Below are 72,089 nucleotides of genomic sequence, written 5' to 3'. Positions count from 1 at the left end.
GTGGTATATATAAAAAAGAAGGTCCCTAAGTGACAAAGGGAAGGAATACTCATCTTTCAGGGTGGCTGAAACTGAAGTACAATGAACGGTCATGATGAATACTAATCTGGAGAAATATGCCATGTATACAAAGACTGCACAGAGAAAACAGTGATCTGGAAGCAAGGATATATTTATTTCAGTATGATTGATGATGTTTCCAAGAAATGTTAGAGAGGTAAGCCAGATCTAAACTCTTCACTTCCTGAACATAACATGTCTTTTATCATGCTCTTTCCTTCTCAGATATTTCCTTAGGTGAATAAACTGGCATCCTGACAGGTAAAGTGACTTCCAAAATCACAGAGCTACCATAAAGCAGAACTACTCTAAGCACAATGTTCTTTGCATGAAACCAAAAAAGTTCAGCAAAGAGGGGGCTTCAGGGGAAATGAAGGACAGGAAAATGAGAAATGTTGTACAAGGTAGAAGAGGTTAAAGGGAGTTGAAGGGCATTTGGTATTTTGCCAAGTCCCAAGTTATTTTAAAGCCTCAGCAGTGCTTTCCTATAAGAGAAGGAAGAGGGTTGAAGAGAAGAATAGCAGCATAAGGCTACTCCAACTCCTTAAGTTATCCCAGTAATGTTACCTACCTTGTCCACATTTTCCCATGTCAGTTCCTGGATCCACCTGTCATTGGCATTGTGAACAGGCTGGTTCAGTTGAGGGCTTGGAGTTTTGATGTATCTGTCTCCATCAAATCCACCCAGAGCTTTCCTATCCTTAATAGTGGGCTGAGGGCTATGGAGGGTGGGAAGGGGAGAAAGAGACCTAGAGAGACTCTATATCCCTGTGTGCTTTCCAAAGAGTACAGTCAGCCCCTTTCTGATGTTAGTCAGGCTTTCTAAGAACTCCTTCCCACTCCCTCCAAACCCTGGGAACCTCGTCTTTCGTGGCTCCCAGACATGGCTCCTCTGCTATTGAGCATCTTGCTCAGCAAACTACAATCTGTATGTGTCCTATAGCCAGTGATCTTAGTTCCATGACTGTGAATTTCTTGTATAGCATTCAATTAGCTATCTATTGTTGCATAACAAATTATCCTAAAAGGTCTTGGCCTAACAACAATAGATATCATCTCACACAGTTTATGTGAGATAATAGACTTAGCAAAGAGCTCAGCTGAGTGCTTCTGGCTCATGACCTCCCAGAGGTTGCCATCAAGATATTGACCAGCGCTATAGTCATCTGAAGGTTTGAGTGGGGTTGGAGGATTCACTTCCAAGATGGCTTGTTCATGTTGCTGGCTCTTAGCAGGAGGCCTTAGTTTTTTGTCTAGAAGGTTACTGAGCCTCCTTTTGACGTGGTGACTGGCTTCCCTCCAAAAGAGTAATCCAAGTGAGAATGAGGTATAAGCCACAGTGTTTTTTATGGCCTAGGATCAGAAACCACACTGTCATTTCCACAATATTGCACTGTTTGCATAGGTCAGCACTATTCATGTCTGAGGTCATTATGCAGGCCATGAATATGAGGAGGCAGGAATCATTGGGTGCCATCTCAGAGTCTGAAATATCCACTAAGAGGCCTCCCATCTCCGCCAGGTTGCTTCTAATAATGGGGGCACATTCCAAAAGGCAACCTCCTCTACTCTTAAGACTGACAAAAACACTCTTGCTTTGAATTGTTAATATTACCCCTGTCGTTCTAGTTTTTGTCTGGGTGTGGAGGTTCATAAAAGAATTTTAATCCCTCTTTTTTAGAGAACCAGTGTTTCAGATATTTGAAGACAGTAATTCTATTCCTCTGAGTCATCCTAAACTACATTTCACTCTCATACCTTAATTCCTTCAGCCGTGTGTGTGTGTGTGTGTGTGTGTGTGTGTGTGTGTGTGTGTGTGTGTGTAACTTTAGGACAAGATTAATTGCTTATCCTAAAATATTTTTTTAAAAAAGAGGTGAGGGCAATTATCCCCTTTACCTACTGTACCAGCCCTTGGCTCAAAGTCTACTCCTTTCCTTACCCAGAGCATCTGTCCTGTGGGTGATACCCAGTTGCCATCTCACCAGCTAACAAAGCCAGGTTTTCCTTAAAAACTTTACTTAGAATCTCTACATATCTTCTTCCTGATCTTAACTCAATCCTTCCCAACCGAGCTTCTGTTTCATCAACCCCTCCTAAGATCATTCTTGCCAAAGTCATCAATGATTTCCATCTTGGGAAAATTCATTGGTCAGTTCTCAAATATCATCTTACTTGACCTCTCAATAGCATTTGGGGGCGGGGGGCAGTTTATTACTTTTCTTTCTTAACTACTATTAAAAATTGGCTTCTGGAACACTAAGCTCTCTTTGTTTCCTTTCCACCTCACAGGCCATAACTGCTCAATCTCCTTTGCTGGACCCGCCCCTTCTTCCAGCTGTCTAAATGATGAGTGCCCCAGAGTTCAATCCTCAGCCTTCTTTTCTTCTGCACCCACTGCTACATAATCTCACTGAGTTCCATTTATTCCATGATGACTCCCACATGTATGTTTCTAGTTTTAATCTCTCTCCCAGACTTAAGTAGCACCTGTTCATTGGACATGTCCACTCGAATGAATAATAAGCATCTCAAAGTTAATGTACCTCAATAGAACTTGAAAGATATACCCCCCCTCCCTCTGACTACTCTGACCTCCACCCCTCCACTACTAACTAAGCCCAAATCAAGAGTCATCCTGGACTCCTATTTCCCTCATTCCACACAACCAATACATCAGCATGTCCTATGGGCTTCATTTTCAAAATACACCCAGAATATAACCACTTCTCACAATCTCCAGCATTTCATACAGTCCAACACTATCCCATTTCTTGCTGGGGTTTTGTAGTAGTTTTCTATTTTACCACCCTGCTTCCACTACCCAGTAGCCAGAGTGATCATTTCTAAATTTAAATTAGACCATAACACTCCTCTGCTCAAACTCTGCAATGGATTACCATCATTCTCAGAGTCAAATCCAATTTTCCTAGCATACGTACAATGTCCTACCTAGCCCTTCATCTCATCTCTTGCTACTCTCAGACCTTCCTCCTAGGCTGTTATCATACTGCACTTCTTGTTGTTCTTCAAGCATAATAAAGCCTTTCCCACCTTAACCCGTTTATCCTTTACCTACATTCTTCCCCTTAACTTTCACACGGTTTGCTCCTTTATTTCATTCACATGTCTGTATGTCATCTTCTTTGCGTGGCTTTTGAGTGACCAGTCCATTACCCTCTATTTCTTTACTATTAATTTGTCTTCTTTTTAGTACTTATCACTAACTAGCAGCATACAACAACAATGATTTTCCTACTTGTCTACTTTATTTGTTTAGTTTTATATTCTAGTACCCAGAACAATGTCTGGCACTCAAACATCAGTTGGATAAAAGGATGGAATACGCATTGAAATAAATTTCCCCAGCCTACTTTCAGTGTGGGGCTTGGTATCTGAATTAATAATATTGTAAAAGCTATGTTTTTTTAAAAAAACAGAACATTCTTTTAGGTGCCGGAGCAGCTCCCAACTGTATCTTGGCAATTTTGTTTATGCCAAATTCCTTTTTGTTCTGATGATTCAAACCTCAACAGAGCTGATCTTGGAGCTAGTAATTAAAGTCTCTCCTTCAGCTGAGTCCTTTACAACTGATATGTGTGGTCTTCTCAGCCCCTACTCATAATTTGAGAAAGCTGTTTTGGTGAAACTCTAGCTGGTTTTTGGAGCCTTTTGTTCGCTTGTAAGGAGTAAGAAAAAAATACATAAATCATGTTGCTATAGTTGTTATAAAACACAAGGGGGCAGCAAATCCAACTCTTGTTATTTTAAGTGAAACAGGTACTCTGATCACTACAATTTGACATTCAATAGATTGGATAATGTTCAATATGTCCATACAATGACAAGTAGGCAGCAATGGAAATGAATGAACTATAGCTACAAATAGCAACATGGATTAATCTTACAAACATAATGTTTAGTGAAAGAAGCAAGATACAAAAGAATATTGGTATAATTGCATGTACATAAATTCAAATATAGAGAAAACTATATTGTTTAGGAGGCATACAGAGTTGATCAAACAATAAAGAAAAGCAAGGAAATAAAAGTCACAAAAGCGAGGTGTATGTGGACTGAAGGGTTCCTATGGCAGCACATGCTAAAAGCTACAAATCCTAGCAATAACTTATTTTTCACGTTGGCAGAAGTCACATAGGTTTCCAATTTATAACAATTTGCTAAAGTTTACATTAATGGTTTGTGCTCTTCTTTGTACATATGTTTCTATTTCACATTACAATATCTTTTATGGAAAAGAAAAGAGAAAGAAAGAGGTTAAGGAAGTGAGCAAGAAGAGAGAAGCACACGGAGATTGGTAGAGAGAAATAGATTAAGAAGTAAAGTAGCAAAGAGAATCTTGGAGTTAGATAAAAAGAAAATAGAGATACTAAGAGAGGGGATAAAGGGAGAATATGGGGAAGCGATGGGAAGAACGAGGGGGAAAAAACAGAAGTTCATAAAAAAATTTTGAAAGGAAGATGGTGTGAGGGAGAATACATAAGTAACAAAGGTCATTAGGAAAGACAAAAATAAAGAGATCAAAGATGACAGGAGAAACAGACGGGGAAGAGGGTTGAAGACAGAAGTAATCTAAATGATGAAGACACAGAGTTCCTGGGTGGGAATATCAATCAGAAAATGCAGAAGGGCAAGGGGTCAGGGAAGTCAACCCTGAGCCCTCAGGGCAGCTATGTTTTGCAGTGGGCCCACAACTAGAATATGACAACGGCAAAGAAAGATGCCAAAGACCTTCTGTGTCAACAAAGAGTTCTTTTTCTGCAGATCTGTATAAGACAGACAGGGCTGAGAAAGGCAGGGGCAGGGCCCAAGCAGGTATGATGATCCCCAACACACATCAAAGCATGAACACAAGGCCTCACAACTCCCGTCCCATTGGAGACTGTTATGTAAACTCTACCAGAACTAACTCACTCTCTCTCTCTCTCTCTCTCTCTCTCTCTCTCTCTCTGCCTGACTATTTTCAGGTTTATAACTTTTCCTCCTCCTACCCACTCCCATCCCCACATTTCTGGTTACTTGGCAGGAATCCTAGACCTCGGGGGACATGCTCGACACACTGCTGATGCCCTGGAGATATCCACAGTGTCTACGTGGGGGGAAAGGTGGCACAGGCTAGGGCACGTTCCACCCCATTGCTCAGAGAAAGATGTTCACTCAAAATGATACCATGAGCTGGTAAATTAACCAGTTAAACAGGGATTTTACTTACCCTCCTCAGAACCTTATCACTACTCACTTTTCTCTGCAACAAAGGTTTCTATGGCTTGGGAAAATACCAGTATTAAAAGTTGGAATCTAAAAATTGTTATTTTTGCTTCTTATTAGAGTGAGATAAACTCTGCCTCTTCCTCCTGTCCAAGCTGTGCCCTTCCCACACAGGAACTTTATCTAAAAACACAACTCTGGGAACCTGAATCCCAATCTGATTTGTTGTGTGAGACCTTTCTCCTACAGGAATCTCTCTATATAAAAGCCTAAGTAACTGTTACGACCAGAGGGTAGTTATGATGCACACTGACCACCAAGGGGAAGTCGCTCAATGCAGGAGCTGCCCCGTGGTGGTCAGTGAACTCCCACAGCCAACCTCCCACAGCCGGCCAATCTCCCTCGGTCCCTCCCCACCACTTGCTGGTCAATCCCATTTGACTCCCATTACTGGCCAGGCCAAGGGACCCCACCTGTGCACAAATTCTTACACCAGGCCTCTAGTCTAATAATAATTCTAGCTAAAACTCAAACCTTGGCCCGGGCCATCAGAGGTCACATTGACCAAGGAGTGAGGGTGTAGGTGCTACCAGGGAGATAACCCATGTCCTCTCTCAAGCCATTAGGAGCTTTGTGAGGGGTCCAGCCAAAGGGGATGTGCTTCCCTGAGCTGGAAGTGGAGTTTCTGTTGGAATCAGAACTATGAGAAGCTTAAACCAACTGCCACCCTGTTGGGCCTATGGAGCTGGGGTTCCACACTCTTATCACCCCTTCCACCCAAACATCATGGAAACACAGAAAAGTATATAATATGCAGTGATCATCTGCAATAGCACTGGACAACAAGGAATAGTGTCATCAATGGACCAGAAATTTGGAATGTGTAGATGAAATGAGATTGAGAAACATCTTGACCAACCAGTCACATGTAAAGAGAGGGCCTGAGAGAAGAGTGAGAGCCCTGTCAGAACCTGAGAAAACTACCAAATGGAGCAAGAGGGCTAAGGGTAAGGGCAAGCCTAGGGTCGCTGGGGAGTCGGGCAAAGGAAAGATGGGATAGCAAAGAAGTTGTGGTATGAAACAAAGTATTAACTATAAACAAAGATACACAACAATGTAAGGTAACAAAATAGTTCTTGAGAGATGAAGAGCACAATGCAAAAAATATTAATAACCTGTATAAATTAATAATACTAGGTAAACTTTATTTTTTAATATATTTTTATTGATTTCAGAGAGGAAGGAAGAGGGAAAGAGATAGAAACATCAACGATGAGAGAGAACCTTTGCTCGGCTGCTTCCTGCACATTTCCCACTGGGGATAGAGCCCGCAAACCAGGCATGTGCCCTTGATTGAAATAGAATCTGGGACCCTTCAGTCCACAGGCTGATGCTCTATCCACTGAGCCAAACCAGCTAAGGTGTAAGTAAGTTCTATTGAGTCACTATGTACAGATACTACAATGTTGGGGTCCAACCCCAGGAGGTCCAGGGGTTCCCAAAGGTGTGGACGGAGTCGGCGAAGAAGGAATGACACAGAGACAGCGTTCAGTTGATCAGCAGCCTAGCCAGGTTCTCTAGCCAGGTTCTAGCCAGGATCTTCAGCCAGGTTCTGTGTTTTATTGTCTTGTTACATCTGTATTTATACCAGTTGATTTTAATCCTATCAATTTCTATTCCAAAGGTTAGGGCATTTCTATCTCCATTCTAGGGAGTAAAGGTTATGTAGCTTAAGCGTGATTGTTCGTAGTTAAAGTGATTAATTACCCTCCTGGCATTTAGTTAAGGGGTTTTATTCCCTCCCTAACTTCAGGGGAAAATCCCTACCAGGGGAAACAACCTTTCTTGGAGAGGTGACCTTGGTTAAAACACAGCTCCAAGAAGGGGAGCAAACATATTAAGAACAGTATGCCATATACGCCAGGTCCCTTGAAACATATGCTGTGCAGATGTTTCTTCCCTGCAGCAACTGTGTCAAGCAGCAAGGATGGACGGGCTTCCGGCACTACAAGAATAATGCTTACTATGCATTATCTCATTTAATCTTAATACTGCCTATATAGTAGACCCCATCATTACATCCATTTAAAGGATGAGGAAAACAAGGCTCAAAGAGAACTTGACCAGCCCCAGCCATTTAAGTTCAGTGATTAGAGCGTTGGCCTGCAGACTGAAATGTTGCGGGTTTGATTCCAGTCAAAGGGCACATACCTCAGTTGCATACTCCATCCCCAATGCATGCAGGAGGCAACCAATCGATGTGTCTCTCTCACATCGATGTTTCTCTCTGTCTCTCCCCCTCCCATTCTCTCTAAAAAAAATCAACTGAAAAAATATCCTCAGGTGAAGATTAACAGAGAAAGAGAGAGAGAGAGAGAGAGAGAGAGAGAGAGAGAGAGAGAGAGAGATCTTGACTGAAACCACACAGCATCAAAATGTTACCCAGGTTGGTACTCTGCAGCCCATGCTTTTAGTAACTATGGAATGTTTCCTCTCATGTGATTCCAACAAAACTTAGAGTCCATGAGATAGGCAAAGAGTTAAGTGTTAGGAAACCTGTGCTTTAGAAACTCATAACATCATGTAACATTGTTCTCAGTTTTCCCACATGAAAGTGAAAACCTGGTGTAATTAGAGCTCAAGGTGTTCCAGCTCAAACAATTGGTGAAGCTGAGCCCCTGGAGACGCTTACAGGAGTGGCGTTTCTGCTCTTTGGTTTGGTTTGGTTTTGTCTTTTTAAAGATTTATACTTGATGGATTATGTTGAACTTGAAAGTCCTAACAGCTCCTGACCTTAGGTAATTCGTCATTTGGTATTTTTCATTCTGGGCCTTTCAGGGCCAGGATGGGAGTACAATAGAAAATTGCCCTTAGAAAGGGTCACCCCTGCTAAGGCTCCTTCCCCTCCCATGGCACTTCCCTGGTGTCTCAAAGGGAAAATTCAAGGATGTGATGCCTGTCCCTGCAAGCTGGGACCTCTCCACATTGCCCAAAGGGAGGAAGAGCCTCCAGGGCAGAAAAAAAAAAAAAAAAGGCCCAGCAGTACAAACCCACAGCCTGAGAGAGGGAGGGACCAGCATCTCCTCCTGGACTAGGGCAACTGGGGCAGAAACAGGGCCACAGCTGGGAAGAGAATAAGAAAAGAAAATGGAGAGCAGAGAGTGGACAGAGAGGAAGAAAAAAATGTAATAAATGTGATGAATGACAAAAGGGTGGGAGGAGGAAGGGAAGAAGGGACAAAGGATGGATGGCAAAGAAAGGGGGGGAAGGAATCTTTAGAAAGAGTGAAGCAGAGACTTGAAGAGAGAAATAGAAGGAGAGTTATCTACAGATAAAAAGATAAGAAAGAGAAGCAAAGGGACAGAGTCAAGAGAAAAGAATAATAGGAAAAACAGAGGATAGAAAGAACAAAAAGAAAAGGTATTTGGCAAAAAAGATTAAAGAATAGAACAGCAAAGAGAGAAGGAGAAAAAACTAGGGGAAGCCAAGGTAGGAAGTGCAGAAAGGAGAAGAAAGAAGGAGACTAACAGAGAGACCAAGAGAGAGAAATAAGAGGAAGTGGAGGGAGAATCGTGGAGACTGTAGAGATAGAATGGAATGAAGAAAGGAGAGAAAGATGGAAGACAACATCAGGATGTCAGAAAGAACTAAAGGGAGACAGAGAGGTGGTAGTGAAATGAGGGGAAAATGAGAATGGGAGGCAAAAAGCCAAGAGAAACAACAAGCGCAGAGAGAAAGAATTTGAGGGGGCGGGAAAGTATAGATAACAGAGGTTGGTGTTAAGGAGAAGTAGGAAAGGGTAACATTAGTAGAAAAAAGAGGAGAGCAAAAGAGAAAGGGTTATGTCAGAAACAGGATACAGGAGCTTTGTCCACTAGCCATCTAATTCTGATCACGTCTGGGTCTTAGTTTCCTCAAATGCAAAACAAAAATGCATACTAGTACTTCAGTGATTTTTGTGACAATTAAATACAATTACGTATGTAAAGAACTTGAAACACTGTGGTCCCCTAATGATTTTTTTTTATTTTCCATATTTATAGGTCCGATGCCAATAATGAGTTTGATACAGGGAAATCCATTGTCCTAAAAAGCAGCCAAAAGGATTCTGTGGCACAGTAATCTCTTCAGGACCAGCAGGTGGCAAGACGTTTCCTTCAAGTGTATTTGTATGGTTTCATTGCAGGTGTTTCTGGGAGGTAGGAAATGTTGAAGTCTATTATTGGGAGAAGGCCTGGGTTGTATCAAGTTCATTTCTGATGGCAGGGAATTTTCAGGTGGCTCACAAATGAGCTGGGAACTAAGGAGACAACAAAGACTGAGATAACATGAATGATGCAGGGGACCTGGAAAAATTATCTTTTATCTAGTTAGGCTATGAAGCAGGCTATGGTTGAAAGGGCTCATCTCTAGGCCCAAGGTCAGGGAAAGGTCACAATATCAGATATTCAAAAGGAAATATTCAGTAAGATAAATATCCACCTTTGGAAATTCCTCATTGGCTACATTTCCCCACCTACTCTTCTCTTCCTGCATCAACAAAAATCCCCAGCAAGTTCTCATGGCTGGAAGAGGAAAACTGCAATAGACTAAACCTCAGCAAGAGAAGAGTTTAGAGGACCTCTGGTTGGAAGATGGGCATAAGGTGTCCATGTCTTCCTTTTCTTGGAGATCAACCTAAAGCAAACAGCAAAATCAGAAGCGGAAATGCAAACTCTTCCTTCAAAGAAACTAGGAGATTGATGAAACCTCTAGTCAAAAAACTAGAGGAAGGAGGAAGGGTTAGGGAAATTTTTTTCTGTTGGAGGAACTTTTTTTTAATCTTAATTTTAGTGCAGGTCTGCTGATAATAAATTTTCTTGTGTTTTTTTTTTTTTGTGGGTTCTTTGTTTGTTTGTTTGTTTTTGTCTGTCTCTTAAAGTTTATTTTTTCCTTCATAACTGACAGATTTTTTTTTTCCTGGATATGGTATTCTGAGTTAACAGCATTTTTTTAAAAAAATATGTTTTTGTTGATTTCCGAGAGAGGAAGAGAGAGGGAGAGCGAGAGAGAGATAAAAATATCAATGATGAGAGAGAATCATTGATCAGCTGCCTCCTGCACACCCCTTACTGGGAATGGAGCTCACAACTGAGGAATGTGCCCTTACCCAGAATTGAACTGTGACCTCAATAGTATTTTTTTTTCAATGTTGTAAAGATGACACTCCACTGTATTCTGGGGTTGTGTAGTTTTTAAGTCTGCTGTAATTCTTAACTTTGTTTCTCTGTAATATCTTTTCTCTGTGGCTACCTTTAAGATTTTATCTTTGATTTTCAGTTAGAATATGATGTATCAATGTGTGTCTTTGATATGTATCCTGCTTAGGAATCTATAACTTTTGGATTGTTTAAATTTTTTTTTCAATTATAGCTGACATTTAATATTATATTAGTTTTAGGAATACAGCATAGTGGTTAGAGTTTTATATAACTTACAAAGCAACCCCCCAATCAGTCACTTGCCACCATACACAGTTATTACAATACTAGAGGCCCAGTGCACAACATTCGTACACTGGAGGGGGGGTTCCTTCAGCCCGCTCACAGTCCAGGACTCCTCAGAGGATGTCCGCCTGCCATCTTTGGCCTGCTCCCTGTAGTAGGACATCCCCCAGGGGGTCCTTTGCGCTGCCACGGAGGCGGGGGGTCCCGCCACTGCCTCTGCGTTCACCAGCCATGAGCCCAGTTTCTGGCTAAGCGGCGCTCCCCCTGTGGTAGTTCACTGACCACCAGGGAGCAGCTCCTACATTGAGCATCTGCCCCCTGGTGGTCAGTGCACATCATAGCGACCAGTTCTGCCATTCAGTCAATTTGCATATTAGCCTTTTATTATATAGGATTATTAACTATGTTTTCTATGCTGTACTTTAAATCCCTATGACTATTTTGTAACTGACAATCTGCTTCTTACTCCCTTCACTTTTTTCAAGCCCTCAACCCCTTCCCATCTGGCAACCATCAGTTTGTTCTCTGTATCTATCAGTCTGTTTCTGTTTTGTTTGTTTATTTCATTTTTAAGATTTCATATGTAAGTAAAATCATATGGTGTTTATCTTCCTCTGACTTATTTAACTTGCCATAATACCAGTACCCTCTAAGTTCATTCATGTTGTCTATGAGCTTTTTGGATCATGGTGTAGTGTATTTCATTGTTTTGGACTATTCAGCCATTCTTTCTTCAAATATTTCTTTTACTATCTCTCTCTTCTGAAATTTCAAATATACTTTTGTTATATTATTCAATATTATTTTACAACTTTTTAATTACTCTTTTCTGGATTTTTTACACTTTTTTCTCTTTGTATTTTACTTTGGGCAATGTCTGTTAACATGTCTTCTAGTTCATTGACTCTTCTTAGCTGTATCGAGTGTATTGATTAGCTTTTGAAGGCATTCTTCATCTATTACCGTGTTTTCTATTTCTAGCATTTCCATTGGACATATATCATTTTTATCTCTGCCAAAATTTGTCTGTTTATTTATGTTATCTACTCTTCCCACTAGAACCATTACTACATATGATTAATTTTAATCAAAATTATTTTAAATTCCCTCTCTCCTAGTACAAACACTTAGGTTACTTCTGAGATTGCTTTTTATTTTGACAGTGGGTTGGTTTTTCTTCCTTTATTATGGTTCTCAATTTTTTTTATTAAATGCCAGGAATCTTGTGTACAACAGTAGAAATTTAGATCAAGAGAATGGCCCTGGCCAAGTGGCTCAGTCGGTTGGTGCTTCATCCCATACACCAAAAGGTTGTGGATTTGATTCCCAGTCAAGGCACATACCTAGGTTGCAGGTTCCATCCCCTGGTGGGAGAGCATATAGGAAGCAACTGATTGATGTTTCTCCCCCTTCTTCTCTCTCTAAAATCAATAAAGACATATTCTTGGGAAAGGATTTTAAAATAAAGATAGAGAAACTGTATGCCTCAAAATAAGCATATTTCTTCTTCTTCTAGGCCAGTAATGTGGGGTAGTGAGTCAGTCTAATCAGTAGTTAAGTTGTGTCTGGGTTTTTGTTCCACCTCCAGTACACCACTACTTTCACTTTCCACTAGTGTTATTTTGTGCTTAAGGTGTGGGCTGGAGGGATTTTCTCAATGTTCTTATTCCACTGTCATCTTCTAGCCTGCCCTTGAACCTGCACCTCTCTCCATGCTTTTGCTCTTCCCACTACTTGTTATTACCTGGTGCTTGCTAGTGTGGTGTCTTAACTTTCAAAGCTATTTTATTTTGCGAGCTAATTACACTAGGAACTAAAGTGAAGAAAGTTATGTTTTGGAACTTTACAAGCTTTTACACTTTTTACTTTGAAGTTGATTATAAATGAAGGATGATGGTGGATAGGATTAGTACAATGGCATCTGACTTACATGATTGAACGGGAAAAGGACAACTGGTGATCTCATTATGCCTTAAAATACAACCATATAATTTAATAATTACACTTGTGTAATCACCACCAAGATTAAGTAATTGAAAATTGCCAGGCTTACAGAAAATGTCTGCATGTTGCTTCCAAATTGCAGCCCTTCTCCTCCCCACAGGTGACCACAGGTCTGACCTGCATAGTCATTCTTTTTTTATGCCAGTGTCTCTCTAAGTATGGTCTGGCATGAGCATTATCTGGAAACTTGTCAGAAATGCAAATTCTTGGGCCCTTCCCCAACCCAATACGATTTCACATTTTTCTGTGGGATGCATACTTATGTGATTAAAGTATGAGGCAGTGATTCTCAAACTTTACCTCCTAGCGGTATGGCCCAGGTGACCTATTGAAACAAAGATGCTGGGCTCTACACTAGAATTTCTGATGACCTCCTACTGTTGTCTGTTTTATTCACTGACTCTGAGTCTCTGGGTATACTTGACTGTGTGCTAGTCATTCCACTGGTATGTGTAATGTTATAGGAACAATTGTGAGGCCTGGAATGAAAACACTTTGTTCCAAAGAGTATTTGCATTTGCTTCTGCTGGGCACCTGGGAACACACCCAGTCTGTACCACCTGCTCAAAGTTTGGCATTTCCTGGACAACCCCAGGGATCCTTTATTTTTTAATTCTCTTTAGATCATTCCAGTTCTTGTTCACCTTCACTCTGGGATCCTGGAGCCCAGATTGTTGTAGTGGAAGATTTTCTCTCAGATTCTGGAACTCTGCAGACCCAGGGCTCTGTTTTCTATTCCCTCCTGTGTCCTGAAAGGCCATGAAAATGGAGGTTCTAACTTTCTGAGATGAACTAGAGCTATCAGGGAAAAGGGGGCTTCAGACCTGTTTACTTCTCTAGATTGACTTTACTTTTGGCTTGATCATCCTTACTATTTTATAATCTATTTGATGGTTTTAAAATAGTGTTTAAAAATATTTTTTTAGCCCTAACCGGTTTGGCTCAGTGCATAAAGCGTCAGCCTGCGGACTGAAAGGTCCCAGGTTCAATTCCAGCGAAGGGTATGTACCTTGGTTGCGGCCACATCCCCAGTAGGAGGTGTGCAAGAGGCAGCTGATCGATGTTTCCCATTGATGTTGCTAACTCTATCCTTCTCCCTTCCTCTCAATAAAATATATTTTTATTTTTTTATTTTTTGCAGGGTCCACATTTCACATTTTATTGCACTTTTTCCACAATCACTGAGTCCTGCTGGGCTGTGCCCAGGGCTCTGGAGGCAGAACCTGGAAGCTGAGGCTGCTCAGCAAGCCATTCCTGTGGAGGGGCTGCCCCAGGGATACCGTGAGGGTGACCTTGTGGCCATGGTTGGGAGAACCCGTCGAGGACTGAACCCCACACCCAGCGCCCACGTAGGTGGCCCTCATGACTCCCATCCCCGTCTTCCCACCGCCTCCCGGATGCTGACCCCAAACAGGGTCAATAAAATATATTTTTTAAAAAATATTTTTTATTGCCGAAGCCGGTTTGGCTCAGTGGATGGAGCGTCGGCCTGCGGACTGAGGGGTCCCGGGTTCGATTCCGGTCAAGGGCATGTACCTGGGTTGCAGGCATATCCCCAGTGGGAGATGTGCAGGAGGCAGCTGATCGATGTTTCTCTCTCATCGATGTTTCTAACTCTCTATCTCTCTCCCTTCCTCTCTGTAAAAAATCAATAAAATATATTAAAATATATATATATATATATTTTTTTTTTATTATTCAATCTTTTAGTTGTTTTTAGCGATAGGACTGATGCAAACAACCTGAGCCATCATTACCAGAAATGGGAAATCTAAAAAAATTAAATTATTAATGCATAGCATTTTTTCGACATACTGTGGTTTTTCCCAAAACATTAAAAATCCATGGATGTCTATTATATCCTTGAAAAACATTTCTGTTTGTACAGGAGGGCTTTGGTACAAAACCTCTCCTTGTGAAAAGATTCCCAGGGCTGCATATTTATGACCTTTAACCACTCCAGAGAGCTCTGCTATTTACTAGTGGGCTCCCAGGAACGCCTCCCACAACTTCAGAAAGCCTCACAGAAGGCAGAGATGTGCCCAATACAGACTCTGTTCCGCAGCCGGTGGCACTTTCTATGAAATGTAAATTTCCCAAGACTTTAACGAGGGCACACCACGTTTAGGAAGCATGGGTGGCTTGTACTCATATCCTTAGGAAGGCTTCTGTCTAGGATAGCATATGGAATGCCCCCAACTTTATTTACTGTCAATTCTAAACATTTGATGGATAATATTGTTATTGGAAAACTCAAGTTCAGCTGCTTGCTGCTCCAAAACTAATACTTGAGAAATAGGTGTTGGGTCGAAAGGAAAGGTTGCTATGTTCAGGAAGCCAGCAGCCCGGGAGGATGGCAGACTAATGTCTGAAGACCACCTTTGAAGTTCCAGAGCAAGCAGAAGGGTTTTAAGGTGAAAATCGCAGGAGCTACACACTGGTCAGTGCTCAGCCAGCATGCAGTTCATCATTTCCTTTTTCTTTTTAAAATATAGTTTTATTGATTTCGGAAAGGAAGGGAGAGTGAGAGAGATAGAAACATCAATGATGAGAGAGAATCATTGATTGGCTGCCTTCTGCACACCCCACACTGGCGATCAAGCCCGCAGCCTGGGCATGTACCCTGACTGGGAATTGAACCATGACCACGCTGGCTGGGCCAGTTCATTGTTTTCTTGATCATGAGAGTCACCAGGCTGCTGGCTTCCTGCTGTAATATTTGCTCACTATTGTCACCTTAGGGTTGGAAAAAAACAATCCCTTTGTCACCACACATCCATATTGCTTGCATATCTAACATTGTTTGTAGTAGGACTATGCTGCCATAATTTAATTTTAATTACTCTCAACATCTCAAACTTATACCTTTTTTTTGCACCAAATCCTCTTATTTTTTATTTTATTTTATTTTTTTGGAATCTCAAATTTATTTATTTATGTTTTTAATTTTATTGTTTAAGGTATTATAAATAGTAGTACATATGTCTCTCCCTCCCCCCCACCCCCTCACTCACCTCCTCCCTGGCCTTCCCTACCTGCTGGCACTTGCCCTCGTCCAAATCCTTTAAAAAAAACAACAATTGTGCCTCTTTGCCCAAAGTTTAGGACTTGACAATTTCTCATTAATGGAAGGTCTGAGATCCTCTGGTGGAGTGGTGCCATCCAATTTGAAAGCAATTCAGTAGACAACAAGTTGGCCACTTTTGACAATTAGGTTAAAAAAATAATATCCACAGCTACTGGCTTTTAAAATAAGAGTAATTAATGTACCATTAGATGGTTTTTACAACATATGGCCTGTTTTAAATGTGTATTTTTACATTTTAAATTTTATGGAGAAGAATTACTGTCTTTTTAGATTCCTATTTATTGTTGACCAGTTATTCTAGCTTTGCTTTATTTGTAATAGTGGAACATTGGAGGATTTAAGATCGCAAATATAAAGGTTATTGCAACAACTTACAAAGTTCCAAAGTCGTCACGTATTGCTTAGATGAATTGTGGTTACAAAATGGTATCTACAAATGACTCATGTTATAGAAAGATCATTTCTGTTTGTACCTATATATTATCTGGAAGGCTGTTACATCAAGCTGTCATTTTTTTCTTAGATAACTGGGATGATATATTTTTTTAGTGTTCTATGCTTTTATTTAATCTTTCTGCAGTGAGCTATTAACTCTTTATAAGAACATTTTTTTAAAAAGATGAAAAAGTTCTTCTTGATGGACATTTAACAAGAGAAGCAGGAGAGTGTTTCTAAAAACTGAACAGCGGGAACTAAGGGACACTTGCTTTTGTCCCTGAGACACCAGCATAGTCAGAGGACTCAGACTGCTAGGCTCTGCTCTTGAGCTGCCTGTGGAGCCTGAACGACCAGCCCTAGCTGTGATGTTGGGGGTGCTTTCTTGCCTGCTTGTACTTACTCATGTTATCTTACCCCGTCTCATGGTAACATGTCTCTCTGGTCCTTAAAAACTGTACTTTCACCCTGGCTGGCATGGCTCAGTGGTAGGATCATTAGCCTGTGCACCAAAAGGTCATGGGTTTGATTCCTGTCAAGGGCACTTACCTGGGTTGCAGGTTCCATCCTGGACCACATGAAGGAGATAATCAATCTATGTGTATCTCCCATTCATGTTTCTCTCCTCTTTCTCTCCCTCTGCTCCCCCTCCCCCCTTCCTTTCCATTCTCTCTGAAAATCAATGGAAAAAATATCCTCAGGTGAGGATTAAAAAAGAAAACGAAAAACCCCCACTGTATTTTCATTTATTCAATAAACACTGCAAAACCCCTGAGTAATAGCTGAGACTATACCAATGAGCCAGACAGATCTTCATAGAATTACAGTCTGTGGTGAGAGGGAGAGAGGCTAATCAGATCATAGAGATGAATAGAATGGGACACAATGGGACAAGGACTAGGAAGGAATAGGCTGCTGAGAGGTGGAGTTACTGGGCAAGTGGGGATATCCACGTTACATTATGCAGTCAATATGCATTCAGGCTCAATTTAACTGAGAACTACAAGAGGGGCAATAGTCAGATATGTGATGATTGTGGTTGGGGCAGCAAGTAGTTAAGAGGAAACAGCATGTGTGAAGGCCCTGAGCAGCAAAGAGCCTTGTAGACTTAAGGACATGAAAGGGTGATGGCGAGAGAACAAAAAGCAAAAATAAATAAATAAAAGGTAAAAATAAATAAATAAATAAATAAATAAATAAATAAATAAATAAAAGCAAAGAGAATGGCTCTAGATCAGCTTGAAGAGTTAGCTGAGGCCAAGTTGCACAGGACTGTAATTTATGATAGGATTTTGTCTTCTTTCCTAAGCAATCAAACTGTTGAAAGGTTTTGAGCTGAAAATGCCTTCATTAGGTTTGTTTGCATCCTGGCTATTGTATGGGAAATGGATTAGAGGAAGAGACAAGAATGGGATTGGAAAGAACAGGGATCAGTAGAGAGTCAGCCACAGTGTTAGTCACTCCTGTTGCTAATCTATCTAAATGAGGCTGTATCCAGAAGCAAGTATAGATCTGGCCCAGAATTTGTAACCTTGCCTAGGAGAGTTAGCAGTCTCTGCTTTTGAAATGGCCAGTCATCTTCACTCTTCTCTTTAGAAGCTCCCATGTTTTTCATAGATAAACTTTTGGACAGTAGTCACATCAGAGAGATATGAGGTAAACCTTTCACTCGTTCCCAAAGTATTGAAGCTACAGTTATAAAAAGACTTGAACAAATAATGAGAGCTTACTTACTATGTACCAGGCACTGTAGTAGGCACTAGCAATTTACTCAGTGAATGAGTAAAACCAGAGTCTCTATCTTCACGGAACTTACTGGACTGGAAGCATATATGAAAATCTTGCAAATGTAATTACAAACTGTGAGATAAGCATGTTTACTTGTCAGCCACTTAAAAAAAAAATCTTAAGGTAATACTCTTCATGATCCCAGACCCAGGGCTACCTTGTGTGATTGTGCTTTTTGAGTCTTGCACAAAGATGTCTGGCCCGGAGTGTTAATGGGGACTGCAACTCTACTAGAAATCCCCTTGCCAAGCCACACCATTGTGCAAGGCTACATCTGTGCAGAGCAAGAGTATGTTTTTCTTTGTACCAAGGTGTCAAATAGGTCAGCGCATCTCTTCCTCTGGTATTAGGAGGGAATTTCCTAGACTTCAAATAGAGTGGGAGGCTCTACCTTATAAATGTATCCCTGCCCTGTGCACAGAAATGTATCTGAGGTGAATGTCAGAGGCATGAGCAAGTGTAATTGTAGGTGCAAAAAAAATGCTGCCTCTCAATAAATCTACCTGAAATCTGACCTCATCCACCGCATCAGTGCTGTGTGGCACCCTGAAAAGCTGGAGTTGGTCACTCACCCTGCTTTTTTTTTTTTTTTTTTTTTTTTTTTTCCTGAGGAGAGCTCTTTGTAGCTAGAATCACCCTCTTGGCACTGAGCAATGCCAGCTTGTGGGATGGCAAGATGCAGGCAAAATGAAGCTATCTTCCTTCTCTTCTTGTGCAGTTATGCTCAGGCTCTCTGTTCCACAGGGTTTCTTCTTCTTCTTCTTCTTTTTTGTAATACATTACCATCATTATTTATTTTATGCTCAAATTTGTCTCAGATTTGTCAGTGGGCATTTATTTATATATATATACTAGAGGCCCGGTGCACAAAAATTTGTGCACTCTGGGGGGAAGGGGGGTCCCTCAGCCTGGCCTGTGCTCTCTTGCAGTCTGGGACCCCTCGGGAGATAACACCCTGCTGGCTTAGGCCTGCTCCAGGGTGGCAGAGGGCAGGCCCAATCACTAGGTGCAGCCCCTGGTCAGGCTCAGAGCAGGGCCAATTGGGGAGTTGGGGCGCCGCCCCCTGTCATGCACAGAGCAGGGCGGATCGGGAGGTTGTGCTGCCACCCTCAGTCACGCTCAGGGTAGGGCTGATTGGGGGGTTGGGGCACCGCCTTCTGTCACACTGAAGGCAGGCTCGATGGGGAGGTTGTGGCGCCACCCCCTGTCACGCACAGAGCAGGGCCCATCAGGGGGTTGGGGCGCTGCCCCCTGTCACGCACAGAGCAGAGCCCATCAGGGGGTTGGGGAGCTCCCCCCTGTCACTCACAGAGTAGGGCCAATAGGGGAGTTGGGGCACCGCCCCCTGTCACACACAGAGCAGGGCAGATCAGGGGGCTGGGGTGCCACCCTTTATCACCCACAGAGCAGGGCCGATCAGGGGGTTGGGGCGCTGCCACTCTCACACTCAGGGCAGGGCCGATGGGGAGGTTATGGCTCTACCCTGTCACACACAGAGCAGGACCCGTGGGGGGTGGGGGGGTTGCGGCGCCACACCCTGTCACACACAGAGCCGCAGGGAGATCAGGGGTTTGGGGAGCTCACCCTGTCACGCTGATCCCAGTGCTGGGAGGCCTCTTGGCTCTGCTGATCCTGGTGCTGGGAGGCATATTACCCTTTTACTATATAGGATAGAGGCCTGGTGCATTGGTGGGGCTGGCTGGTTTGCCCTGAAGGGTGTCCTGGATCAGGGTGGGGGTCTCCACTGGGGTGCCTGGCCAGCCTGGGTGAGGGGATGATGATTGTTTGCAGCTGGTCACACACCCTTCAGGGTGGGGGTCCCCACTGGGGTGCCTGGCCAGTCTGGGTGAGGGGCTGAGGGCTGTTTTCAGGCTGGCGGGTGATGGGAGCTCCCAACCGCTCCTTTTTTTCTTTCTTTATTTTTTTTTATTCTGGGCCAGCTTTAGCTCTGAGGCTCCAGCTCTTAGGCCTCTGCTCCTGAAAGCAGGTATCTGGTTTGTTTCGGTTCCATAATTGAAACAATGTATAACTCCAGCTCTGAGATCCCGGCTGGCTGAAAGCAGGTTTCTGGGGTTTTGTTTAGCTTCTATATTCGTTACAATGTTTCTTAAACTGCAAGCTCAGAGGCCGGCAAGGCAGGCGGGGAACGTTGGAGTCGTCCGTCACTGAAGCAAGCCTCATGTTCGCTTCCAGCTGCCTGGCTACTGGCTGCCATCTTGGCTGGCAGTTAATTTGCATATGTCGCTGATTCGCCAATGGGAAGGGTAGCAGTCATACGCCAATTACCATGTTTCTCTTTTATTAGATAGGATATATACTTTATTGATTAAGATATTACATCTGTGTCCTTATCCCCACGTTATTCCCACCCCCCCACCCCCCGCTCATTACCTCACCCCCGCGCCCCCCGTTGTCCATGTCCATTGGTTAGGCCTATATGCTTGCATATAAGTCCTTTGGTTGATCTCTTCCCCTTAACCCCACCCTCCCCTACCTTCCCTCCAGGGCCCAACAGTCCAATCAATGCCCCTCCGTCTCTGGATCAGTCCTTGTTCATCAGTTTATGTTGTTCATTATATTCCACAAATGAGTGAGATCATGTGGTAATTTACCCCTTAAAGAATATCCTTCAGCATTTCATATAATCCTGGTTTGGTGGTGATGAACTCCTTTAGCTTTTCCTTATCTGTGAAGCTCTTTATCTGACCTTTAATTCTGAATGATAGCTTTGCTGGATAAAGTAATCTTGGTTGTAGGTTCTTGCTATTCATCACTTTGAATATTTCTTGCCACTCCCTTCTGGCCTGCATGGTTTCTGTTGAGAAATCAGCTGACAGACGTACGGGTACTCCCTTGTAGGTAACTAACTGTTTTTCTCTTGCTGCTTTTAAGATTCTCTCTTTGTCTTTAGCCCTTGGCATTTTAATTATTATGTGTCTTGGTGTGGTCCTCTTTGGATTCCTTTTGTTTGGGGTTCTCTGCGCTTCTTGGACTTGTAAGTCTATTTCTTTCATCAGGTAAGGGAAGTTTTCTGTCATTATTTCTTCAAATAGGTTTTCAATATCTTGCTCTCTCTCTTCTTCTGGCACCCCCATAATTCGGATGTTGGTACGCTTGAAGTTGTCCCAGAGGCTCCTTACACTATCTTGATATTTTTGGATTCTTTTTGCCTTTTGCTTTTCCGATTGGGTGTTTTTTGCTTCTTCGTATTTCAGATCTTTGACTTGATTCTTGGGATCCTCTCGTCTGCTGTTGGATCTCTGTATATTATTCTTTATTTCAGTCAGTGTATGTTTAATTTCTGACTGGTTCTTTTCCATTTTTTTGGTATTCTCATTAAGATCCTTGAAGGTCTCACTAAGTTCCTCGGAGGTTCGTAGAAGATTCTTGAGTAACCTTATAACTGTGGTTCTGAACTCTATGTCCTCCATTAGTTTGCTTTCCTCCATTTCTTTCATTTGTGACATGTTTCTTTGTCTTTGCATTTTTGGCTGACTGCGAGGAGCCACTGTGTCTATAAGGAGAGCTGCTGTGCTGGAGACACCCTTACGCAGTAGGACTTGCTTCAGTGGGGCTTTGGTGCTCACTGAGTCTACTTCTTGAGTGAGTCCCTTACAGATGTGAGGAGTTGAAGTCTGGTATCTGACCCGGAGTACCCTGGCTCCTGGATCTCCAAGTCAACCATTGTGTGGGTCCACCCAGCAGGGGCTACAGCAATATCAACAGATTTCTCCTCTTTGTTTGGAGTTGGGAAGTTTTGGAGCTCTCTGATTCACTGCAGTTTGTTAGGTTGCCAAAGCGCGGGTGCCTCCTTTGTGCCCCAGAGCACAGCTTGTGAGGGGATGTAGTGGGGTGGGGTCTCAGAGAGTTCCCAGGGCGAGGCAAACAGCAATGGTGTTGTCAGCGACCCCGCGACGAGCCCCCGCAGCAACAATGATCCCTGCAAGCAGCTCTGTGAAAAAGTCACCTTCGCTTTCCAACCCACTGCAAGACAGTCCCGTTTCTCCCCATAGGAGCCTGGAACCCCAGTGTCTCGCCGTAAATGAGTTCAGTACATTCGAGAGCTTGTCCCCTTCCGATTGAAAAAAACCATGCACCAAGGTGCAGTAGCCTTGCGCACGCCCCCGTACTTCTGTTCTTGGCACCTCTCCCCTCCTACTCGGCCTCAATGCGCTTTTTTATTTCCTTCTAGTTGTAGAACTTCCACTCGATCAACTTTCCCATGGTTCTGGATGATAGCTGTTTTGTCTTTTAGTTGTGGTTTTAATGTTGTTGTGGGGGGCAGCATGTACAGGTTTGTACCTTATGCTGCCATCTTGGTTCTCCCTTCCACAGGGTTTCTTAAATACTCCAGAGCTCTCTCAGAGCTGTTTGTATTTGTGGCTAGCTGTCTAATTATTGACCTTTGTGTGGGTACAGAGGCAGGGTCTCCTATGGTGCATCTTGGTAATATCACTCTAGTTGTCATTATTACTGTTATTTTTGTAATTCTATCAAGTGACACCAGGCAGGGCACTGTGTATGTACACCAATATTTATAGTTGGATGAACAAGTGACTGGGTGGATGGACAGATGGATGAAGAACACATTTAATATACTTTTTTGAAGTTCTAAAAGAAGAGGATGCAAAGGCATAGCTGGCAGGATTAGTGGACATTAGATTCCAAGAGTATAAAATGAACTTCAGGTATGGCCTACAGAGTCTGTGCTAAGTAAAGGTTGCTTAGTTAGGCAAGAGCAGAAACTTCAATGTAAGGATCATTTAAAAAAGTGTTACCACTCTTGAATTGTGGGCTGGCCGCACTGGTATCCTTCCAGCTGGTAAACATGAAATACTGCTGTGTGGCTTCTGATGGAATTTACCATGGTCTGATGAGAAATAACTCACATTCATGAAGCCGAAGGGGGAAAAAGCTGAGATTATGCACTGCTGGCCAAGTATAACAGACAGTGAGATCAGCATGGTCACCGTAGGCCAAACCACCAACTCCCTGCTCTTGGTAAGCACTGCCTGGGGCATTATAATCTTCTATGGGTGGATTGCTTTATTGTAAAAGAGGCTGCTCAGGGCTTCTCTGTGTTTTTACTTCCACCTTGAACTCTCCATTGAATACTTTATTACTCAGTGCTGCCCAGGGCTACACTTTCCCTGTGAGATATGTTCCAAGAATGGGATGCTTCTCGTTTGGGAAAGAGGTATTCATGTAGTAACACAGCAAGTATTTCCCTTTTGATCTCCTTCCATGGAGATTTGTGAAGGCTCACGGCCTTTGTCTCAACCTGAGCTGCTGAGTGGAGCAGACTCTCAGCCATTTTTGTGCCTGTGCCTATGACTGTTTCTTTTCCAGTCACCTAATCATGCCTTCAGACAGACCTTTGGCAAGTGGACTTTGGAGTGCGATGAACTTTATGTAGCTTTTTCTCACCTGCTCTAAGGCTCCTTCGATGTTTCTTTGGCAAGAGGTAAAGACAAACATCTGAAGAAGTACAGAAAGCGCTTCGGGTGATGCCAGGACCTGAGCCTTCCGTGCTGGCGCTGTTTGTTCAGCTTGGCTGGCCCACCTGTAGGCTGCCCCACAGCAGAGATGCTGTCATTAGAGACAAGCACAGACTCCATCACCACAGAAAGAATTAGAGCCACTGTAACTTGGAATGCACAGATCTCAGTTCCCAAACACACTGAAATCTGTCTTTCTGTCGTTTCTATTTTGAGCTCCCATTCTACTGGGATCCTGGCAGAAAACCAATCTCAGTCAATATGGCATTACATCTGAGTTCCGGGGAACATACAGCACTAAGGAATTGGTTGCAGGGGTCGAGGGTACAGTCTTCGGTGTTATCTGGCTACTCACATGCCCGTCACTCATGATCTTCATCAGGAAGGAAATCTCCTCAAGGCTGCCTCAGGTCTCATCTGCCTGGACTCCCATCCCTGCCTAGAAGCCACATCCTCCAAGGAAATCATTCCCAGAGCTTTGGCTGGGGAGCTGGACACAGGACCCTCTCTCTAGGCCCTCAGACAGCCACAACCCTTTCACTATCCTTTCCAGACCCAGGGAATTCTATTGTAGGTAGGGAGTTATAAGCAGGAGTACTTGCTAGAGCTGCTGTAACAAACTACCACAAACTGGGTGGCTTCAACCACAGCAATTTATTTTCTTACAGTTCTGGAGGCTAGAAGTCTGAGATGGAGGTATCATCAGGGTTGGTTCCTGCTGACAGCTCTGAGGGCTCTGAGGGAGAATCTTCCACGTCTCTCTTCCCTAGTTTCTGGTGATTTGCTGGCAATCTTTGGCTTGTAGGAGAGGTATTGTCAAACCAGTCTTAAAAAATCCCTTTGAAAGGTCTATGTAATTCCAGCCCCTGTGTGGGTTGGAATGTGTGGGTTTTATCATTTATCATTTCCTTCTTGATCTTTGAGATCAATCTCTGATTCGATCTCTGCCTGTGTCTCCACATGGCAATCTCTCTACATGCATGTCTATCCCCCAAATTTCTATAAGGACACCAGTCACATTGGATTAGGGGCTCACTCTACTCCAGCATGACTTCATTTTAACTAGTTACCTCTGCAATAATTCTACTTCCAAGTAAGTTCACATTCTGAGGCATAAGAGATTAGGACTTCAACATATGAATTGAAAGGTATATATGCAACCCATAGCAAAAGGCATGGAATTCCTTCTCCCCTTATTCCTGCTTCTCCTCAGGATCTTTTCCCAAACATTTTGGTTATTCCCTTAGGATATCATTCCTTTAAGGGTTTTAGGCTCATGGAAACCAAGGTAAGTACTGTCCTTTTATTTTGCTTTCACCCAAGGTGCTGCACAAACAACAGCTTAGTTATGTGAATCCAAGCAAAAGCAAAAGAAAGGCAAATCAATAAACCAGTCAGTATCTCACAGATGCTATCCTCACACATAAGTGACCATTCCTTTTCCTGGAGCACTGCAGAAGGGCTAGTGGGGGCAGATTTGGGGATTCGAGGTTCCAGCCATGTCCTCTTTGGAGATGAGAGGTGACAATCAGTTTTTCCCTTATCAAGTAAAAAGAGAGGGACAAACTTTAAAAAAAAACAACACATTTATTTAAAATTTTACATAAGCTTTGAATAATTCAAAATTAGCTTAGGCATTTTTCAGAAGATGCCTCAACTCCAAATCATGTCAACAGCTATTTGATTGGTGAAAGGATTAGAGGACCTCATGATTACTGTGGGAGACAGAACCCCTTAGAGAAAGGGGAGTTCCAACTTTTAAATTATCTGTAACACATATTAAACATCTCACCAAATCAACAGTGTGTGCATTTTACCAGAGTTTCTATGTAGAGCACAGAATCACACTTAAATTAATTTGATCCCTTATATTAATAATAACTAAAAGCTAGCATCTACCCAGTGTAGTCTCAGTGTCCACGCCAACATCTATCTCCTGAGGATGGAATGACACGTTCCTCTGTACTCAGCGTTCATGATTCAAAGGTTGCAATGAGTGAGTCAAATAAGAAAAGCAAGCCAAGAATTTATGGGTCCCGGGAGGCAGGCAAGACTAGTTCCACAGAAATTACTGGCTCAAGTGCTTCTCCCGCCCATTCCCAAGCAGAATCAGGCCTGGGCTGGGCTGCAGGCAGGGAAGAGTAGGGACATGTTCTGCCCCCTCCACTGCCTCGGATAGTCTCCTGATGGTTCGTTCCAAACAGGGTAGTTGTTGTTCCCCAATAGGACAGTTAATTCCCTAAGGACAGGACCCGATCTCTGGCCTCCTTCAAAGCAGGGTGCTGCCCAGGTGTGAGCTCAGAGCAGGTCCTTAGTAAGGGAAGGAAGGAAACTGCCATGTACTGAGCACCTATTAGGTGTCAGGAACAGAGTCAGGGCAGGCGTTTCATGTGACCCTCACAACAGCACTGTGAAATAGGTTCATCACGCCCATTTTACAGATGTGGAAACAGAGGCTCAGACAGGAAAACTTGCCCAGGGTGGCATGGCTAGTAAATAGAAGACTGCCCCTGACCACTTGCTAGAGAGGCAGCAGGGGAGGCCATTTGATCACCTTGTGAAAATCAGTTATGGTCTCTAAGGTTCTGACCTCAGAGAGCAACTTTAAGTTCTCGGGAACCATATCCCCACTCCCTGAGAGACCTTTCACAGAAAGCCCATGAAGGTCAAAGACATCGAGGTCAGGATACTTTTAAAGGAGAAAATGCTTAGAAGTATTCTGGGATGGGGAGGGCCACTTTAAAGGGAAAAAACAAGATGATAGATAGAGGGAGGTTTGGGGTAAGCATAAAAAAGGAAGAGGTGGATACAGTGTACAATACAAACCCAGCTAGTAGGATAGGCTCAGGGCAGGCCAAGCTGAGCCTAGAGAAATAAGGGTTTTGGCAATGTTCTTGTATCTTCCATGGGGCTGCATCTGCTGCCTCACACATGGATTGGGATTTTCCTCAAAAAAAATCTGAGCTTGAAAGTTCAGGCAGACCCTAGAGAATAAATATGGGTAATAAAGGCTGAAAGGAAAACATAACTCAAATGACTCAGACAAAATCTGCTTGACATGTTTCCCTTCTTTCTCTAAAACCCATTCTTTGGCCCCCGCTCTGTGAAGCCCTCTATGACCCACAGACACAGTGTGTGCTCCTCCTCCTCAGGGTACACAGACAGACAGACAAACAGCAAGCCCACCTCTCTACAGGCCCCCAGGGCACTGAGTTCACTGCATCCTACTCGTCTGTCTTTCCTACTGAACTGTGAGCAACTTGTGGATGGAGACCATACATTTCTGTAGCTCCATCTCCATATGGAAAGAGATGTGGGTTCATCAAGACCCTTTGCACATAGGTACCCAGGCCGAGGGACCAGCCAAACAGCCTGAATGATAGGACACTGCCTCTCCCAAGGACATGGACCTTGGGAGCAACTTCCTTCTGGAGGAACTGAGCATGTTTCCTACACCCTGTAGCATTTACTTGCCCCCTCCCCAACTCCCTTCCCCAGAGCCACCCTATAGACATCATCATAATCAGTGCGAATTTCTTTCAAACATGAAATCAATGTCTAAGTGCAGATTTCAAGCAACATAGAGTGCTGGTTTGTGAGAATAACATCATTCAGGTGGAGAAAACAGCCCCCAGTTTGGGCAACCCTTGTAGGAAAGGTAGGTCTTACATTTACTCTTGTGGAAGGAGGGGAGGACTCTGTCAGGAAAGAGTGCTAGGTGTGTGTGCAGGGGGTTTTGGACTCACACACCGCTATGGCTATAGGGCAGGCTGGGCCTGGTTCCTCGCCCTTGGTTTCCTGAAGCCCCAGGGCCCTTGCTGACGGAAGGCCTAGAGTGCAAGGAGCAGGCAGGGGATGTTCAGGAACATGGTCTTCCCAGGCCCAGGGTGGCCAAGAGACAGGCTACAAAATGCCCAATGGAGAAGGGTGAGGGCACCTGGCCAAGGAGCCGATGCTCAGCAGTGAATGCTCCGGAAGCCAGGCAGTGTGGCTTTTCCAAGCAGGTAAATGTCCTCGTCCATGCCCTGGTTGAGGTACTTCACCATATTCTTCTCAAAGAGGAGCGGGTGGTAGGCACCCAACGTGCAGGCGCTGTCGAAGAACTTCTGGTAGTAGTGGCACACGTCAGTCTTGCGCTTTGATGGCAGGAACTCGTAAATATCCACCTGGTCACACAGCGTCATCATGATGATGATGCCTGCAGAGGGGAGGAAGAGGTTAAGTCCTGCCCAACAACCCACCCTGCTCCTCGGAGCTCTGCCCAGTGAGTCCACAGCTCATGACCCCAAATTTGGGGAGACATCTATCTGGATTTCCTAGTTATTCTTATGATTCCCAACATGAGTCCTTCTGGTAAGCCAATCTGGCATGCTGTTCCTTGCAGGTCACTGAGCCTGATTCACGTTTGTATCCCTAGCACGTAGGCCAGAACCCGGTGCATGGCAGGTCCTCCCTAAACACCAGCGGATTGATGGACTGCATCCATCATCAATGCATTTATCTATGTAAATGAGCTATGTGAAGAGAGAGGACAAGGTGTCTGAGAAGACAGTACCACCACAGGTACATAATACTTTCTAGCACTTTTATATCCCGAAGGAACCTCTTGGTGCTATTTGGGAGAAGGTGTTTCTTATGGTACTTGCAGGAAACAGTGTGAAGAGGGAAGACTTTTCTCCCTCAGCTGGGAGGAGGGACATATGGAAGTTGGAGCACCCCATGGTCTGTGTTGATGGGCTCTGCTCATTCATGTAAAGATTGGAGCTGAGTAGGTGGGACCACGTTGGTGCTCTCAGGGAAGTGGTGCAGACACTGAGATGCTGCTACCACCCACACCTGTCCCCACCTGGATCAGTCATCTCGTGCAGGACATGTCCTTCAGGTTCTTCATCTGCCTCAACAGGGTTATCTACCTACCTCCTACCACACAGGTTATTATTGTTAGGATGCAATAAGATCATGGCTCTAAGACCCCTTTTGTCAACATAAATATAGGGAAACTTTATGATGGAACAGTTCCCACTAACAGCAAAACTATAAAAACTGCTGTAGCAACTTTGTTCCAAAAGAATCAGATATGGGGAAAGCCCTCCTTCTGCCTCTGGCTGCCCCTGGTCCAATGGGGGAGAAAAGATACATCTGCAACTAAGGGATGTAGGCACAGCAGGAGTGCTAGAAATTATGAGATAGAGCTCAAGTAAACTTCCCAGAGCACTGGTGTGGGAGATGGCAGGGACTATGGTCATGAGGGATGAGCAAGAGGGGAGGATTAGTGGTGGAGGGGACAGCATGGGAAAAGGCAGGGCAGTAGAGAAATATGTTCCCCATAATGCTTCCCCAACTATTCCTGCTCAAAGGGCTCCAAGATGAGCCCCAAAGGCACCCATTCAAAAGTTGAAGAGAAAGATATGAAGATGTGAAACCGGAAGAGCCCCCATATATTTCTATAAGGAGTACCTCTCATATTAAACACCTATTTGTTCATTTACTCAGGGAACATTTTCCACAGGGCTGTCCTGTGCCAGACTCACAAAAGATGAGTCAACCATAGTCCCCACCCTGAGGGAGTTTGCAATCTAACAGGGGAGGTCACAGTCCTCACCCTTGAGGGAGTTTACAGTTTTATAGGGGAAGTAGAAATGCAAATGAAACAATGGTGAATGGTTGGGGCCATTGGTGGAAAGTAGCCCGCTCAAGGGCCCAGTGGAGGGAGCTTCCCTTCCCGTGTAAATACCAAGCCTAGAACCTTGTGGAAATTGCCCATGGTCCAGCTAAACTAAAAGTGAAAGGGAGGTAAGGCAGACATTCCCTGAAGGCCAAGAGAACTGAAGAAAGTCCCAGAAGAAAGTCTACAGCCAGCATTCAGAACCCCTCTCTACTCTGACCCCCAAGTCCACTCCACATCAACTCCCACAGCTCCGTTCATGGCTCCCAAATGCAGTCAAACTTCACTGCTCATTCTCTCAGGGCCACAACTAGGATGTTCACTAGCATGAACAATTTTTTAAATTCTAAATAAAGTATTATTGATTCTTCCTTTATCCCCAGATTTCAATATGGCTCAGCATATTATTATTCATCCTGTCTTTATTTAAAATTTTGATGTTTCATTCATCATACAATTTTGCATTGTGATTTTTAAAAAATATTGTGTTAAGATACTATCTTGTTCCTGAATTTTTTGGCACCTGTTTAAGTGGTATGGCTGATGTCAGTGTATCGCTCTCCTCAACAGAGCCCTGCCCTGTTCTCTCTGTGTTACCACATCCCTTCTTGTCTGTGCTTCACCACACCTCCACCTGACAAATCTGCCCCTCTCACAGGCCTGATGCAAAGCTACACCTCCACAAAGCTCTTGGACTGTCCACCTAGATAGTGTCCTCTCTCCTGTGGCACCAGGGTGGTCGCTCCCCCCTCGCACAAATTGAATGCTACCTCAGGCACCTGACAACTCTCCCACTGAACATCCTAAAGAAAAGGGAGTCTATCTTATTAATCTCTGTAACTTAGCTGGAAACTGGCATAGTGTACAAATCCAGCAAAAACACAACAATTGTTTGGTGAATGAATGAATGAACGAACAAGACCCCAGGAGAAAGCTAATCTCCTCTATAAACAAACACGAGAGGTCTTTCCCAGACATGGACTCACCGAGCATCCCAGAGGACGGGGGATTTGGCTGAATCTCCTCTGGGGAGATTTCTTGAATGATGTCCCACAGCTCCCAGGGCATCTGGGGTCTGAGGATGTAAAAGGGCTGATCAGGATGCAGTTTACGATAGCTCTTGTAGTTATCAAAGAATCTGTAGTCGGGATTCTTGTACCACTGAAAAAGAAGGAAATGATTTGTCTCAAGGGGAGAAGTATGCCAGTGCTACTGCTGCCTCAGGCAGTCGTCCTCATCTGGGGACACGGGGGCGCAGGGAGGTGGTGGGGGAAGGAGCAAGGCAGAATCCTGAGGCATGGCCCCTCCGTTAGAGAAAATTTCAGACTTCCCTCCACATCACAGCTCTCAATGATAGCAGGGAGAGCCAGCATGTAGCTCACAGGGGATTTTGAGCATGGTGACCCTGGAACAGCTTCAGATTTAAAGATCATAGAATCTGGGAATGATATCAGTGCTGAAAGGGGCCCCAGGCACCATCGAATTCCACCCTCATTTTTATTTTTATGGGGGCAAAGATCAGTGCAAGACTGTGGAAACTGAGGAGTGAGGTATGAAAGATCACCAGAGCTTGTCAGCTACTGCTATGTCCAACTTGCAAATTCAGTGTCCCAAGAGCCGTGTTCTCTGTCCTTCCTAAAGCCATTCTCCTGTGGCCACTGCAGCCCACATCAGAGAGAGGCCAACTGCCACGCATGACAGCGAGAGGGCCATTCGGTACAGGCCGAGTCCAGGCCTGACACTTTCGTCTTCTTCCCTTGAATGAGCTGATGTTACAGATCTGGCCCTTTGCCTAGGAAATCAAGTCCTGAAAGACTGACTTTCCCTCTCCACATTCAGTTTCCTCATCTGTAAATGGAAAAAAAACACATTTCTGTCTACTTCCTCATGTTGTTATGAGAGTGAAATGAGGAGAATTCTGGAAATTGAAAATGTAGGACAAGGGTAGTGACATGATTTATAGGACTAACTAGAAGCCCAGTGCACGAAATTCATGCACAGGTAGGGCCCCTAGGCCTGGCCGGTGATTAAGACTGATCTGTGGGGTGACTGGGGGGTGCAGCCGAGTGGGCCCCGCTGGCACCCGCCTTGGCTGGCCTGGGGCCTGCAGGCTGGGGGCAGCTCCTGCATTGAGTTTCTTCCCCTTGGTGGTCAGTGCGCATCATAGCAACTGGTCGTTCCACTGATTGTTCTGCTGTTCAGTTGATTTGCATATTAGGGTTTTATTATATAGGATAGTAACCACTGTCTATTCCTGCTGATGCTCTTCAGGAATAATCTCACCACACAGATAGCAAAAGATCCACTGTTCCTCCTGCGACAAACCATCAGCTTATTCAAACCAACAATAGAAGGCAATGTGGACCAGAGCATGGGGAGCACTGGTGCAGGACAGTAATATGTCTGAACTGCCATCCAGATGAAGTAGGGTAACACAACCAGTCCTCCCAGATGGCCCAGGTCAGCCAGGAGCTTGGGAAAAGCTATTGGCAAACAGGAGACTCAATCCCTGTTTCCGAGGGACACCCACTTACCTTGGGGATATCTGAATGGTAAATAGATGGGTCCCACACAATCAGGATTCCCTCGTTGTACAAACTGTCTGTGAGGAAGTTCTGTTCTGTGGTGACCAACTGCAGGAAGAAACAGACAAGCTGTCACCTGGACATGGACATATAAATATTTGATTTGTCTCACATCACAAGGACCACCTGAGACCTCCGAGCCCCATGAGGCTTCTAAGTTTTCGTGCAGCACTTAACTTCAGTGAGAAGAAGGCAAAGATTCCGAACTGTGTGGCCCTCAAAGGGCATTTTGTCATAATGAATCAGCCATAAAGCAGAGAGGGTTGTACTCAGACTTGGAGATTACTGGGTGAGGGTATGGTGAAAAAGGCTTATGGATAGTTCCCTGCAGTTATACTTCATAGGAGGAGCAAGGGGATGAGCTTTAAAGTCAGGATCTCATTTAATCAACATAGTCCCTAGAAATCCTTTTAATCACCTATAAATTCCAGTACAGTGTCTACAGATTGTGAGGAGACAGACATAGCATCTCTCATGAGTCCCACACGGCCACTGATTCCTGCATTGTTGGAACGGAGGGCTGTGTCTGTGGCTGAGCACCAAATGAAGTCATCAGTCTGTGTGTAGGGGCCATGGTATATACAAAAACATGCACCTCTAAACATGAGAATCTCACCAGGCTGGTGAGATGCTCACACATAACCTGCTGGAGACCAGTCACAGCTCCTTCCTCCCTCACATTCCCAGGCTTCCAGACTGGCCTGCAAATGATAGTTAAAGCCCACTGGGCAAAATGTGACTATCATAAGACTTCCCGACAACTGTGCTAGATAAATTTTAGAAAATGCATTTAGTTCCTTAAAAAAATAGTATGTATGTCCTTTGACTCAGTAATTTCACTTTTTTGGCATTTATCCTAAGAGAATCTAAATTCGGGGAGAAAATTACGCACAGAAATGTTAATTAAATTACATACCAACATAAGAAAAGTGTGGTGGCAAGTGAAAGATACCAGAGTTGGATATGAAAAGACCTGAGCTTGATTCTTGGCTCTGCCCTAACTTATCTGGTGACCAGGAGCAAGTGGTGTGATTTCCCTAGGCCTTCATACTCATCAGATGGGGTACAGAAGTAAATGAGAAAGACAGCAATGGGGCCCCAAGGGTTTACAGTGAAATAAGTCAGGTCACTCCAAAACTGAGATATGAGATCAACTATCAGACATTCCCCTTAAAATGCAGGTGGAAGATGAGGTTGCTCAGGTAGAAACTGAGAGGAACACATCACAGAAATCAAGTAAAGAACTGACTGAAAATAAAAGCAAGAATCACAACAATAATCCCACCTGCCCTGGACCACTCACCATCACGAAGGCAGAGACCTACCTAATCAACATCACTGCAGTGACATTGATGAACAGCTATGGGAAGGCAGACGATCTGTGTACAACTCAAAGAACAGCAATTTGCCACAAGCCCCTTAGGTCATGAGGCTGCATCACCTCCATACCTTCCCCCAGATGTAGGGAAGCCCTGGAAGCCTGAAGAATATAATCCTGTCCTCAGTATATCTTTCAGGCAAGAAATACGGGTGGTGGGTCCACCTTGGCCAGGGATTGTGCAGTTGTACAGGGTGTCAGGGTGAGGGTGGCCACGAGGTGAGTGAGTGTTAAGGAATAAATAAGAACAGGCCAAGCCAGGGGAGTGTGACGATGAGAGGGAGGTTGTCCCATACAGAAGAAGCAATGCGTACAAATCTCCAGATGTGAGAGTGCATGGCAGAGACTGCTAGGTGTCACCCAGTACCCATTCTCTCTTCCTTCCTTGGTAACAAACACTTCTGATGGTTACCTCAAAACATGGCTAACTAAAATAAAGATAAGAAAATACTGAATGTAAACTGTAATTGGGGGGGGGGGGGGTGTTAAATTTAAAATAAATAAAAAGAATAGAAAAAATAAAAATAAAGGTTACCTGAAATAAAAATTCCCCAGCTTCCCTTAAAGCAAAAATTCTGGCCAGTGGTGTGTAAGCAAGTGTGACTTCCAGGAAGTGTCCTTAGAGGCAGGGTTATGTGCTTCCTTGTTCCTTCCTCCCCCTTGCTGGCTGAAAGTGGGTGTGATGGCTGGAGCTGGAGCAGCCATGTTGGCCCATGAAGTAGAAGTCACATGGTAGGAGAGCCGCACAAGATAGTAGGAGCCTGGGTTCCTGACACTCGGGACACCACACCAGCTCTAGAATGTCTACCTCTGGACTTCTTTTTTTCTTACATGAGAGAGAAATACATTTTTCTCTTATTAAGCTAGTGTTAAGTGGTAGGCAGAGTGTTCTTGTCACTTGCAGCCCAACCTAATTCTCAGCGAGGAGCTTGTTAGGGAGTTTCAGGCTACCCAGTTGTAGTTTGGATACATTGGGAGAGCTGGAAGGGACCAGAGACATTTAATTAAGCAGGGGTCATGCAAGGTAACTCAGAATTTCTTCTGTAGATTCTGGCAACAATAAAGGCTTTCAAGTAGGACAGATCGAAATAGTCTAGTTTTCTAGAGTAGAGCTTTTAGAGAAAAGGAGACCAGACAGAAGCTGCTGCTATAACCCAAGTAGAGAATAATGAAGAATAGTTACAACTGTCCGTTGTAAGTTGCAGACTAACTGTATGCTAAAAGTGAAGGAAAAGGGGGGGGAGGGGGGGGTCAAAGGTGACTCCTGAACCTCGAGTCATTTCCTAAAATGAGAACATAGAAAGAAAAGCAATTGCTATGTGCCTGTAGGAGGTTTGAAGTTCACAGATGAGACAACTGACCTAGAGGCCCACAGCTGAGGCCATAGGAAATGGGAATGAAATTCACATCTTCCAATTTTAAGTGCTGTCCTCTCCATGGGGACATTGTACTCACAGCACAGGCATTCAGTGCTGCAGTCCAAAGGCAGAGCAGGCTTCCTGGCACATGAGGCTTAGCAAGACTGAGCTGGTGATAGCGAGCCCAGCGGACAGCAGGCCTCCCTCCCATACATGTTTTCCAAGACAAAATTCTACAACTTCACTCCCTCCCACCAAACCTCCCCACCCCACCCCAAGCAGCTGGCATCTTGAAAGCACAAGTTTTTTCTTGAGTTTTGCTTAGAGCACTGACACCAGGTGCTTTGTGGTACTCATGAGGATTAGAGATAACTGGGATTCTTTAAAATGTCCCCTCCTGCCGCAGCCCCTCTCCAACAATTTTCTTAGTGTATAAAGCAGGAGGCCAGTGGCAGCAACTTCTGGCAACCTGAGACTTTCCCAGGATCTGAGGCTCCTCTGTCCTCAGAAATCTTAAAAGAAAAGCACAAAGTTTCCTCTTTTACAATAAAGGATAACAGCAATGCTATGTGCCTGTAGGGGGTTTGAAGTTCAGATGAGACAACTGGCCTAGCGTCCAACAGGTGACAGGCCATCGGAAACAAGAATGGAACCCACATCTTCCAACTTTAAGCACCATCCTCTTTCCATGGGGACACTGTATTCACAGCACATATAACAAGAGACACCATTCAGTGATGCTTATTCCAAGCCAGATATTTTCATATATTATCTCAGTTCATTGTCATGATAGTTCTAAAGTCAATTATTAAAATGCCGATTTTTAAAATATATTTTTATTGATTTCAGAGAGAGAGGGGAAGAGATGAAACATCAATGATGAGAGAGAATCATTGATTAGCTGCCTCCTGCATGTCCCCTACTGGGGATCAAGCCTGCAACCCAGGCATGTGCTCTGTCCTGGAATCAATCCGTGACCTCCTGGTCCATGTGTCAATGCTTAAGCACTAAGCAACACCAGCTGGGCAGTATACCCATTTTTATAAACAAGGAAATACAGATACTAAGTAATTTGCCCAAGTCAGTTAGCAAGTTACTTAGGGGCGTCTGAATTAGAGCCCTTTTGGCTGGCACCAGAATCCACACTTCTAATCTACACAGTGCACTGCCTCATACAAGGAGGGTAGCATGCGGCACCCATGGCTCTTGCAAGGAAATTGCAGAGAAAGCACATGACGAGGATTATGGAAGTGTTATAAGAATGTTGCCTTTTGTTTGAGTTGTTGTTTGTCACAGCAGGAAGATCCTTGAGGGACTAGATCCAAATCCATTCTTTTCAGGCTAAACTGAGATCCAGAGAGAAGAGAGACTGTCTGAGGCTTCAAGGTGAGTCTGAGGCAGAGCCAGGACCAGAGGTCAGCTCCTTCCAAAGTATTCTTTCTATTCCCATAAGGCTACCTTCACAAACCACAAGATATTCAAACAAGCCAGTGCACTATTAGGAACTGGGCCACCTTCAGTTCTCACGGCACCCAAAGGGGAAATGAACTACTTGAGCTACTTGGGGCTAATGAAAAAGTAATTCATGAAACTAAGATGAGGTGGAGATAAATGCTAGCTTTATCCAGGAGAAACAGAAAGTGGCAGGGGCTGGGATCTGGTGGACAGAAAAGGGAGAAGCCACAAGCCCCCCGACCTCAATCTTAAATAGACATGGCTCTGAACTTACCACATTAATTCTGGCAGCCCTATGAGTGAGATTCAAAGAGTTGCATACAAAAAAAAAAAAAGTCCTCAGAAGTGCTCAGGGAATTGGGGGACTGCTTTGAGTCTAACCCAGGGGTGGGGAAACTTTTTGACTCGAGGCTCACAATGGGTTCTTAAACTGGACCGGAGGGCCGGAACAAAAGCATAGATGGAGTGTTTGTGTGAACTAATATAAATTCAAAGTAAACATGATTACATAAAAGGGTACGGTCTTTTTTTTTTTTTTTTTTTTTTTTTAGTTTTATTCATTTCAAAGGGGCCGGATCTGGCCCGCGGGCCGTAGTTTGCCCACGGCTGGTCAACCCACTCTGTGGTCTTCAGTCACTTCCCCTCTCCAGACCTCAGATGCCTCATTTATAGGACACTACCATCCTCTAGGTCAGCTGTCACCAACCTTTTGGACTTCATGGACCACCAGTGGTCCGCAGATCACTGGTTGGCGACCGCTGCTCTAGGGTCCTTCCCAGGTGACCAGCAGTGCCCAGAGCACATCTCACTCTGTCACTTTTTCAAGTGCAGCAGAAAGGACTTGGGAAAGAATAAAGCTCCTCTCAAATGCGCCTGTACTCACCCACATGCAGAGTCTGGCCTGAGTTCAGGGATCCTTGGGGACCTCTGGATGAGGAGAGAAAGTCATTGCCAGAGAAACAGGTCTCCAAGGAACACCTGCCAGGAAAAGGCTACCACAGGGAGATGGAGTGTTGTTGTTTTAGCAACCTGTTTAAAGTGACTTTTCCAGTCATAAAGTAATAAATACCGCCTGCAGAAATTTAGAAAATACAATATACACACGTATCTATGTACATATAAAGGAAAATGATAACCAGCCATAATTGCATTCTTCAGATCTTACCACTGTGACTATCTTGGTTTTTTCTGTTTTTGACTGATTTGTGTCCCCTGCCCCCTCAAATTCTTATGCTAAGGCCCTAATCCCCATGTGACTATATTGAAGATAGGGTCCTCAGTGAGGTAATTAGGGTTAAATGAGCTCATAAGGATGAGGCCCAAACTGATTAAACTGATGTCCTTTTAAGAAAAGGAAGAGACACCCATGCACACAGAGGAAAGGCCATGGAAGACACTGAGAAAAGGCAGTCATCTACAAGGCAGAAACAGATCTCGACTTTGATGGCACCTCAATCTTGTACCTCTGGTCCCCAGAACTGTGAAAAAATAAATCTCTGTTGTTGATAGTAGTATTTTGCTACAGCAGCCTTAAGAAACTAATATGCTCTCTGGGCATGCGTGCATGCATAGACATTGATATATCCTAACTACAGAATCTAGACTTAGTGGTTATATTGCTCAGACAACAGTCCAGGTCAATGTCTCTTCATTGATTCTTCACATTTCCTAGCCCCAAGCAGGCATGAAAAGAAAGCTCTAAGATGTTATATAACTATCCAAGATCACAAAGCTAAGTAGGGATGGAGCTAGGATGTCCACCAAGGTCTGTCTGATCTTTTATGACCATGAGAGGCAGCTTTGATTACAAAATGGTAAGTGGGGAGGAACCAAGATGGCAGCATAGGTAAACGCCTGTACTTGCTGTCTCCCACAACCACATCAAAAATTAAGACTAAAATACAGAACAACTATCATCCAGAACTGCAGGAAAGCTAGCTGAGTGGAAGTACTACTACTAGAGAGGTAAAGAAGAAAGCACATTGGGACTGGTAGGAGGTGCGGAGGCGTGGAACAGGCTGGTCCGGCACGCGGGAGTGCCACTTTTTTAATCAGGAGGGAGATCACCTCTTTGAAGGCCACCTGGAGGAACAAGGAGTCCCAGTCACACCAGGGTTCCAGAGCTGGGGAAAGAAGTCCCTATGGGCAGTAAGAACTACGGGCTCTAAAAACGAGTGTGAATTGGGGCTGAGTGACACACAGTCTGCTATGAGACCCAACTGCTCCTCTTAAAAGAACTGAATTTACAAGCTCCTGCTTGCTCTGAGCTCCAGTGTCGGGCTCTGGGGGACCCAGACAGATACGGGGAGAAACTGGACTATCTGGCATCAGGGTATGAATGCAGGGGTGGCTTTCTTCCAGATGGAAGTGCTCGCAGCAGTCATTGTTCCCATGCTGGGAACTCCCTGGTGCAGGGCTGACTGGCAGACATTTCTGTTCACTCTGCCCTGGAGATTCCCTGAGACACTGCCCCACCCAAGCTGTGCACAGTGGCTTTTGCATATGAATGGCATGTTCTTTCTCAGCCTACAACATGTCAAACAAGCTGCAGCTGGGTCAGGGAGCCCCAAAGCTATCAATAAAGGGCCCAAGGCTGGCACCAGCACCAGTTTGCCTTGCTTCACAGCTGGGCCCCATCTGGGCACTTCCAAACCCAATATAAAGAGGAGGAATCTGCAGATATCTCTGTAGCTCCTACTGGGTGGCCCCAGGCAGTGGCTGACTTTCCACCTCCTGGGAGATTCAAGAGCCAGTGTACCCAGTGGTCAGTGTGAAATCATACCAGATTACAACTCCTCAGATCCATAAGTGACACACTCAAGGGGCAGACTCAGTGAGCACCAAAGCCCCACTGAAGCAAGTCCTGCCCCATAAGGGTGTCTCCTGCACAGCAGCTCTCCCACTGAAGTCACAGCTGGTCTCTATAGCCAATTGGCCTGGAGGTCAATTCCTCCCAGTGATACCAACAGCAATCAAGGCTCAACTACAACAAGACTGTGCACACAGCCCACAAAGGGGTGCACCAAGAGGGTCCACCTCAGGTGATTGGGGAGGCTGAGCCACTGGGCCCTATAGGACACCTAATACACAAGGCCACTCTATCAACTCAAGCTACCCAATACACAGAAACAAAAAAACAAAAAAAAGGAAACAAACACAGGGAAGCAGCCAGAATGTGAAGACAAAGAAACATGTCACAAATGGAAGAAATGGAAGAAAGCAAACTACTAGATATAGAGTTCAAAGCCACAGTTATAAGGTTACTCAAGAATCTTCTACGAACCTCCGAGGAACTTAGTGAAACCTTCAAGGATCTTAGTGAGAATGCCAAAAAAATGGAAAAGGACCAGTCAGAAATTAAACATACACTGACTGAAATAAAGAATAATATACAGAGATCCAACAGCAGACGAGAGGATCCCAAGAATCAAGTCAAAGATCTGAAATACGAAGAAGCAAAAAACACCCAATCGGAAAAGCAAAAGGCAAAAAGAATCCAAAAATATCAAGATAGTGTAAGGAGCCTCTGGGACAACTTCAAGCGTACCAACATCCGAATTATGGGGGTGCCAGAAGAAGAGAGAGAGCAAGATACTGAAAACCTATTTGAAGAAATAATGACAGAAAACTTCCCCTACCTGGTGAAAGAAATAGACGTACAAGTCCAGGAAGCACAGAGAACCCCAAATAAAAGGAATTCAAAGAGGACAACACTAAGACACATCATAATTAAAATGCCAAGAGCAAAAGACAAAGAGAGAATCTTAAAAGCAGCAAGAGAAAAACAGTTACCTATAAGGAAGTACCCATATGACTGTCAGCTGATTTCTCAACAGAAACTATGCAGGCCAGAAGGGAGTGGCAAGAAATATTCAAAGTGATGAATAGCAAGAACCTGCAACCAATAATACTCTACCCAGCAAAGCTATCATGTAGAATTGAAGGTCAGATAAAGAGCTTCACAGACAAGAAAAAGCTAAAGGAGTTCATAACCACCAAACCAGTATTATATGAAATGCTGAAGGGTATTCTTTAAGAGGAAGAAGAAGAAAAAGATAAAAAATTATGAACAACAAAGTGACAACAAATACAGATCTATCAACAAGTGAATCTAAAAATCAAATGAATAAAAAAAAATCTGATGAACAGAATAAACTGGTGAATGGAATAGAATCGGGGGCATGGAAATGGAACAGAATGACAATTCTCAGAGGAAAAGGGGTATGGGGGGTGTGCAGGAAGAGATTAGACAAAGATCTTATATGCATGTATGCAGTACCTATGGACACAGACAATAGGGTGGCAAGGCCTGAAGTGGTAACTGGGTGGTGGGGAGCTATGGGGGGGAAAAAGAGGGACATCTGTAATAATCTCAACAATAAAGATTTAAATACGTCAAAAAAAATGATAAGTGATGAGAAAACAAAGTGTGTGTTCTGGCTGCCAGATTTGCAAATTTGCCAGAGTTGCAAAGTGAGTCAGTGCTATAGGAAGATTTAAAAAAAGGTGGTCAGGCTTTGAGCCTTAAAGGAATGCCTGGCGTGGTAAACTGGACCTGGACAAGAGGTGCTCTAACAGGGAGAAGGGCACCACAAATTGAAAGCCCCCACAAACTTCAAATCAGAGGGGCCTGTAATTCTACCCTGCATCACAGGAAGTCATCAAAAGCAGCTATAAAGTACTAGAGGAAGTAAATGTTGGAAAGTACTTAATGGCCAACCAAAAGAAATTGATAGAATAAACTATGAAACTTATCCACAAAGAAGTACTATTCAGCTATATTTAAGAATGAGAAAGATTTCTATGAACTGATAGGATTTCCAGAATATATTGGGAAAAAGCAGAATGTAAAGAATAGAATCCACTATATTTTGTGTAAGAAACAAGAGGAATATATATATATACCTCAAATTGTCTTTACAAATAGAAACACAAAAGAATAAATCAGAAAACAATAAAGTTTTTTTCTACCTACAAAGTGGTGGTGGTACAGGGTGGAAGGAATTTGGGAGGGGGTGACCCCTCTCTGAATATACCTTTTAGAATAGTTTTGAATTTTGGAAGCATGTTATATTCTGCATATATTAAGACAAATGAAAAGAAAAATCTAAAACTGAAACAAAATGAATACAATTGAATTTCAAATGAATTCAATAATTTTGTGAAGAGAAACAGAAGGACTTACCCAGGTAACTTAGGTGCATATAATTTGACCTCAGTCTTGGGCAAGATGTGAGACCTCCAAACAAATCCTTAACTCTCTTTAGCAGGTATGTTTTATGTAGAGATGTGTGAAGCAATTTGCAAAACATTTTAGATGTATTATAGATATGAGCAAATAAATAAATGTGCTGAGGTTGTTAGAAGCACGATTCTCACTGTGAAAGGAGGGGCTCTCAGACAGTGACAGTATTTAATAAGTAGCAACATAAAGTGAAACTACAGAGGAAATCCCATTTACCATTGCACCAAAAAAATTAAAATACCTAGGAATAAACTTAACTAAGGAGGTAAAAGACTTATATGCCAAAAACTACAGGACACTGAAAAAAGAGATAGAGGAAGACATAAACAGATGGAAGAATATACCATGTTCATGGATTGGTAGAATCAACATCATCAAAAATACTACCCAAAGCAATTTATAGATTCAGTGCAATCCCCATTAAATTACCAACGGCATATTTCACAAATCTAGAACGAACGTTCCAAAAATTCATCTGGAATAAAAAAAGACCCCGAATAGCTGCAGCAATCCTGAGAAAGAACAAAGTAGGTGGGATCTCAATACCAGATATCAAACTGTATTACAAAGCCACTGTTCTTAAAACAGCTTGGTACTGGCACAAGAACAGACATATAGATCAATGGAATAGAATAGAGACCCCAGAAATCGACCCAAACCACTATGCCCAATTAATATTCGACAAAGGAGGCAAGAGCATACAATGGAGTCAAGACAGTCTCTTCAATAAATGGTGTTGGGAAAATTGGACAGATACATGCAAAAAGATGAAACTAGACCACCAACTCACACCATACACAAAAATAAACTCAAAATGGATAAAAGACTTAAACGTAAGACGGGAAACCATAAAAATACTAGAGGAATCCACAGGCAGCGAAATCGCAAACATATGCCGAAGGAATTTCTTCTCTGATAATGCTCCTAGGGCAATGGAAACTAAAGAGAAAATAAACAAATGGGACTACATCAAAATAAAAAGCTTTTGCACAGCAAAGGAAACCATCAACAAAACAACAAGAAGACCCACTACATGGGAGAACATATTTGCCAATGATACCACCGATAAGGGTTTAATTTCCAACATTTACAGGGATCTCATGAAACTTAACAAAAGGAAGATAAACAATCCAATAAAAAAATGGGCAACGGACCTAGATAGACACTTTTCGAAAGAGGACATACAGAAGGCCGAAAGACATATGAAAACCTGCTCAAAGTCACTAATTATAAGAGAGATGCAAATCAAAACGACAATGCATTATCATCTCACACCTGTCAGAATGGCTATCATCAACAAATCAACAAACAACAAGTGTTGGAGAGGATGTGGAGAAAAAGGAACCCTTCTGCACTGCTGGTGGGAATGCAGACTGATGCAGCCACTGTGGAGAACAGTATGGAGCTACCTCAAAAAACTAAAAATGGAACTCCCATTTGACCCAGTGATCCCACTACTAGGAATATATCCCAAGAAACCAGAAACACCAATCAGAAAGGATATATGCACCCCTATGTTCATAGCAGCACAATTCACCATAGCTAAGATTTGGAAACAGCCTAAGTGCCCATCAGCAGATGAATGGATTAGAAAACTGTGGTACATATACACAATGGAATACTATGCTGTGGTTAAAAAAAAAAAAAAAAGAAAAAGAAAGGAACTCTTGCCTTTTGCAACAGCATGGATGGAACTGGAGAGCATTATGCTAAGTGAAATAAGCCAGTCAGAGAAAGATAAATACCAGATGATCTCACTCATTTGTGGATTATAGAGAACAACATAGACTGATGAAAAGGGACAGACCCAAAGACTGAGAAACAGCAATCAGGCTATCAATCCCCAGAAGGAAAGTAGGGGAGGGCGGGGGTAAGGGGAAGAGATCAACCGATGGACTTGTATACATGTATATAAGCCAAACCAATGGACATGGACAACAGGGGGATGGGAGCATGAGTGTGTGGGGCGGCGGGGGGGGGGGGGGAGGTTGGGGTTAATGGGGGGGATGAGGATACATTTGTAATACCTTAACTAATAATAAAAAAGAAAAAGAAAAAAAAAAGAAGTAGCAACAGCTATTATCTCAAGAAGAGCCCCATTAAGTGATCTGTGAATGTCTGTTTAAAGTCCAGTCAGCACACACTATGGCCACACACAGGACCTAGGTTTTCTCTCTCCAACCTAAGGAAGCCACTGGGCCTTCTTGTCCCATGGAGCTGCTGTGCACAACAAGGGCTAAACTGAGTCTCAGGAAACATTCTTACACTTAAAGTCAGAATCTAATTTATTTAAAGATGCATGTTGAGCTATATATGGTTTTCCTGTTGACTCTCCTAATGATGCCTGGCACATGCACACCTGAATAGATCTGCTGAAACTTCACAGCATGAGCCCCTTCTCTATAAAAAGCTATCTTCTCAATAAGAAAACCACCTTTTGTTTTCCGTTGCCCAGACTCAGCCCAGGTGCACAAAAAGCTGCCCTGTGCCATGAGGGAGGTGGGAGCTGCTGTCAGGAGGAACTCCCCAGCGTAGGGAGAGAATGAGCTGCTCCCAGGCAGCATTTATGAAAGCAACAGCTATTCCCCCAGTGACTTCTGGGTGCCAGCTGCCCTCTGTGTGGGACTCAGTCATAGAAACAGACACAAAATAGCAGGGGGTAGCCAACCAGGACAAAAGGTAGAGAAGGCAGACAATGAGGAAGGACAATGAAAGAAAGATGTCAGTCACAGATCAGTATCACAGGAAGCACTATCATGGAGCTGCCTGGGACAAAAGTGTTCAAGGAATAGCCAGAGGTGTAGGCCTCCTATGGAAGGAGAGGAAGGAGGGTGGGTGTGCCTGAAGAGGACTGGGAAAGGCTTTCTTGAGTGTGGTCACCTCCTCTCAGCCCTGGCAGAGGGGACACAGCGATCTGGAGGTATAGGGAAAGAATGCCGTGCTCAGTGAAAGATGATGCATTGTCTACAGAACACCCTTCTCTTCATCAAGAGTCCGACTCTCTGGAAGCTGTTCTACAACTCTGTAAACTGCAGTTAACAAGAGACGTGCTCACTCAACCTTGCCCAGTAGTTTCGACTGACTGCCCCCCTCCTCCTTCCCATCTCACAGAAAAAAGTTTCATTCCTTTGTCCTATTTTTACTTTTCCTCTGAATTGGTTAGAACATCTGCCTGGTTTTCTCATATGAATAAAATAGACTGCTTAACCTATGTTCATTTTTATATCTATACTAGTGGCCTGGTGCACGAAATTCATGCACAAAGTGGGGGTTCCCTCAGCCCAGCCTGCACCCTCTCCAATGGAGTACCCCTTGGGGGACATCCCTCTCAGAATCTGGGACCACTGACTCCCAACCGCTGTCAGTGGTCCCAGACTGTGGGACCTGCCTGATCCCCCCTAACTGCCCTCCCTGCTGGCCTGAACTCAACCTAACTGCTCTCACCTGCTGGCCTGATCACTCCTAATTGCCTCTGTCTGCCAGCCTGATCTCACCCACAACTGCTCCCCCTCTTGTCCTGGTCTCACCCCCAACTGCCTCTGACTGCCTGATCACACCCAACAGCCCTCCCCTGCCAGCCTGATCGCCCCTAACTGCCGCTACATGCCTGATCACCCCTAATTGCCCTCCCCTGATGGCCTGATCTCACCCCCAACTGCCCTCCCCTGCCAGCCTGATCTTGCCCCCAACTGCCCTCCCCTGCCAGCCTGATCTTGCCCCCAACTGCCCTCCCCTGCTAGCCTTGTTGCCCCCAACTGCCTTCCCCTGCTGACCTGATCTCGCCCCAATGGCCCTATCCTGCTGGCCTGGTCTTGTCCCCAACTGCCCTCCCCTCCTGCCTGATTGCCCCTAACTGCCTCTGCCTCTATACTTTTATTAGTATAGATGAGAGTCATGATCTTACTTTTTTCTTAAAAATTATTCTTTTAGCAGAAGTCTTATCTCCCTTCTTCTGGGTACCTCCCAAATGGTCCTAAGCCTGGAGATCATTTCTGCCAGGAGACAAGAGGCCCATTTGCCTGGGAGGTGAGAAGGCACAGTGATTTCCCAACAGACACAAGCGAGCTTCACACCATTTTCGGAGCACTTGCTGCTGCACACCAGCCTCTGAGTGAAATGCTCCACGTTTATTAACTTCATTTGCTCCTACAAAGACCCTGCATGGTAACATCTCTTTTTCTCCTTTTCAAATAGGGGAACTGAGGCTCAGAAAGAAAAGGCAATTTGCTGCAGTCTCTCATCTAGAAAGTGCTAAAGGAGGAATTTGATCAAAGTCTCTCTCTTACTTCCCAGGAAGCCTTACCTTGGCTTTAAATAAAGTTTCAGAATCTTTTTAGGATGGAGATTTAGTTCCTCACTGAACACCATGGAGAGATGCACAAGACGCAGGCTGCATCCCCAATCCAAGAGAATTTTCAGAGCTCCTCCACGCTCCCTCTCTTTATTGCTGCTGCCTACTAATCACACTACCCCTAATCAAACAGAGCTTGATTTCTCTCTGAATGCATGCTCTCTATCTTCAGTGTAGCCAGCATGGCTGGGAAATTCTACTCCATTCTACCGGTTTACTCCTTCTTCCACTCTCCCCAAAGACAATTTCAAAACCTTCTAGGCTTAAGCCTCCTCTACTGAAACCTCTGTCCCCCTCAGTCTCCCTCCTACATGGCCTTGCATCTTAGTTTGCAGAGAAAACAGAAGCCCTTTCATGCTTCCATTACAAGCTGCCCGCCCATTCTTCTTCTTTCTGACTCCCTCCTGCCGGGGTTAACCCAGGGCTGGGCTTTGGATCAACCCCCTCTATCCCTTCACTTTCTTCTCTCCTCTTTTTAGTATAATCAGTTTCTCACTCTACTGAGTAGTTTCTCCTTATTGAGTTAATTTTTTTATTGTGGTAAAATATACATAAAATGTAGTCACACTGTTGTTCAACCAGCACCACCAGCCATCTCCAGAACATTTTCATCTTTCCATATTGAAACTTTGTGCCCATTAAACAATAATTCCTCCCTCCCCCAAAGCCCTGGAAACCACCATCCTACTTTCTGTCTCTATGAATAGACTACTCTAGGTACTTCTTATAAGTGGAATCATACAATATTTGTCCTTTTGTGACTATCTTCCCATTGACTGTTAAGCATATTCAATTCTCTCCAATCTAAAAAATTAAAATAAAATCTGGTTCTGGGTCTGTCAACTCTCCACAGTGATTGCCCTATTTCTCTGCCTCTCAGAGACAAATGGCCTTCCCTACGCTGTTGCCTCTCCTTAAAAAGTTCTTGAACCATCCTTCTTGTCTTCTTCTCTTCCTCCTCACTTTTCCTGACTTCCTTGACTAGGGAAAATTTATCTCTTATGGACTCTGCTAGCATCTTGACCCTCTCCTTTATGGTTCTCAATTACAACTTTAAATTTCTTTGTATGACTATTTGATTGTATCAGTTAGTACATGAAAACAAGTCCAAATCTGTTTTGCTCACCATTTTATCCTCCATACCCATCTCACACATAAATATTAGAGTAGCTAACATTTGCTGACATATGTGCCAGATACTTCTTGCTTGGCATGGGTTGTCTCACTTATTCTTCAAAACAACCCTACCTGCATGAAGAAATTTTACCTGAGAGTTCATCAGGCGAATGGTGGTTTTCATGCCCACATCCTGTTGAAAGTTGGCTGTAGGTGCCCCATTAAACCTCAGGACTGCATCATGATCATCTATAAACCAAGGAAACAAGAAGTGATGAGTACCAGCAATATGCAGAAAGAGAAAAGTTGTGGGGGAGTGAGAATAATACTTCCCAATCTTTATCCCATTGTGGTACACAGGAAGAAGTTATCATTTTCGTATGGTGCAACTGGGTAAAGTTCATAGATAGAGATGACTACCTGTCTGCCTGGTCACTACAAGAGCTAGAGAAGTCCACATCATGGCATTCCTGAAAACGATTCAATAATACCAGTATGTTTAGGCACAGTGGAAAAGTGAACAGGTCCAGTGGAATCACTATTCTAGTTACCACAGGAGCAAAACCAAATACTCTTTTGGCATTGCCACTTCTATCACTGTCAGACAAATGAAGACACATCATAAGCTCAGTCTAACCTACAAGTGCAAAGCACCCCATAGCACTCTTAAAAGCTTGCAGTGCCCAGCAAATGGGAAGGATTCACTGTGGCATTCAAGACTACATCTAAGTGTTCCATTTAGGAATCTGAAAAGTCACAAACAACCCAGGAAAAGTCACAAACAACCTGGTGGTGGCAGAGAAGGGACAGAAGAGCTAAATTAAACCCCATTTTTTCTTTTTTTCTTAAAAAAAAAGCTCTTTTTAAGAAACAATGTCCTAAATCTAGCCAAGATCAAACAGACCATCTTAAAAAAATCTACTCATTCCCTGGCTCTCATCTATGCAGCTGTTAAAGCAGAGTTTGCAAGACTTGGAGAAGTTGACTGGCATTGACCAATTCCATGGGAGAGAGAACTAATGACTTTTAAGATTCATCCCAACCCTAAGCCTCTGTGATCCTATGAGAGTTCATCCCAACTGTACTTGGCCAAGCAAGTTTGGGTTCACCACTAAAACCTGCACAGATTTGGAGGTCAACCCAATCCTCCATGGTTCTATTTCTCTGCATGTGGGTTTATTTTGGGTGTTTATCTACAAAGGTGACATCAGGAGGGAGTAGATGTGGGCATGTAACTCAAAACAAGATGATCTGAAAGGAGACTACCCACAGAATTAAGGGATGAAAGCTTCCTCCTTTATTTCAATTCTAACATTCTTGCAAAAACCTCAGGAATCTAGACCTCTCTTTCACAACAACCCTATTATCCATCCTTGGACAAAATCTTACCAAAAGCACTTGAAAGTTGCATGACAGGTGCATAGTCCAAACTTTCTTTATCAGCTTACAGAGCAGGCACACTGAACTACAAACAGAGCAGGAGGTGCATCTTTACAAAACTGTCAGCAGTTTTGTCAGAATCAATCCCTGGTTTCACAGGTGACTAGTAGTAATCACATCAGAAATGCAGATCCAACAGAAACTTCACTTAGTGAACTTTCCTGTTTCACAGGTGATAAATGAATAAGTTGAGGGTCCCATTGGGAAAGAATTACTCAAATTATTCAATCAAGTGTTGAATAAAAGGACTATTCACAAAGTTGTAGGTAGAGTTTAAGGAAATCGGCAAGAAATGGAGCAATACCCGAGGTTTGGAAACAGCAGGAAACCATTACTAACCCTACAGCTAATGTGGCAAGAGAAGCAGCAGGCCACCTGTTGGAAACTGTGGGCTTTAAAATACAACTACTGTTAATGTCCTGCCAGCAAGAAAGGAATCAATACCCCAACCTTCTTTCCTTCTTCCTGCTGATTTCTAGACTCTGAAGGGGAAAGAGGAAGAGCAGGACTCAGAGACAGCGAGGGCTGTTTGAAAAGGGCTGAGGCTACCAGTCAAGGGGAAGAAGCAGCCTGTGGTTACTCTACCTCAAGAGACTGTAGGAGAAAGATAGCCTGGCCTCACCCCCCTTCTTCTCAGTTTCATACCAGCACCTCTATTGTCCAGCCCCCAATAAAAGTCAGAGTGTGAGGAAGCCAGTTGACACAGTGCCAAATTTTAATTTTCCAGGCCACAGGGTCAGACACAAAGAGTAGAGTGGATTTAGAAGGGCAAAAGGAGCACAGGAGGCTGAGAATAGGTCCTTGGTGCCCACCATAACAAAGGGAATTTTGTGTTCCTTCAATAAATACATAGTCCTAGGTGCTGAAGACAGTGGTTGTGAGCAAGAAAGATAAAGTCCTTGCCTGCAGAGATCTTGTGATCTACTGCAAGGAGAAAAACAGCAAAGAAGCACAACAACCAGTACTCAAGATAATTACCGATTGTAATTAATACTATGACACAAATAAACTGAGCTGTGTAACAGAGACCCTTTGAAATCTTCTTCAGATAGGGTGATGTTTCAGGGAATGCCTCTAGCTGAGACCCAAAGTCTGGCTGGGCCTGAGAAGAGCCCGGGGAAGTACATTTTGACCAGATGACACAGCAGTGTGAAGACCCAAAGAGAGCAAGGATTTGGCTGGTGACCATTCTATGCAGAGAACATAACTGACTATAAGATTTAACAGAATCAGCTCATTAATAAATTCACAAATACATGAACATTTACTGCCTTCAGATATAGTAACTCCAAATAGATGGAAACTGTGGTAAAAAGAAATTTTATCACAATTTGGACCAAACATCTTTTATATTTTCAAATTAGCTTAATGAATTATATAACTACTAGAGGCCCAGCCCATGATATTGCATGGCCCTGCCAGGCTCAGCTGCAACCATGTTTGCAGCAGCAATCACAGCCACGATCACAGCTGCGCCCACCCGCCTGCCACGCTCACAGCCGTGCTTGCAGCTGTACTCACAGCTGTGCCCGTCTCGCCACGCCTGCCCGCCCACCACTCTGCCGCACTTGCACCCTGCCCACCCGCCCACCACCTCACCGCGTCCACCCTCCCGCCGCCCCCCTGCCCGCCGGCTGCCAGGCTTGTTGTGATTGGAGCCTGTGGGTCACGGAGGAGGGCCCAAGATGTGCTCCATGCACCTCATGGTGACCAGTCATTTGGTCGTTTTGGTCGTGACACCTCTTGGCCTTTTATTATTATGACTAGAGGCCCAGTGCACGGATTCATGCACTGGTGGAGTCCCTTGGCCTGGCCTGCACCCTCTAGCAATCCAGGACCCCTCGGGGGATGTTGGAGGCCTGGTGAACAGATTCAGCCTGATCCCCTCAGGCCAGGCCAAGGGACCCCACCAGTGTATGAATCCATGCACTGGGCCGGTTTTGGCCTGATCCCTTCAGGCCACACCGAGAGACGCCACCAGTTTGGAATCAGTGCACCAGGTCCCTAGTATGCATAAAAGATCTTTGGTTAATCTCTTCCTGCTCTCCCCCTCCCCCTTCCCTCTGAGATTCATCAGTCTGTTCCATGTTTCCGTGCCTGTGCGTTGAGCATCTGCCCTGATGGTCAGTGCACGTCATAGCTACCGGTCAAATGGTCAAACGGTCGCTTAGGCTTTTATGCATGGAGATAGATTTGTGGAAGACCACATTCAGACTCTGGTTATGGAAATTAGATATGTAGCTCACAGTGGCCAACTATGGCCCATCGGCCAAATATGACCAGACCTCTGTTTCTGTAAAGTTTTACTGGAACCCAGTCAAGCTCATTCATTTACTACTGCCTATGGCTGCTTTTGCATTACAACAGCAGAGGTGAGTAGTTGTGAAAAATACTGTATGTTTTCAAAACTAAAAATAGTTCATCTCTGGTCATGTATGGAAAACATTTTCTGAGCCCTGACATAAACAATCATGTTCTCTGAGCTCCTCAGTCTAAGGGCTCACTCTGCCAAAATTCCATACCCCTCTGCCTTCCATTGCATGGTCCACTCGTGGTTTTCCTCCAGTTCTTCTCACTGGCCTTTCACGATGGGGGGGGGGGGGGTTGGGGGGCGGGATATGGAATGGGAGGTGATGGCCTGGTCCTATTCTTGCCCTGTCCTTTATATGTAAACTATTTTCTATGTTTTCTCATCAGTCCTCTTTCCTGGACCACAACTATCACCTCGATACAAATGACCCCTAAATCTGAATCTTCTCAAAAGCATATATCCAATTGCATAGATGTCTGTCTACCTAGGGCAGTGATGGTGAACCTATGACAAGCGTGTCAGAGGTGACATGCAAACTCATTTTTTTGGTTGATTTTTCTTTGTTAAATGGCATTTAAATATATAAAATAAATATCAAAAATATAACTCTTTGTTTTACTATGGTTGCAAATATCAAAAAATTTCTATATGTGACATGGCACCAGAGTTAAGTTAGGGTTTTTCAAAATGCTGACACGCCGAGCTCAAAAGGTTCGCCATCACTGACCTAGGGAAATCCACTTGAGACTCAGCACATCCAATACAGAACCTGTCCTCACCAGAAACATGCTGCCCTATCATATGTTATAGCCAGCTCCCAGGCTGCAAATTCTAGCTCCTGTCTCTCAATCAAGGTCATTTCTAGTTAGATACCAAGTTCTATGTCTTCTACCTCATAATGCCTCTCAAATCACACCTGCTCTTTCCACTGCCATATGACTGCTCAAACAGGCCTGGCCCATCTCATCTCACCTGGATGTGGCAACAGTCTCTGATAAGGGAGAGATGATATAGCAGTGCCCATAGAGAAGGGGACTCAGAGAAGTGAGAAATCTCTCTAAATGCACATTATCCCATCTGTCACTTGCTCAAAAACCTTCCACATCTCTCCATGACTTTAGAAATGAACACTGTTCCCCCCCACCACAAAAAAGAAAGAAAGAAAGAAATGAAACCCAAAGTCCTTATTGTGACATTCAACATTCTCTAAGAGCTGAGCCCTGGCCATCATCCTGGCCTCATTCCTCAGTCCTTTATAGCCCATGAGAACCCACATCCCAGCCAAACAGGATTATCTGTGATGCCATAATACACTCTGTACTTTTTCCCCTGCAGCCTCTGCTTCTCTTGCTTTTGCCTCAACTCGAATGCTCTTTTTTCCTCTAGGAGAGCAAGTAAGCAAGAACATCAAGGGATTTTTTTCTTAACCTGACAAGGGATACATCATACCAATGTTTTTTATAAAACTACAGTCACATGAGGCACAAGAGCAAAAGGACTAAGTATGAGGACCTTTGAGTCAATGACTGGGTTTCAAGTTCCGGTCTGCTGTTAACCAGTTGTATTACCTCTTTAGGCCTCAACTCTTTAGCTCATCAGTAAAATGGGAACAATAATCATACGTACCTCCCAGGATGACTGGGAAGATGAAAAGAGTAAGCAAGGCATGTTAGACACACAGCAGGTGCACAATAAGCATCACTCCTATTGGTTATAACATTAAAAAAAATATGCTATTGTTTGAAATTAAAATTCAAACAAATCTATGATACTTTACATGTACTAGTATACCTATAAAAAATAATTGAAAATGACTGAGCCCCCCACTGGCTGGTTTGTGGGACTGCTGGGGACACAGTACATTATTACAATCCCTCTGGTAAATAATTTTACAATGGACCAAAAAAATAAAAAAATAAAAAGAGCCATAAAACTTATCTTACTTTGATCTTCTAGTCTCATTCCTGAAGTTATTTCCCCTTGGAGGGCAGGAGTAGTTACATGTTATCTACTCCAAAACCGTGTCAGCAGTACTATTTGTAAGAGCAAGTCATTTGAAACCATCTGATATGTTCATTAGTTAGGAACAAACTAGGCAAATCCCAAGAATAGCGGAAAGGCTTTGGGCCTGGCATGCTGCCTGTTACTCACAGGCCTTCAACAAAAGGCCTTTCCTTTCCCTTTTCTCTTTATAGTCTATGTTCCTATTTAGTATTGTTGATAAATCCATGAATGAATAAAAGAATAAATGAATGAACTTCTTAAAATATATGTTAAACTAAATTCCCAGAGGATATATCTTTAAAAGGCAGAACATTTAAAGACTACCATGCAATTTTTTTATGTCTCAGGATCAAAGTGCTCCCATGTAATACATATTTAAAATTATAACTAAAGACTATAGAAACAAATTATTTTAATTAATATTAAATCACTCCAAACTTTTATGAGTGCATAAAAATAAATAACACAGTTTCACTTCCTAAAAGTTATCAGACTCTGCCTTAAACTTCAACACAATCCCAGCCAGGCTGACATTGATGACTTGCCATGAAGAAGAGGATCAGCTAACACCTGGAATGTTCTAAATATTACCATGTAGAGCAAAAATGGGGACAAAAGCAAGTAATTGAGTTCCATTGTGGATGAACAAAAACCAATCACATGTAGTTTCTAGAGAATGCAGTCCAAAAGAAACCAAAAAAGCAAAAGTCGGGGTGGGGCTGGTTATCTTGGCAGCTGTTATTAGTAAGTGCTGCCTATTTGGGGAGGTACAAAATGTGATCTCATCACTTCTTTCTGCTCTAGAGAATCCAATTTGGGTCTAGTTTTCTTCCTTTTGAGAGCTTGTGCTTGGTTCCAGACCATTTTTCCTGGCAGTAATATGCAAGAAATAAAAAAGGAGACATGTGACCTCACCTGCTCCAGTACCTTCCAGAGGCTGAAAGAGAGCAACACTTCCTGTGCTTTGTTTTCTTTAGCCTGGTTCATTTCACAATAATGAAAAACACATTCCCTCAAAATAAGGGAACTACGAAGTTTTGAATAAACCTGAGGCTCTGTGTTGTACACATTTACAAGGATGGATAGACTTTCTATCTTTATTAACCATGAAGGATTCCAAGAAAAGCAAATTTATATATTCCAACCAGTTACTCTTCATCTTTTTTGGGATTGCACACCCTCTGAGAAGCAACTGAAAGCTATGGTCTTTTTTCCTAGAAAATGCAAATTGACTTACACACACCCTATACATACCTTATCCACAGATATTTTTGCAAGCATTTTAGGGATTCATAAATCCCCTGAAGGTAGTCCACAGTACTGAAATTAAAAATTCCTATCATTATTTGCAGACGACATAGAACTATATAAAGAGAACCCTAAAGATTCTACTAAAAAACTATTGAAACTGATCAATGAATTCAGTAAAGTAGCAAGGTACAATATAAGTATTCAGAAATCGGTTGCATTTTTATACACCAAAAATGAATTATCATAAAGAGATATTGGGAAAACAATCCCATTCACAATTGCATCAAAAAAACAACCTAGGAATAAATTTAACTAAGGAGATAAAAAACTTGTACTTGAAAAATAAGACATTGAAGAAAAAAAACTGAAGAAGATACAAATAAATGGAAGCATATACCATGAATAAGAAGAATTAACATTGTTAAAATATCCATACCATCCAAAGCAATCCATAGATTCAATGGAATCCCTATCAAAATACCAATGGTATTTTTCACAGAACTAGAACAAATAATTATAAAATTTATATGCAACCACAAAAAGCCCTGAATAGCTACAACAATCTTGAGAAAGAAGAACAAGTATCACACTACCTGATATCAAACTATATTTTCAAGACTATAGCAATCAATATGTCATGATACTGGAATAAAAACAGACACATAGATCAACAGAACAGAATAGAGTGCTCAGAAATGAACCCATGCCTATATGGTCAATTAATCTATGACAAAGGAGGCAAAAATATACAATGGGGTAAAGACAGTCTATTCAATAAATGGTGTTGGGAAAACTGGATAAATACATGCAAAAAAATAAAACGAGGCCACCTTCTTATATCATATACAAGAATAAAGTCAAAATGAATTAAAGACCTAAATGTAAGACTTGAAACCTTAAAACTCCTAGGCGAAAACATAAACAGTAAACTCTTTGACTTTGCTCTTAAAATATTTTTTATATATCTCCTCAGGCAAGGGAAACAAAAGAAAACATAAGCAAATGGATCTACATCAAACTAAAAAATTTTTGCACAGTAAAGGAAACCATAAAAAAATCAGACACCTATCGATTGGGGGAAGATATTTGTAAATGATATATCCAATGAGGGTTTAATATCCAAAATATATAAGGAACTTATATAACTTAACACCAAAAACAAATAAACAAACAAGCAAAAAAAAACCCAATCCAATTAGAAAATGGGCAGAGGACCTAAATAGACATTTCTCCAAAGAGAACATACAGATGATCAATAGATACATGAAAAGATGCTCAACATCAATAATCATCAGAGAAATACAAATTAAAACCATGAGATATCATCTCACACCTGTCAGAATGTCAATCAATAAACCAACAAAGAGTAAGTGTTGGCAAAAATGTGGAGAAAAGGGAACCCTTATGCACTCTTGGTGAGACTGCAAATTGGTGCAGCCACTATGAAAAACAGTATGGAGGGTCCTTATAAAATTAAAAACAACTCAGCAATTCTACTTCCGGCTATTTATACGAAGAACACCAAAATACTAATTTGAAAAGACATATGCACTGCTACATTCATTGCAGTAGCCAAGATATGAAAGCAGAAAATGGATAAAGAAGATGTGGTACATATATACAATGGAATATTACTTGGTCATTAAAAAAATGAAATCTTAGCATTTGTAACAATATGGATCAACCTAGAAGGTGTTATGCTAAGTGAAATAAGTCAGAGAGAGAAAGACAAATACTATATGATTTTAGTTATATGTGAAGTCTAAGGAACAAAATAAACAAACAAAACAGAAACAGACTCATAGATACAGAGAACAAACTGAGGGTTTCCAGATGAGATGGGATTAGGGAACTGGGTAAAAAAGGTGAGGGTATTAAGAAGTAAAAATTGGTAGTTGCAAAATAGACATGGGGATATAAAGTACAGTATAGGGAATATAGTCAATAATGCTATAATAGCTATGTATGGTGACAGGCGGGTACTAGGAACAATAATAATAATTCCTGTTCTAGTTTATTCTTTTCAAACAGAAAAGTTTAAAATTACTCAGGTAGTTTGAGCCAAAAGAGACAACCTACACATTTCAGAACCTGAAGATAAAGTAGAGATCTGTCCTTCAATTATTTTTAAATGTCAATTATAACATTTGGCTTCTTTGTATCAGTAGAACTCTCTTTTCAAATAAAATTTTCAGAACACCAATATTCAAAACAGATAAAAATAAAGCTATTCTAATTGATAAAGATGCAGGCGACTGGATCCCCATCCTTTTGGCTGCCCCTGAGGCACCTCTGGCTCACCAGCAATTGAAAAATACTGACCTGGGCCTGCTCTGCTAGTCCATGGAGACTTACCACAGTCTCCGGTCTTGTCTGTGCCCAGCTACTCCAAATGAGGCAACAATCTCATGTTCAGATAACAATCTTAACACCAAAGAACCCACCTATTTCTTTGCCCAGTTGAGAGGACTTCAGGGATCCTGCTGATGAGACGACAGCACACCTGCCCCATGGCCCAGCCTTGGTCCTAATGTTCTCCTTGGGCAGGAAACCTTCCCATTCAGAAGTATTGAAGGGAAAATCTGTGGCCTCTACCATGGATACGTTCACTTGGTCCCGAAGGTGGCAGCGCAGGGCCTCTGCACTGAGCTTGATACCAGGCCCTGGTCCCTTGTAGGACACATTGTACTTGTTCATGCTCAGATAATTCCTCCAGATCTTCCGCAGCCTGGGGATAATGTTTTTGGAAGAGCTGTCTTTGTTCCACACCTGGAAGATGGTCTCTAGCTTGGTCTTGGCTGGATTCTTAGGACTGCCAACGGCCTGGCTGTCCCTGTGGGGGTCCTGGGTTTTGCTCGAAAGTGCAGTCTGGGAACCAGACCACAGGGCAAGTTTCTCCAGACCCCTCATCATTTGGAATTCCTTGGTTTGCAATTTAAGGGAATCATCATAACTCCCTTTCTTCTTCTCCTTCCACATACAGATGACGGCAAACAGGAGAAAGACCAGCACACAGCAGCTGAATTTTTTCTTCAGGTTGGTGTGAATCATAATGAAGGATGCATTCAAGGGAGCCACTCTGTTCTGAGCAGGAAAACAAGCCTAAAAAAGTAAGACAATGCAAAAAAAAAAATGATGTAAAGGAAATCGACAAGTGTGACTGGCAAGAGGCAGGGTGACAGGCCATGCAATGGATTTAGAGTGACAAGATTTGAATTCCACCAGGCCTGCAGCTGTCAAAAAAAGAAAAAAAATCAGTTTGGGTTTTGAATGTAGAGAACAGTTCTCAGACAGACACTCCCTTCCTGTTTGTGTTCTCTGTGATTCCTTTTTACACTCTGAATCTTAGCTTCCTCTTGTCTTGGTCTAGCTCCCCAACTGCACTCTGCACTTCCTGAGATCAGGAATCACATCTCAGGAATCATTAGGTTCCTAAGGCCTTACACCACCTGTTAATTAAGGCCAGCATGCTTGAAAAATAGAAGAAAAGGAAGAGCAGGCTAACTGGTCTAAATCACAACAACCCAAACTCTCTAAAAATCCTAAGGGGCTCAGAATCCTAAAATTACCAGAAAGAGATCTCTCGCCACAGACAGTGCCTCAGGAGTCTAAGCGGTGTTGGACTCCAGAGTGAGAAGAAGAGCTAGGGTTAGCTTCACGACAGAACACTGAATGAAGTTTTATGGAGTGCCTTGTGGCAGTGCTATCAAGTGTTGGGAAGCTGGCTGACCTCATGGTAAAGGATAGGAAATCTTGGTAAGATAGCAGATAAGTGACCAATTCAGGAAATGAAGCACACAAAGATGAATTAAGCACACAAGATGTTATTTTATTTAAAGTCACCATAAACCAAGGCCACTTTGATATACCACTCCAGCAAGGACTGTATATACATATGACAGTCTAATATGAAGACATCCCCTGAGCTGTGCAGAGGCCCTGGCCATCACTAGCCACAGTATTCTCATCTATCTCCATTTTATAGATTAGCCACCTGAGGCTCTGAGAGGTTAAGAGGTGCCTAGGATCACAGAGCCGAGTAAGATCCAAATCCAAGTGGACTTGATTCCATAATCCATGTCCTTTTTACTACTTCCTGTACAGGACTGCCGAAGTTCTGGGAAATTGATTTCACTAAGAAAATAGAGCCTGAATAGTCCCTTTTATATTTGTGTAAAGAATTACTTTGCTTACCCAGAATTTATTGTGTAACAGAATGGAAGATGAAAGCACTTTGACCTCAAACAGTATCTGTATCTTTTGAAAAACATTAAACTCATTCCTAACTAAATGGGCATATTAACCATAATGAGTGGAAGGAATCACCCCTAGGCTTTGGCTAACCCTCTACAGATCTACAGTCCCTTCCTTACAAAGAGAGAGAATTCAAACTTGAAATCAAGAAATGATGGAGAAGGCTTGTCACATTATCAGAAAACTGAGAAACTCAATTTTCCTCAGACCCCAACACAGCCAATCACATGATTATGACAGTTGCAGATCAGAGAAGGGAAAATAGCATTTAAGAAGTCCCTACAATCTCTCATTTAATTTTTACCATAACACAATGGGATATATCAGTAGTTCCCAATGTGGGGCACATGCCCCACAGGGGGCAATTTGATTTTTTAAGGGGGGCAATTCGAGAATGAGTTATTAACAGTGAATTTTTTTGCATTTCTTATGGTTCTGGGGCCTCATATACAGAATATAAATATATAGTGTGACATATTTATGCATTTCAGTTCTCTATTATGTTTCGAAACTTTGCTATTTTTTTATATCACCTCATATTATAATTATTTTTTTGACAATTTCTTAGTGATTTCTTCCTTAGTACTTCAACTGTCCTTTCATTCTTTTGTTTTTCTCTTTCATTGGTGACATGTTCCTTGGAAGCTTGTTTAGACGAAGTTAATGGCCTTTTAGGCTTCCTCCACGTGAATAGGAGTTCACTTTTTGAATAATAAGAATTATATATCACGGGGAAGGGGCACCAGGATTTTAGAGATGCTTAGGTGGGACATGGCCAAAAAGAGGTTGGGAACCACTGAGGTAGATATTAAATACCCCATTTGAGGAAATGAAGAAACTGAAGCTTAGCACAGGGCTTCCCCAAAGTCAATAACTAATCAGTGCTAGAACCGGGATTCCAACCCAGGTCTCTCTGATTCTAAAAGTTTATTTGCACTAAAAGGACAGGCATCTATAATAATAAAAGCATAATTTGCTAATTAGACCAGATGACCTTCCGGACAAGCTGGGGATGCGAGGGGATCCTGGGTCCCAGGTGCCTGCTGACATCCTGGGTGCCTGCTGGTGGCCAGAGGGAAGCCCAGATCCCAGGTTCCAGAGAGAAGCCAGTGCTGGCAGCTGGGGGAAGGAAGGCCTACTCTTGCACAAATTTCGTGCATCGGGCCTCTAGTTTGTGATAAAGGACAGTGAAAAGTCAATGTTGACCAAACAGGGTCACTAGCGAGACAACTCAATCTGCCAGACAATCACAGGAAACCACCCTTACCATCAGCACCTCAGCAGTCATTACCTGTGTGCACAGTTTACCACTCAGACAGCCCTTTCACAGTAGTTCTACTTATGAGACCTAGTATAGCCCTGTGAGATAAGAAGGGAAATTTTTATTAGTACTATTTACAGCTGAAGAAACTGAGATTTTTTTTAAATGTAAATAATTTTCAATGTGGCATGAGTAATTTGGAAATAGTGTAATTAGAAGTTAACTTTTCTGTGGATGAGTGAAATGAAACAGAAGGTAGGGAGGCGGGCCCTGATTCACTGTCTGGAGACCAGAAAGTCAGAAAGGGTTGGTGTTCAGCTTTCCACCAGCACCTACTCTCCAAAGTTGAGTTTCCCAAGAAAGAGGCATTCAGCCACACAGCCAGGCACAACACAGATCTGCAACTTTAAGACAGCCTCAGCCTTTAGGATCTGTGTCCCCTCATCACCTCAAGAAATTCATCAGATACCTCCCAACCCTCTTGAACAACACCCTCTGTTGAGACTCCAAGCCCACCAGCTGTTGGAGCTTCTCGTCATAGGCACTTTGAGGTTCAAGACCTTCTCATCTCTCAAGGTGCTCTAAAGAGATAGGGACTGAAGTAGTTTAATCTAAGCAGCCCAAACTAAAGGAAGAAGGCAGGAAATGTTTTCTCCCCAAATTCTTTGGGAAAATACACCAAACTCTGAATTTCCCAATCTATTAAGCTTACAGGCCTTTATACCACTGCACTCTTTCCCCTAGTCCATTTGTCTGGCCATCAGACAGCATGACCTTTCCTCTGCTAACGTCCTGTGGAGCCCACCTCCCTTTTAGCACCTTTCTTGCTCTGTTCTCTGGCATCCAGTGTCAGCTTTTCACACTGATCTCTGCCAGAGGGAAACCCCTCCTGGCTCATTTCTGAAACCCAGTGCCCAGCAGTGTCTAGGAAAAAAGGGACACTCAAAAGAATTATTGAACAGATTGGACTGTATCAATGAATCCTTACAACTCCCATCAGACTTCTAGAAGAATACAATGACAACTTATGTTATCACCTACAGAGAACAAATCAACACTGAACCAACAGAAAGAAAATCCCAACCAAACTGAGGCTCCACTGCCTGCCCGTCTATCTATCACTGCACGCGTGGCATCAAATGCAGGACTGGGCACACAGTGGGGTTCAAAAAAGGTAGATTTTCAGAATAACTTCAAATCTTGTGTTTATAGAGTATAGAAAGAGGCAAACCACCTATCCTCACCCCTCACTGAATCAACCAAAAACAAACACATGAAGGAAACAGCAAAGCTATAGCTGAACATTGAGACCCTGTCACCCTTATCAGCACGCTCTACCACACCATTTTTTATTCAGAGATGTTCCCTTTTGCTGCCTTCTGGAACCCACACCCCTGGGTGTTTCTTACCTGCTCTGGGTAATCCCCGGGGGCTGCAAGAGTTCCAGGTCCTCAGGATGTAGCACTATTCTTCATGGGAGGGATATGTGCTTTATTAGGTCTGGAGGCCAAGGCTCATTTTTCTCAGGATGATGAACAAACATCTGCAAATACAAAAAAAAGGGGGGGGGGTTAGAGCTGTTTTCCAACAGGGACAGGGTTAAAAATTAACAAGATAGAAAGCACTTCTGCTAGTCTCCATTGGAGGCCCTGGTCCAGGCTATGGCTCAATCCAGGAAGCCCTGAGGGCTCAGAAAAAAGAGAGAAAAGAGCCTATAACAGGTGCAGTGCCCCAGGTCAATGAACAGTACAGACAGCCTAGGAATAGACTGATAAGAACATGCTAGAAAAAATAAAGCAGATACCACAGATAAATCGGAGAAGAACAGATTGTTTAGTCATTGGTTTAGGGATATACTAGTATAAATAGCAATTTGGGGGAGAGAGAATTTAGTTCATCTCAAAATAGACTCTAGACAGACTTTTAAAAATTGTTTAAATTGTTTATTATCAAAGAATATTTAGTGAAGCCCTAACTGGTTTGGCTTAGTGGATAGAGCATCGGCCTGCGGACTCAAGGGTCCCAGGTTCGATTCCGGTCAAGGGCATGTACCTTGGTTGCGGGCACATACCCAGCAGGGAGTGTGCAGGAGGCAGCTGATCGATGTTTCTCTCTCATCGATGTTTCTAACTCTCTATCCCTCTCCCTTCCTCTCTGTAAAAAATCAATAAAATATATTTTAAAAACAAGAATATTTAGTGAAATGTGGAAGTTTAATTATGTATTCCTATCTAATAATAGACAAAGATGCAAATTGACCATACCTTCACTACTCCCACCATTGGCTAATCAGAGCGATATGCAAATTAAGCACCAATAAAGATGGTGGTTAATTTGCATACACAGGCTGGGAGTGAAGACTGAAGACACCGTAGAAGGAAGCCAAGCAACGGAGCTGAGGTAATGGAGCCGAGGTAACGGAGACGGCCCGGAGAGAAGCGGCAGAGACAGGCGGGGTAGGAGGGGCAGAGATGGGCGGGGTAGGAGGGGCATAGAAGGGCGGGAGAGAAGCTGCAGAGAAGGGCAGGGTAGGAATGGCAGAGACAGGAGCGAAGCCCTATTCTTGCAGGAATCTTCCTGCAAATGGGCCTCTAGTGTTAATATAAAAAAATAGGTCACAAGCAGTATATCATAGACTATCCTAATACAGAAAAATACATTTTTTAAAATGTGCATGTGAGAAAGAGAAAGGACAAAAAAACAAACAAACAAACCTGGATGGTAGAATAATGTTGTTTCATTTTTTACACATTTTTTGCATATTTCAAATTTCTAAACTGTAGATACATTACTCTTAGAGTGGGGAAAATATTATAAAATATAATTTTTAAAGGCTAAAAACAATTCTATGTTTGTTAGCTCTTTCTTCTTTCTGGTGGAATGTAAAAAAAATAACAGGAAAAGTCTAATGAGTCAGTTGCATGAAAATCCAAACTTATATGCAATGAGAAATATTGTAATAAAAAGGGAAACAAGAGTCAAGGTATGCACAGGGTTAATACAATAAAAGCCTCTCAAAAAGGCAATCAACATGAGCAAGCAGACAAATCACAAAATAGAAAATGCAATTAACAAGCATATGAAATTATGATTAATCTTAACCCTAAAGAGGCAACTGTAATATTAAAATATATAACATATACAGAATATACATTAGCCAGCCACTTTCAAAATGATAATAATACTCATTTCTGGACAGACTGTAATGAAATTGGTATATTTCAAAGAAGTAGTAGAAATGAATTTAACCTTTTTAGAAAGCAATCAGGCCATAGAATTATGAGCTTGTGACTATTATCATACTTCCAGGAAATAAAACTGAATAAATAATTCAAAGACAAAGATTATACATTTTGGTTTCTTCACATGTAAAATGATTTCCTTCCTAATTCAGTGTGGTGGGGACTGAAAGAGGATTAATGGGACAAAAAATGAATTATATAAGGCTATATGCACATGTAAAAAAATAGTTTTCAATTTCAAAATTATTTATAATAGTGAAAAATCTAAGGTTAGCAACTAAGCTCCCAGCAATAAGAAAATAATTAAATGATGGTACATCCACCATCTACAATAATAAAAGTGTAATATGCTAATTAGACCAGACATCCTTCCGGACGTCCTTCTGTCCTTCTAGACGAAGCCGGGGGCTGCGAGGGAACCCTGGGTTCTGGGTGCAAGAGGGAAGCTGGTGCCAACAGCCAAGGGAAGGAAGGCCTACTCTTCCCTTGAAATTCATGCATCAGAGCTCTAATATATATATAAATATATATATAAGCAACAGAACCACTGAACAACCGAACCACCAGTTGACCAGTTGCTATGATGCATACTGACCACCAGGGGGCAGATGCTCAATGCATGAGCTGCCCCCTGGTGGTCAGTGCTCTCCCCTATCAGGACTGGGTGAGACAGCCCTGATCAGCCCCAATTGTTGGCCAAGCCGAGGGACTCCACCCTTGCACAAATCCATGCACTGGGCCTCTAGTTATAGAATATGTATGTGTGTGTGTAAAATTGTGTGTGAATTTAAGTACCAATGAGAAAGAAAATGCTTAAATATTATAACAAAGAAAATGAAACAGAAAATGTTACCATTGTGAATAAGTTATGCACATCCAAATACCTAGAAAAAATGTACATGATTGAGACCAGGAAACTATTGATGAGTAAACTGACAAGAGATAAATTCTCATCTTTCAGTTTGACTTCCTTTATTCTTATTATATTATTTGAGTAATTAAAGTAAAACTAAAGTAAAAATATTGAAAATACACTTCAACCTTGTGCATCAACTTGATACACAATATTGAAATGGCCTTGAAACCTGTGCTGGGAGATGCAGCATTAACAGAACTAAGGGGAAGCTGTGGTGGCCACAAACTGGCTTCATCCCATAAAGTAGAAGGAAATCCTTCCTTGAAGCCTGCCATTCAAGGTGGGGGAATTTCAGCTTTTCATAACCAGAAAACAGGCAGGCAGGCTCACAGGGAAAAAGTTAGAGGAGCCATTCTGTTCTTTGTCAAAAATTTCAGGGTTTTTCCTTATGAATTCAGAGAACTGACTCCCTGGCAGCCTCCTGGAAGAATCAGTAAATATTTCTGATCATTATCCTTCTTTTCATGTCATGTAAATTTCCTTGGTGGCATGGGAGTTTGTAATGATGCATGTATTCACATTATTATTTGGTTACCTTTGTCTCCTACAAAAAATGTAAATTCCATAAGCAGAAACTTTATCAGCTTTCTCTACTACTATCTTCAGTGCCCAAATGAGTGTTTGGCACATAGTAGGCATTTAATAACAATTTGTTGAGTGAGTGAGTGAGTGAGTGAGTGAGTGAGTGAGTGAGTGAATGGAGGGAGGGAACAAGGGAGGGAGAGTTGCCAGCTCTTAAGAGTTCTGTTTCCTCAGGCATCACTAATGGAAAATATTCTTTCTCAGCAACCTCCCAGGGAACACTGGGGCAGTCACCTGCCCTTTGGATAATGCCAGTGAATACTGGTTCGCTGCCATCCCCTCAAGGTGTGAGCTACTGGGGCATGAGACTTTTGTCTGGGTTCAGTGCGCAGACATCAGAGGAGTACAGAAAACCCAGATCTTCCTCCCTCACATCAACTGCATCTGCTTGGAACAACTTGCCCTCTGAGAAGATAAGAATCACTCCCCACTCCTGATTTCCAAAAATCAACCAGTTGAAACAAAAGTAGTGCAACTGTCAATCTAAATCTATTGTAGGTAATGAGGGCCTTCCAAAAATAGTCACTGCTGCTCATGAGATAGGAGGGGTGATCTTCAACCAGCTGCAGAAGTGATAACAGAATCCTCAACTCATGGGGTGAGAAACTTTAGAAACCATGATAATAATAGCTACCAAGTGCTAAGCACTAACTATAGCTTAGGGGTTGAGTAAGAGCCATACAATTAGACTGATCTGACCAAGAGTTCAAACTCTTGCCTCTCACTAGTTACATGACCTTGGGCAAGTTACTCAACTCCCTAACACTCAACTTCTTTATCTGTAAAACAGAACTAATGAAAATAGAGCCTATCTCATAGGATTTTTTAAAAATAATCAAGTAAGAATACACCCAAAAGATTGTACAACAGGGCCTGTGACAAATATACACATCACTTTTTACCATCACCTACTCTGTGGATACCATTACTATTCCCATTTTATGAATGGGAAACTGAGGCAGGGAAGATGAGTAATTTGCCCAGAGTAACTTAATTGTGGCACTCCACATGTCCATGCTGTTTCATGCCTTTGTAGCCCTGCACGTAACGTTCCCTTTAAATAAAATGTCCTTTCCTACTTTGTTCACATGGGGGCACACCCACAGAGCCTCCCACACCAGCTAAAGGGGTTACCTGGACTCTGAAGCCTTTCTTGGCCCCACAGAGATTGACACAACCCTACTGTTGTGCCTAGCTTTCATCAGACTACATGACATTTATCTGTTTGCAGGTTTGAGAACTCCTTAATACTTATCTCTGGTCTCCTGTGTCTAGCCAGGCTCTTCTCTACCCAGGTCCTTGAATATTTTAGGTCCTGAATCACTATAATTCTCTCCAACCCTATTTCTGTTGGAATTTGTGGTGATATCAACATCCACCTGCAGAATTATTCTAGTCCCCTGGTCTCTCAGTTCTTTGACCTCCTCTACTCCAATGACTGTGACCTCAGCCCCCTCAATCCCAAGGTCATATCTCTGATATTGTCATTTACAAAGAATATACTCCCTCTGTAGTCTTGATTTCAGGCATACCCTCTGTAATCACCACTCCTGTCTTTGCAGCTGAGTTCAATTAATACCCAACTCCAACAATGGAATGTGGTTGATCCTACCACCTTCTCACGCCTCTTACTTCGTTTATATCCTCCCTTCTCTTCCCACCCAGCTTAAATTCCATAGTCAGTTGTTAAATTAAGCTTTCTCATCATACATGGTTGGATAAACCCCAATCCTGATTAAATCCAACTCTCTGTCCCACTCCACACCTGCAAACATGTATCTGAACATGGCTAGAGAAAATCACACTGTGATGCTTACTGATTTCACTTCAAGTTCACAGTTACTAACTACAAGTAGCTACTTAATGCTTCCCAGCAATCATGTGCTAGTTTTTCAGTCAATTCATCTGCCACTCTCCTAGAGGACTATCTGACCCACACACACACACACCATGAAAGCTCTCCTCTTCCTCACCTTCCCCTTATTCGTGGAGGAAAAGGAAGCTACCAGAATAGAACTTTCATACACATGCCTTTGTACTCAGCTATCCACCCTACCTGTATTTATGCCCAAATGTTCCTTTTGTTCCTAGGGCTGAATTAGATGCATCCAACACTTATAATATCCAACATTTGTCCACTATGTTCTATGTACTCTTATCTACTTAAGGACATTCTTGTTGAAAATTTTCCTTTTTTCTTCTGCATCAATAGGTATCCCTCTCTAAAAGATCATGTCCATCAGCATATAGACATGCTATTATCTTTCCTATCTTGGAAAAAAAAAGAAACTCTCTTGACAGAGGCAGCCACCACCTGATAGTAGGACACCTAAGACAGTGTGTGCTTTCAGAAATGAGACAATAGGAAATACACAGCACTTTCTGTGAAAAATTCTTAACCAAAATGTAGACTAAGTATATAGATCAAGCCTTTATAATCAATTCCAGTTTTCAGGAAATATAGCAGAAAAAGAGCAAATTAAATGATACCATAAAGAGGTTTTCAGACAAATCCTGAAAGCAGGACATTCTACAGGACAACAAGTCAATGCACATGACAAACAAATGGCTTGAGAGATACAACAATCATATGCAATATGTAGACCTTGCTTGAATTTCTAGTTGAACAAAACCCCTTGGGAAAAATAGCAATATTTGGATATAGATTTGATAGTATATGATATTATGAAATCACTTTGCTAATTTTTTAGATATAATTATTATATTTATAGTTATGTTTTTAAAAAACCCTATACATGTGAAGCAGTTAGAGGTTAAATCTATTTTCAAGTACTTCAACCAAAAAATAGATAAAGCTAAAAGAAAGATGTCATTTAAAAAAATGTATTCCAATTAAGCTATGTAAGAAGCAAGAGTAATGTACAGACTCTTCTTAGACAAATTTTTTTGGGAGAGGGGAGAGTTTGAAAGAGCTTGAAGAAAAAAGTTATGGTAGATAATTGTTTGTTTCACTGAAGGAATTAACTGAAAAAGATATGTGACTTTATAAAAGTCACATAATTAGCCACTGCATGAGTTTTTAATACAGTCCATTTCTCCATTCCTCCTGCAAAACCTCTTGACCAGCTCCTGCCCTTTCTCTCTCCTTTACAGTAAAAGAGCTGTTTCTAGTCACTATTTCCATTTCCCTCCTCCCATTCTCACTTGAACCCACTCCTTCAGGCCTCCCCTTGCCCGTGAAACTACTCTTGTCTGTAGCACCAAAGACCTCCACGGCCTCCACACTCTCAGTCTTCATCTGATTCAACAGTATTTTATTTGGTTGGTCACTTCCTCCTCCTAGTTTCCAAAACCTACTATCTCCTGGTTTTTCTCCAACTGACTAGTCACGCTTTCTCAGTGGTCTGTTGCTTGTTCCTCCACCTCTACACAGGGAAGTGCCTCTGCATTCTCTACTTTGTTCCATCTGTACTGGTTCTACTAATTGTGAGCACCCAGCCTGTAGTCTGCACTCAGTATGCTTTTGGAGATGTGCACTAAAATGAGTTCAGAAAGCAGGTTTTCTTAGAAAGGAAGTTCTTAATTTTTTTAAAAAAACCAGTAGCGTGAAGGTGCGGCATAGAATAAAACACTGTACTCGTTCCATAATTCACTGTCATCCATGATCTGAGAGGGGTGGCAGCAGCCCAGAGAACAATGAGGATCAGACTTAGAGCACATCAGAATGATTAAAATGACTTATTAAATGCAGATTCCTGAATTCTACCTCAATCATTCTGATCCAAGTCCTTGGAGATGGAGTTCAGAAATCTGCATTTAGCAAACACCCCGGGGTGATTCTGAAGCAAGTGATCCCAACTATACACCATGCTCTGAGAAACAGGTAGCTTAGAATATTACTCAAAAGTGCTAGTCTGAGAAAGCTTCATCAAGATCCAGGATGAGAAAAGTACAAAATTCAGTATAATCAACTTCTACAGAAATTTGAAAGAGTAATCTTATGCCTGCTGTTATTATTTTAATAATAATTTTTAAAATACAGCTTGTTCTTTTTATCATTTCATTATTCTATTGATGTGTGAGAAAGTGGGGAAAGAAAAGCCAGTTCTTCGCCACCGATAAGTGGGAGAACCTTGGCGTTGGTGAACGAGTTCAGGCATTTCCAAGCCCAAGTTCATATCCTGTCTTTTCTACCTGTCAGTTCTATGTTTGTCAACTTCTGTAAAACCTGTGTCTTCATCTGTACAGTATTGATAATGCTTTAAAATATGCTTCTGCAGGGTTGTGGTGACAATTTAATGATGGACTTTATTGCTTTGTAGTTGGCAAATCTGAGAAGCAAGTAAAAGGGAGCCACGAGAGAGTTACAAAGTGCCTGCCTTGCTGTGTTTGCTAGTGTTTACCTGAGGATAAGCCCAGCTGCCTGGCTAACTGTGGGGAGGGGGAAATCCTGCCTAGATCAAAGCCCTGAAGATAAAGGGGCTTTCATTCCTGCTTGTCCCAGCTGTTCCAGACCCAGGCAGCAAAAAGGGTCTCTGAGTAGAGATTAGATCTTTTCCCAGCCAGGCAGGCACTGATGGGGAAGATTATGAAGTCCTCAGACATGCCTGAGTACACTTCCCTGAGATTTGATAAAACATGGAGAACAGGACTTTGTAGAGGGTATTGAGTTCCTACTAAGGATAGGGCAGCTACTCCGTGGTTTCTGACCAGAATCAGCCACTTTGAATGGCTAAGGAGAGCTCCAAATTTAGGATTAAGAGAGCCACTGCAGAGGGAAATTACAGGCCATTTGCTAGTCTTCAACCTGTGCCTTCAATGGGTGCATATTTATAGAAATATGTGCCTTTCTATTTGGCAGGTGCCTGGGGAAAGGAGGCATTTCACAGCCCATCAGCTCCCTTTCTGTATGCTGCCCACCCCCAGCCCCAGCAGGCATCTGCCCAATCTTACCACACTAGAGACCACTCTGCACTCCACTCCTCAGTCAAGGGTACGCTGGGGAGGAAGAAGCAAACAGGAGGGTTGAATAAATACTGCACACACATGCATACAAACACCCAGCCACTCATCTTTCCTTCATACCAGAGCACACCCAACAGAGAAAAGAAAATAGACCTCCCTCCTTCTCGGTAAGAGGAACTCTTTCACCTCCTCATCCTTAAAAAAGAATTCAGTTAGTATTACAGAAGTTTTTACACATACAAAAAGGTATAGGGGTGGGTCAAAAAGGCTGTGGTACTTTTACACAAAAGATTACTACTCAACTATAAAGAAGAAGGAAATCTTATACTGTGGGACAGCATGAGTGGCCCTGGAGAGTATTATGTCAAGTGAAATAAGCCAGTCAGAGAAATTCAAGTACCTTTGGACTTCACTCATCTGTGGAATCTAATGAACAAAATAAACTAACAACAACAAACAACACATAGATAGAGGAAAGATTTAACAGTTGTCAGAGGGGAGGGGAGTTGTGGGGCTTGGTGGAAAAGGTGAAGGGATTAAACAAAACAAACAAACAAACAAACAAACAAACAAAAACTCATAGACACAGACAATAGCATGGTGATTACCAGACGAGAAGAGGGGTGGGGGTGGATAGAGAGGGAAAAGCAGGGGTAAATGCTGATGGAAACTTGACTTGAGGTGGTGCATCCACAATACAATATACAGATAATGTTTTATAGAATTGTACACCTGAAATCTATATAATTTTATTAACCAATGTCCCCCCAATAAATTCAATAATAAATTTTTTAAGTATATTTCTATTGATTTCAGAGAGGAAGGGAGAGGAAGAGAGACAGAAGCATCAATGAGAGAGAATCATTTATCAGCTGCCTCCTTCCCACCGCCTACTGGGGATTGAGCCCACACCTGGGCATTTGTCCTGATCGGAATTGAACCATGACTTCCTGGTTCATAGGTCGAAGCTCAACCACTGAGCCACACCGGCCAGGATAATTTTTTTAAATATTTTTAAAGGTATAGGGAATAACATCATGAGACTCCCTGTTTTCATAACACAGCTCCAGATTAACACCTACCCGCGCGCGCGCGCGCGCACACACACACACACACACACACACACACATCCACAATGCATTAGCACCTAATATCCAATTCACTTTCCTTTTTTCCTTTTTATTGAACCTCTTCACCCAATTCACTTTTAAATTGTTACCAATTCTATTAAAATGTCTTTTACATCAAATTCCTTGAATGATGATTCAAACAAGGTGGACACATTTTGTTTGCATGATATGCCGCTCTTAACTCTCTCTTAATTTATAACAGTTCCCCACTCCCTTAATTTTCTTTTTCATAACATATATTTGTTGAAGAAACTAAGTCATTTACACTGAATCTGGCTGATGAAATCCTCATAGTATTAACTTACTCCTCTTTGCTCTGTTTCCTCTAAGCTGAGTGTTAGATTTCAAGACTTGTTAAAATTCAGCGGTTTCAGGTTCATTGGTTCTCTCAATTTTTTTATACCTAAGAGGATCTAAGTCCTGGTTGTCTAAGGGAGTTAGAGTGGGGGAAAATGCACAGAGAGGCCTGAGCTCCTCCACTTTGCAGTGGTCCCTATAAAAACAACAAACACCAATACTCATAAATAAGTTCATTCATTTAGCAAATGCTTATTGTCTACTATGATCCAAATTGGAGACCACATTGGAGACAGCAGTGCAGAAAGCAGCCAGAATTTGCCTTTGCGTGAGGAGGTAAATAAATATGTATGTAGTGGTATAATTGCTCTGCAGAAAATTAAACCAGGTAAGATGGAGAAGGTATTTGAGCAAAGATTGAAGAGACGTAAAAGAGGGGTCATGCAGATTTCTGAAGTAATAGGGTTATAGGTGGGGGGAACAGCAAAATCCCTAGACTATGCCTGGCCTGTTTCAAGGACATCATGAAGGCCTGGAACAGGGTGGGCAAGGAGAAGGGCAGGCTGAGGTGAGGTCAGGGAAGTATTAGGAACAAGGTCATGTAGGGCCTTAGGCTGGTATAAGGTCTCTAAGACTTGGCCTACATATGTTTGAAAGGGATCATTCTGGCTGCTGCATTGAGAACCAGCTGTGGTGTGCAGAAGGTTGAGGGAACTTAGAGGGGGTAAATGGACCTTTCAAGAAGCTATTATAACAATCTAGGTGAAAAGGGCCCATGAGCCCATTTACTGAGCTCTTACTGGGTGCTAGCATTTTATATATGTTATCAAATTGAATCCTTACCACCACCCTATGGGGTAGGGTATTAACAATTCTCTTTTATAAACCATAAAACTCCAAGGCTCCAAGAATTTAAGCCATTTGCTCAGTATGTCATTGAAAATGGTCTAACTAGAGAGTGAGCTGAATTATTCTAACTTGCAAGCTGCTCATGCTATCCAACATATGACCCTCTACTCAGAGCCCTTCTAAGGTCTCCTGAGAGCCTATCTGCTTGACCAGGTCAACTATAGTTGCCAGGCACCATCTTGGACCTTTTGGTGACTCCTCTTTACTCTGCCCTGATCCCCATCTTCTTAACCTCTCAGTGTGCAAACCTCATTCTCATCTATACCTTAGGATCCAAAGTTTCTGTCCCTAAAGACCTTGACACATTATAGTCCCCTGAGACTATCTCAGCTAACCATGTGCCTCGGAGAAATGGTTTATGTGTCCTGGATTCCAGAAACCCCCAAAATGATCATGAACTTTCTCGAAGATCATGAACTCTTAATTTGTGTCACCTAAGATGCCAGTTAACTGTGGAATAATATCTCTTCCTATTTCCTGATTTTAGGGATGGCTGGCTGCCTCACCAAAAATGTGCTCTTTTTATGCAGATGCCATGTAGAGTTGTGGTTGAAAGTGGCAACCCACCCAGGGTTACGTTTACACACATCCTGTATCTGGTGGACAATATGATTAGTTATCACCAATCAAATGTGAACAAAAATAATGTGTCACTTCTGGGCTTAGGTGATGAAGAAGTGAGACTATTTGCTATGGCAGCTGGCTTTACTCTAATTAATACTGCCACTTAGAAGGGACTTCTTAAATATTTGTTTCTACTGGTCTAAGAATATCTTCAGAAAATTCTCAGCTATAGATTTTTTTATCACCCACACAGTTCTCTGG

At 42.7% G+C, this 72,089-nt stretch overlaps 1 protein-coding gene across 2 annotated transcripts; it reads right to left on the bottom strand.

The window, feature by feature from the left end:
* Positions 1–25,159: 25,159 nt before the first annotated feature.
* On the bottom strand, positions 25,160–56,843 carry ST6GAL1 (ST6 beta-galactoside alpha-2,6-sialyltransferase 1). Of its 2 annotated transcripts, XM_081087015.1 has the most exons (6): positions 56,192–56,843; positions 46,893–46,990; positions 31,788–31,886; positions 30,240–30,414; positions 27,526–27,786; positions 25,160–26,572 (listed from the first exon to the last, which is right to left on the bottom strand). In XM_081087015.1, the coding sequence occupies exons 1-5, from the start codon at positions 56,796–56,798 to the stop codon at positions 27,545–27,547; spliced, it is 1,221 nt and encodes a 406-aa protein (XP_080943141.1). In that variant the 5' UTR covers positions 56,799–56,843; the 3' UTR covers positions 25,160–26,572; positions 27,526–27,544. The 2 variants fall into 2 exon arrangements, with proteins under 2 accessions (XP_080943141.1, XP_080943142.1); XM_081087016.1 differs by having other exon boundaries at positions 25,160–27,786; positions 56,192–56,839.
* Positions 56,844–72,089: the final 15,246 nt, after the last annotated feature.

Source organism: Myotis nattereri, assembly GCF_964212035.1.
Source record: "Myotis nattereri genome assembly, chromosome: 3".
In the NCBI taxonomy this organism is placed as follows: Eukaryota; Metazoa; Chordata; class Mammalia; order Chiroptera; family Vespertilionidae; genus Myotis; species Myotis nattereri.
Note: the sequence above shows the minus strand (reverse complement) of the source record. Positions and strands in the feature narration are given on the sequence as shown.

What these genes read in the sequence shown, in the direction of transcription:
- ST6GAL1 (XM_081087015.1), bottom strand. Translation starts at nt 56,798, where the DNA reads ATGATTCACACCAACCTGAAGAAAAAATTCAGCTGCTGTGTGCTGGTC. An exon ending in TTCGCCTGATGAACTCTCAG is followed by an intron (nt 31,887 to 46,892) that starts GTAAAATTTCTT and finishes TTCTTCCTGCAG; the next exon opens with TTGGTCACCACAGAACAGAA. An exon ending in ACCATTCAGATATCCCCAAG is followed by an intron (nt 30,415 to 31,787) that starts GTAAGTGGGTGT and finishes CTTCTTTTTCAG; the next exon opens with TGGTACAAGAATCCCGACTA.